The sequence below is a fragment of the Nicotiana sylvestris genome, chromosome 12 (assembly GCF_000393655.2).
Source record: "Nicotiana sylvestris chromosome 12, ASM39365v2, whole genome shotgun sequence".
Classification (NCBI taxonomy): Eukaryota; Viridiplantae; Streptophyta; class Magnoliopsida; order Solanales; family Solanaceae; genus Nicotiana; species Nicotiana sylvestris.
This window is the reverse complement of record NC_091068.1, coordinates 16,513,448-16,585,536: the sequence shown is the minus strand read 5'-3', so window position 1 is coordinate 16,585,536 and position 72,089 is coordinate 16,513,448. Positions and strand designations below refer to the sequence as shown.

The following is a 72,089-nucleotide window of genomic DNA, read 5'->3' as shown; positions in this document are numbered from 1 at the left end:
ACGAACTCTGAGGGGTATAAATCCAAAAAGAAAACAACCCGTAAACCCAAGGGGAACTGGGTCGATGATTAAGGATGCTCAGCAGGCAGAGACTTGCCATGATGAAGGGGTCCATAGTGTAGAAGACCCTTTCCATGGCTATTTTGTCGAAGTGGAAGATATCACTGGTATGGGTGATTTGGAGATACCGACGAAGAGGTTGAGTGAGGCTTCCTCAAGCCTTAAACTGACCAATCGGTTTCCAGCTCCAAGTGTTGATCCCGGGCGCAAACGATCAATTGTCATCTCAGTCCCGGAGGATGCTTGGGTTTTTTATGCCCCCGTAAGGGTGGTTAGCTACCTTTGGTGTTTGGTAACTGAAGAGGACCAAGCTAAAATGGACGAAGTGGAGATGCCCTGCCTGTTCAATGAAGCTCAACAGGCATTGAATCGGGTACCCTTAGATACCTTTGACAATTTTAAGTTCTATACTTATGCTTTTTATATAATTTCCCTTTTCGTGTTTTGCAGGCTTCGGTGCTTCATCATGAGACCTTTCTCCAATCCCGAGAGGAGTTGAGCTGGTATGAGGTCGAGATCCAGGAGCTCACCGAGAAGAAGGATTCCTTCAAACTTCTTAGTGAGCAAAGAGAAGTGGAGGTTCAGAGCCTTCGAGCTGATTTAGAGGTGGCCCAAAAAGAATATGTCGATCTGGTCGAGCAGGTAAACAGAATCTTTGAAGTTACTGAAGATGAATTGGGCACTGTGACTAATAATCTGAGCCCATAGGTCCAGCAAAAGATTGAAATAATTGGGTAGCTCCGTGAAGAGGTAGAAACTGTAAAGACTGAGGCTGGAGAATAGAAAACGAACATGGATCACTTAGCCTTAGAAAATGAGACTGCCTGGGCCCAACTGGCCTCAATTGAAGTTCAGCTCCGAAATATAAAGGAAAAGACCTTGGCGCAAGCCAAGAAAATCAAGGAGCTCCAGTCTCAGTTGGGTTCTGCAATTTTCGATCGGGAGAAGCTGGTCACAAAGCTCGAAACAGCCAAATAAGAGGTCGAAGCGACCAAGGCTAATGCTGATGCAGTGGTTGATATCTACCAGGCCGATGATGAAGCTTCTCAAGTTCAAGTAAAGGAAGTTGCCAAGACTGGTCCGATTTAAGCAGAAACAATCGCTGAGCACTCCAAATATCAATCTCGAAGAGAGACCCTTAAGGAAATCCATGCTCGGGGCTTCGACCTTCCAACCGAGATTGAGAACGCTAAGAAGCTTTTAGCTGAAGTTGGGAAATTAGCCTATCCCGATGATGATGATGATGAATTTGAAAACTTGAGCAAATCTGAAAGTGCAGAAGACCCCGAGGGTGGAGAAGCTACTCCCGGAGATGACAAGCCACTTAGGCTTTTAAATAGTTTTTGTTTTTCTGTTAAGGCTGCTTTGGCCTTTTGTAAAGAACTTTCATCGGGCCGTATTGCCCTTGTAAAAGGGTTTTGATGAATATATATAAAACTTTTTTCCCTTCCATAGTTTTAGAATCTTTTGTTAATTTATGTAAGGGTCAAAGCGCCTTAGCATAAAATTATGAAGTTGTATTCGAAAGTCCAAATTTTGATATGGTAAGGATTGATAATAAGCACTACCCTCGACCATTTCTGATTGATGGACCCGAATTATCATTAAAACTTGACCTGAGGTGACCCTTAAGCTTAATGATCGAGTGAGGATTTGCTCGAACTCGAAGTAAAAGTAGCCCTTAGGTTTTATCGTCGAGTGGGGACTTGCTCGAACTCGAGATAAGGTTGCCCTTGGGCTTGATAGATAGTCCCCCAGTGAGAGTTTGCTCGAACTCGGGTTAAGGTAGCCCTTGGGCTTTGCAGTAAAGTGAGGACTTGCTCGAACTCAAAGTAAAAGTAGCCCTTAGGATTTATGGCCGAGTGAGGAATTGCTCAAACTCGAAATAAGGTATCTCTTGGGATTGATAGATAGTCCTCGAGTGAGAATTTGCTAGAACTCAGGTTAAGGTAGCCCTTGGGCTTTGTAGTCGAGTGAGGACTTGCTCGAACTCGAAGTAAATGTGGCACTTAGGCTTTAAGACCGAGTAAGGAATTGCTCAAACTCGAAATAATGTAGCCCTTGGGCTTGATAGATAGTCCCCGAGTGAGAATTTGCTCAAACTCGGGTTAAGGTAGTACCCTTTTCGGTTCTCGAATTTTTTCCTTTACTTTATCATTCGTATTTACAAAGGTGGGACTGCCTTAGCATGAAATAATAAGGTTGTGTTTGAGGGTTTGAACGAAATCTTGCCTTTATTGCATATCTGATTTTAGGCGTTATCAAGGTTGGAAGTTACCAAAGTTTTCTCCCGAAAATATCTTAAGTTTAAGATTATGCCGAGGGTAGACTTTTAGAAACTGTTGTGAAAGAGTTTTTTCTTTTTCGAATGCCTATTTTGTTATAGGTTTCAGACGTCTCCGAGTTGTGTTAAATTGGTTGTTGCTATTTAGTTTGGGATCTGTCCATTGGGCTTATTTTCCCGTTTTATTTGAGCTTGCCCGAGATAACAGTCCCCGAGTGGGGCGGTCGTGGCCTTTAAAATTCGAGGGTCTCCTAAAAGGTCTTATGCCCTCAATGCTCAATAGCTTGATATATTCGAGTTTTATTTTTTGGAAGGCAGTCCCCGAGTGTGGGGGTAATTATCTGAACTCTGGTTATGATTGGCCTTGAGATCGTTTCCATAATAAATTGAAAGTGTAGAATTGTAAAGTAGGAAAGCCTTTTCTAAGACATGAGGAAATTGCAAGGAGAACTACTTCTCTTTATTCTTGTAAAAATAATCTATGTGGGCACGGTTTGTTCTATCATTTGGCCCTTACAAATATCACCCCGTTATTATGAAGTAATTCCTTGCAACAAAGTTGACATCCAAAGGTAACACCCTCCAGTATTCGAGGTTGATTGTAGAGGAACCTCGTACACTATTAATGGTGCTTTTGACACTGATTCGTGATAGACCTTAGATTCTGAGTTAGCACGATCCACTGTTGCCTCGTTAAAAACCTTGCCAAAATAACCAGTGGGGACAAAAACAGTTCAAGGGAAAAAAGTGCAACATGTGCTTTAAAACCTAAGGCTTCGTGTCGCTCCTTGCTGGCAACCTGCAAGTGTTAGTAAAAAATAGAAAGAATTCAAATGGGGTCATACCTAATCATTGGGATTTCGGGTGTTTAATGTGATTCCTCAGTACTAAGATCCCGTGAACTTTGACCTCGATCATTTCTCGTCTCATCCACGCAGAATTTTGTTCAGATCCGTCGCCTATACGGTCCCTATTATATGGTTGATATCTATCTTTATTTGACCATTCTCGGTCAGTATCTCTCTCTCTCGATTCTATTTAGGAGCCTGTTAGGATAAACAGACCCAGAAGGAGTTCCCAGTTGATCATCCTTGACCATGATCTTCGACTGATACTGATTATGTATATCAGACCAAGTGACAGTTAGATACTCAATCAAATTCTGCTTCAATTACTGTGAAGCTATGGAACTCCGAGCGTTGAGACCTTGAGTGAAATCTTGAATAGCCCAATCATCGGTGACCGGTGGCAAATCCATTCGTTCCATTTGGAATCGAGATACGAATTCTCTTAACATCTCATTGTCCTTCTGCCTTACCTTGAAAAGGTCCGACTTTCTTGTTGCGACCTTAATGGCCCGGGCGTGTGCCTTTACAAAAGAATCTGCAAGCATAGTAAATTATGATACCAAATCATAGCACCCTTCGATAGAGTCTCCCGAATTTCTTCAGCAAAACAGATTCAATCTCGTCATTTTCCAAGTCATTTCCTTTGATAGCACATGTGTAGGAGGTGACGTGTTCATTTGGATCATTCATCCCATTATATTGAGGAATCTCGGGCATATGAAACTTCTTGGGGATCGGCCTCGGAGCTGCACTTAGGGGGAACAATTTTTGTACAAACTTTTTGGAATTTGGTCCTTTCAATATAGGTGGAGCCCCCGAGATCTGGTCAATCTTGGAATTATAGGTTTCCACTTTCTTGTCGTTTTCGTCGATCTTCTTTTCCCCTGTCTCGATTTGCTTTGTCAGTTCTTCGAGCATCTTAATGATAGTAGGGTTGGTCTCCAATTTCTTCTCATTCGATTTCCTAGAAGTTGATTTGACCCTGTGTACAACTTCTTAGGATAGATCGAGTTCGACCCTGTTTGGCGTGTGGTTCTGATTTTGGAGCTGAGCTATCGCTGCTTGTTGGGCTTGCAACATTTCGAAGATCACTTGCAGGCTGATCCCGCCATCTTCACCTCCATGTGCATTTTGCGTAGTTGATCGGGTACCCCCACGAATGCTGCTTTTAGGATCGGTGGCCAAATTTCCAATGATGGCTACATGCGATCTGACGTCAATTGGGTCTACAACCAGAATTCCATCGAGGCCAACATAGGGTACAACGTTTCTTGGTGCAATGTTCTCATTTTTGCCGTGGTAGCTGAGATCATTGTCAATATGTTGAGGTGTTGATTGAGAGTTTGACATTTTTTAACCCTGTAATCAAAGACACTTCAAAGAAGAAGCGTAAAATAGTGTGTTACGAAAATTTATACCAGGCAATCACTATTATCCTTAGCCCCACGGTGGGTGCCAAACTGTTTACCCTAAAAACGGATAACAATTGAATTTAAATTGTGGTTTTAAGGATACGTGATTTTACTTGGCACAAACTGAGAAAAAACATAGATTGATATTGAAATTGACAGTAAATAGGAATTAAAGCAAACCAAATGAATCAAGTAACCTTGGCCCTCGAATTTGATCACCCTTGAACCAAATAAAGATTCAGTTGATACAAAAACAAAGTAACACAATGTTGAAAGCTTAAGAGGAAAGTAGTATATTGCTTTATGTAATGTAAATATCCTCCTCTTTATAAATGATCAGACCCCTTTTATATAGCAGGGGAATTCTACTCTTGGTACAATTCTAAATACAGTAAGAAATCCCATGATTAGCTAATTAAGCGGACTCTTCTTGATACATGCCAGGATTTGCGCCGTGATCCTCTCCCGATTGAGGATATTTTGTCTTTCCATTATTTTACCTAGTAATCTTTCCTCGATCTTAATTGTCATGACCCTAAACCGAGACCCGATCATGATAGCGCCTCTCGTGAAGACAAGGCCAGCCGACACAACCCCCAAATAAATTTACATATATAATAATTCATAATTCATAATTAAGTCATTAATAATGATCATTCCCAAAATAAAGTGAAATATATCAACTGTGGAAACATAACACAACCCGACATCGACCAGTCATGCGCATCTAAACATATGTCTAAGAGTCTGAAAGTGAGTTTATACAGTCTATTACAGAACTAGAACAGAAAGTAAGATGGGAGGGAGAAACACTGGGTTGCGAACGCCGAGCAGCTACCTAGTGGGCTCCGAATAGCCTGCTAGGAGAAATCAACCCTCACTAGCGGGACCTGAAGCCCCTGAATCTGCACACAAGGTGCAGGGAGTAAAGTGAGTACTCCAACTTAGTGAGTAATAACAATAAATGAAGACTGAGAGATAAGAAATCACGTAAAACACAACAACATGCTATAAAAAGGCAGTATAAAATCAATACAATGCAACAAAACAGTGAAAACTTGTATAAAAAACACCTCAGTTCAGTAAATACTTCTTTAAAGCATCTTTTAACAGTTAAACAAGTGAATGAAAAGCAGCGAGAAAAGATAAACACATAAAATCAGCCCCTCGGGCACAATACCAACAGAAATCAGTCCATCGGGTAATAACATGGAACAACCTCAACCCCTCAAGCTATATCACATATCTCACTGAGTACCCGTGCTCACTGGAGGTGTACAGACTCCGGGAGGGGACCCTTACATCCCAAGCGCAATATCAAGCCATCTCATGGCATAATTAATAGGCTCTCGGCCTCATATCAAGCCACCTTGTGGCGTACAACTCAGGCCCTCTACCTCTTAATCTTAATCAATACAACACTACTACAGCATGCAACCCGATCCCATAATAATCCTCACAACATAGGCCCTCGGCCCTACTCAGTCAGAAATCTCTAAAAGCCACTAGGGCATAGTAAAACATGATGCTCGATCCAAAATATCATTCAAAGTGTTAAAATAGAGTAAACATGGCTGAGTTACAAAAACAATAGAATATAGCATGATTGAGTACAGATATAAAATCAAAACAGTGAGGAAATAGCAGTAAAAATCCCCTAAAGGTCTAAAATAGTTGGCACGAGGCCCAAATATGGCATACAACCCAAAACATGATGATAGCAAATAGTTTTCAATCAAATACGCGGTAAAATAGTAATTCGGAATGGACTAAGTCATAATCCCCAACGGTGTACGACTCCATGCTCGCCATCTAGCGTGTGTGTCACCTCAACATAGCACAACGATGTGAAATTCGGGGTTTCATACCCTCAATACAACATTTACAATCATTACTCACCTCTATCCGGTCCAAACTCTAGCCCACGATGCCCTTGCCTCTCGAATCGGTCTCCGGATGCTACAAATCTAACCAAAATCAATGCAAAACCATCAACATATGCTAAGGGAACAAAGCCACTTGAAAGAAATGAAATTACAACACAAATCTCAAAATTGGCCAAATCCGACCCCCCCGGGCCCACGTCTCGGAATTCGATAAAAATTACATCAATAGACTCCTTATCACTCCCAAGTTCTTTCATATAAAAAGCACCAAAATCCACCCACAAATGATTCCTCAAATCCCTAATTTTAGGTCTCCAATTACAAGCCCTAGCTCTTCAATATTTAGGCTTAAATTAAACAATTTCCATGATTAATTAGGTAGAAATCATATTAGGATTGAGTATTAAGTCCATAAATCTTACCTCCAAGTGTTCCCCCTTGATTCCCTCTTCAACCCTCTTCAAAAAGCTTCAAAATCGCTCAAAAATGGAGGAACTTAAAACCAAAATCGCGGAAATGGGTCTTTTAAACATTCTGCCCAGCACTTAAAATCCTTCATCGTGAACGCGTCCCCTCTCTCGCGAACGCGAAGGCTCAGCTTCTCAGCCCATCACAAATGTGGCTACCCTCTTGCGGACGCGTAGCTAAAAGACCCCAGCCCTTCGCGAACGCAGGACCTCCATCGCGAACGCGAAGGCCAACAATCCTGCCTCACATCTCAACCCTTCGCGAATGCAAGGGACCACTCGCGAAAGCTAAGGCCAAAAGCCTGCAACAGCTGAAGCCAAAAATCTGCAACTTCTCAACTATGCATTTTGGTCCGTTTAACCACCCAAAACTCACTCGAGGCCCTCGGAACCTCAACCAAACATGTCAACATATCCCATAACGTCATTCAACCTTGTTCCAACCTTCGAAACGCTCAAACAATATCAAAACACCAAATTCGCATCGGATTCAAGCGTAAGAATTCCAAAATCTTCCAAATTCCGCTTTTGTTCAAAAAGTCTATCAAACCACGTTCGAACGACCTGAAATTTTGCACACATATCCCAAATGACACAACGGACCTACTGCAACTTCCGAAATTCCATTCTAACCTATATATCAAAATCTCACCTATCAACCGGAAAACGCCAAAATTCCAATTTCGCCAATTCAAGCCTAAATCTACTCCGGACCTCCAAAACACATTCCGATCACGCTCCTAAGTCCCAAATCACCTACCAAAGCTATCTGAACCACCAAAACTCACATCCGAGCCCTTTAGCACATAAGTCAACATTCGATTGACTTTTCCAACTTAAGCTTACTCAAAAGAGACTAAGTGTCTCAAACCTTACCAAAACCTCTCCGAACCGAGCCAACCAACCTGATAACACATAATACAACTGAACAAGACAATAAGAAGCATAAATGGGGAAAATAGAGCGGTAACTCATGAAACAACCAGTCGGGTCGTTACATCCTCCCCCTCTTAAGCAAACGTTCGTCCTCGAATGAGTCAAGAAACATACCTGAAGCCTCAAATAGGTGAGGATATCTGCTCTGCATCTCCCGCTTGGTCTCCCAGGTAGCCTCCTCCATAGGCCGACCTCTCTACTGCACCTTCACTGAAGCTATATCCTTTGATCTCAACTTTCGAACCTGACGCTACAGAATAGCTGATGGCTCCACATCATAAGTCAAATCACCATCCAACTGCACCGTGCTGAAATCCAGAACATGAGACGGATCCCCAATATAGTTCTGGAGCATAGAAACATGAAATACCGGATGCACACTCGACAAGCTGGGTGACAAAGCAAACTCATAAGCCATATCCCCAATTCTCCGAAGTACCTCAAAAGGCCCAATGAACCGAGGACTCAATTTACCTTTCTTTTCAAATCTCATAACACCTTTCATAGGTAAAACCTTCAACAAAACCTTCTCACCAACCATGTAGGACACATCCTGAACCTTCCTGTCAACATAACTCTTTTATCTCGACTGCGCTGTATGAAGCATCTCTTGAATTACCTTCACCTTTTCTAAAGCATCCTGCACCAAGTCTGTCCCCAATAGCCTAGCCTCACCCGGCTCAAACCAACCAACTGGAGATCTACACCGCCTCCCATACAAAGCCTCATATAGAGCCATCTGAATGCTCGACTCGTAGCTGTTGCTATAAGCAAACTCTGCGAGCGGTAGAAATTGATCCCATGACCCTCTGAAATCAATGATACAAGCACACAACATGTCCTCCAATATCTGAATAGTGCGCTCGGACTGTCCGTCCGTATGAGGGTGAAAATCTGTGCTTAACTCGACGTGGGTACCTAACTCTCGGTGCACCGACCTCCAAAACTGTGAAGTAAACTGAGTGCCCCTATCTGAAATGATGGAAACTGGGACACCATGCAAACAAACAATCTCCCGGATATAGAGCTCTATCAACCGCTCTGAAGAATAGGTAGTACACACAGGAATGAAGAACAGTCTTAGTCAGCTGATCCACAATCACCCAAATAGCATCGAACTTCTTCAAAGTCCGTGGGAGCCCAACTACAAAGTCCATGGTGACCCGTTCCCACTTTCACTCTGGAATATTTTTTTGCTAAAGTAAGACACCTGGTCTCTGATGCTCATATTTCACTTGCTAACAATTGAGACACCGAGATACAAATCCCACAATGTCCTTCTTCATTCTCCTCCACCAATAATGTTGTCTTAGATCCTGATACATCTTTGCGGCACTCGAATGAATGAAATACCGCGAGCTATGGGCCTCCTCCATAATCAACTCCCGAAGCCCATCTACATTAGGCACACATATCCGGCCCTACATCCTCAACACCCCATCATCACCAATGGTCACATCTCTGGCATCATTGTGCTAGAATCATTTTTTAAGGACAAGCAAATGAGGATCATCATACTGGCGCTCTCTGATGCGATCATATAAGGAAGACCGAGAAAGCACACAAGCCAATACCTGACTGGGCTCTGAAATATCTAACCTCACGAACCAATTAGATAAGGCCTGAACATCAACTACAAAAGGTCTCTCCCCAACTGGAATATATGCCAAACTCCCCATACTCACTGCCTTCCTACTCAAGGCATCGACCACCACATTGGCCTTCCTCGGATGGTACAAGATAGTAATATCATAATCCTTTAGCAACTCCAAGCATCTCTGCTACCTCAAATTGAGATCCTTATACTTGAACAAGTACTAGAGGCTATGATGATCAGTAAACACCTCATAAGACACACCATACAAGTAATGCCTCCAGATCTTCAACGCGTGAACAATGGCAGCCAACTCCAAATCATGAACATGGTAGTTCTTCTCATGAGGCTTCAACTAATGAGAAGCATAAGTAATAATTATACCCTCCTACATCAACACACACCCAATACCAACTCTCAAAGCATCACAATACACGGTATATGAACCTGAAGCTGATGGCAAAACTAACATTGGAGTTGTGGTCAAGGCTGTCTTGAGCTTCTGAAAGCTCTCCTCACACTCATTTGACCACCTGAATAGATCACCTTTTTGAGTCAACTTGGTCAAGGGCGATGCGATAGATGAGAATCCCTGAACAAACCGGTGGTACTAACCCGCCAAACCAAGAAAGCCACTAAACTGAGCCAAAACTCACACTTGGAGAACTTTGCATAAAGATTCTCCTCCCACAATCTCAACACAACTCTCAAATGCTCTACGTGCTCCTCCTAACTACGTGAGTATACCAGAATATCATCAATGAAAACTATGACAAACGAGTCGAGATAAGGCTGAAACAAGTTATTCATCAAATGCATGAACGTTGCTGGGGCATTGGTCAGCCCAAAAGACATCACCAAGAACTCATAATGACCATAACGGGTCCTGAAAGCCGTCTTAAGAATATTCGAGTCCCTGATCTTCAATTGGTAATAACCTAAACGGAGATCAATCTTGGAGCACACTCTCGCTCCTTGAAGCTGGTCGAATAAATCATCAATGCAAGGCAGATGATACTTGTTCTTAACTGTTACTTTGTTCAACTGCCTGTAATCAATGCTCATCCTCATAATGCCATCCTCTTCTTCTCAAATAGAACCGACGCACCCCAAGGCGACACACTAGGCCGAATGAACCCTTTATCAAGGAGTTCATGAAGCCGCTCCTTCAATTCCACAGGTGCCATACGATACGACAGAATAAAAATGGGATGAGTGACCGGCACCAAATCAATACCAAAATCAATATCCCTATCAAGTGGCATGCCCGACAGGTCTGCAGGAAACACATCGGGAAACTCCCTCACAATAGGAACAGAATTAATACTAGGAGTTTCTGCACCGACATCCCTCACAAAAGCTAGATATTAAAGACAACCCTTCCCATCGGCCTTCAAGAATGAAATTACCCTACTGGAACATAATCAGTCGAACCTCACCACTCAATCCATGGCACACCTAGAATAGCCAATGTTACTGTCTTAGCATGACAGTCCAAAATAGCACGACACGAAGATAGCCAATCCATGCCTAATATAACATCAAAGTCTACCATACATAACAACAGCAGATCCACTTGGGTCTCCAGACCCCCAATAGTCACCACACATGATCGGTACGCATGGTCTACAACAATAGTATCGCCCACCGAAGTAGATACACAAATAGATGAAACAAGAGACTTACGAGGCATATCCAAATAACGAGCAAAGTATGATGACACATAAGAATAAGTGGAACCAGGATCAAATAATACAGAGGCATCTCTGTGGCAGACTGAGACAACACCTGTGATCACGACATCTGAAGTAATAGCATCGGGTCTAGCTGGAAGTTCATAGAAACGGCCCTGACCGCCACCTGATCAACCTTCCCCTCTAGGGTGACCCCTAGCTGACTGACCTCCACCCCTAACTGGGTGGGTGGGGGTGGTGAAATAACTGGCGTTGAAGCCAATTGCTGACTCCTCTACTGAGATGAACCCCCAAGACGATGAGGACATTGCCTCTATATATGACCCATCTTTCCACACTCATAGCAACTCTCGGTTGCTGGATACGGGGACTGAAGGGAACCAAATACACCGGAATGACTAGCAGATTCACCTAGCTTAGAAGAGCTCTGAACTGATGGAGCACGGGATAAACTCTAAGATGGAAGGGCGCTGAGTTATGACTGGCCCTGATGAGAACTGTGAGAACCATGACCCGATGACGCCCTATGATAACCTGAGCGAGCTGGCTGAGCATGCCTGAATGGACGACCTCTGTCGTGCTGGAACTAACCCCTCGAAGGAGCACCACCATAACTACCAGATCCTCAAGGACTCTTGGCCTCCCTCTCATCTCGTTCCTGGCAATAAACTCACTCAATCTCACGAGCAATGTCAACAACCTTCTCAAAAGTAGCACCAAACACCCTCTCCCTGTTCATGAGAATACGAAGCTGATAAGTGAGGCCATCAACAAACCTTTTAATCCTCTCTCTCTCTGTAGGAACCAACCAAACAACATGATGAGCTAACTCCGAGAACCTCATCTCATACTGCATCTCAGTCATCTCTCCTTGACGTAACCAATCGAACTGCCTATGCAGCTCCTCTCTGCGAGACTATGGTGCTTACTTCTCCAAAAAGAGAACAGAAAACTGCTTCCAGGTAAGGGGTGATGCAACAATAGGCCTACGCCTCTCATAAGCCTCCCACCAAGTGAAGGAAGCTCCAAAAAACTGAAAAGTAGTGAAAGCGACCCTACTGGTCTCCAAAATACCCGTTGTATGAAGAATCCTCTAACACTTGTCCAAGAAACCCTGGGAATCCTCGCCCTCTACACCACTGAAAGTCGGAGGCTGAAGTCTACTAAACCTCTCCAACCTGTGCTGCTCGTCTTTTGGCATGGCAGGAGCTACATAGTCTTGAGCAGCTAAAACCAGCTGGGCTGGATGTGCCCCCAGTGTCTGAAGTCCCTGCACGACCTGCTCAGGTGTGCGAGCGGTGGGAGTCTGTATGCCTCCCCCGGCTTGAGAAGTAGCTGTGGTTATAGTAATTGAGACTGCCTAAGCTTGGCTAATGCATACTGATAGAATCTGAACCAAGGCCTCCTAAAGACTCAGAATCACAATGGACACAGCTGGTGCCTGAGTCGGTGCTGCTGGAGCGTCCGCAAGTGGGACCTGATCCTGAACTGGAACAACTGGTGGATCTGCAGGTGCTGCCCTAGCTGTTGTGCGGGCCACACCTCTGCCCCTACCATGGCCTCGACCGCGTCCTCGGTCCTTAATGGCCAGAACTAGTGGTACTGGTGGTCGTCCATCCGGACTGGTTGCTTGTGTGCTCACCATCTGTGATAGAATAGAATAGTAAAAGTTTAGTACTCGAATCAACAGATTCGCACGACAAGAATTTCAAGAATATGAAGTTTTACCTAAAGGTTCTGCAGCCTCTCGAGGATAATTACAGACGTCTTCATACCGATCCGTAAGACTCTACTAATACAGCTCATGACAGACCTATGTAACCTAGGCTCTGATACCAACTTGTCACCACCCTAAACCTAGACCGCTGTCGTGATGGCGCCTCTCATGAAGACAAGGCTAGCTAACACAACCCCCAAATAAATTTACAGATATAATAATTCATAACTAATACATTAATAATGATAATTCCCAAAATATAGTGAAATATATCCACTACGGAAACAAAATACAGCCCAACATCAGGGTGTCACCAGTCATGAGCATCTAAACATGTGTCTAAGAGTCTGAAAGCGAGTTTATACAATCTATTATAGAACTAGAACATAAAGTAAGATGGGAGGGAGAAACACTAGGCTGCGAACGCCGAGCAGCTACCTAGTGGACTCCGAATAGCCTGCTGGGAGAAATCAACCCTCACTGGCGGGACCTGAAGCCCCTGAATCTGCACACCGAGTGCAGGGAGTAAAGTGAGTACTCCAACTCAGTGAGTAATAACAATAAATAAAGACTGAGCTATAAGAAATCACATAAAACACAACAACATGCTATAAAAAGGCAGTATAAAATCAATACAATGCAACAAAAACAGTGAAAACTTGTATAAAAACACCTTAGTTTAGTAAATACTTCTTTAAAACATCTTTTAACAGTTAAACAAGTGAATGAAAAGCAGCGAGAAAAGATAAACACATAAAATCAGCCCCTCGGGCAATAACATGGAACAACATGAGCCCCTCGGGCTATATCACATATCTCACTAGGTACCCGCGCTCACTAGGGGTGTACAGACTCCGGGAGGGGCCCCTTACGGCCCAAGCGTAATATCAAGTCATCTCGTGGCATAATCAATAGGCTCTCGGCCTCATATCAAGCCACCTTGTGGCGTACAACTCAAGCCCTCGGCCTCTTAATCTTAATCAGTACAACACTACTGCGGCATGCAGCCCGATCCAATAATAATCCTCACAACACAGGTCCTAGGCCCTACTCAGTCAGAAATCTCTAAAAGCCATTCAGGCACAGTAAAACATGATGCTCGACCTAAAATATCATTTAAAGTGATAAAACAGAGTAAACATGGCTGAGTTACGAAAATAGTAGAATGTAGCATGACTGAGTACAGCTATAAAATTAAAACAGTGAGGAAATAGTAGTAAAAATCTCCTAAGGGTCCAAAACAGTTGGCACGAGGCCCAAATATGGTATACAACCCAAAACATGATGACAACAAACAGTTTTCAATCAAATACGCGGTAAAACAGTCATTCAGGATGGACTAAGTCACAATCCCCAACGGTGTACTACTCCATGCTCGTCATCTAGCATGTGTGTCACCTCAACATAGCACAACGATGTGAAATCCAGGGTTTCATACCCTCAGGACAACATATTTACAATCATTACTCATCTTTATCCAGTCTAAACTCTTGCCCGCGATGCCTTTGCCTCTCAAATCGGCCTCCGGATGCTCCAAATCTAACCAAAATCAGTGCAAAACCATCAAAATATACTAAGGAAATAAAGCCCACTCGAAAGAAATCAAATTACAACACAAATCCCAAAATCGGTCAAATCTGACCCCCTGGGCCCACGTCTCGGAATTCGATAAAAATTACATCAATAGACTCCTTATCACTCCCCGAGTAGCACCAAAATCCAACCACAACTGATCCCTCAAATCCCTAATTTTAGGTTTCTAAATACATGCCCTAGTTCTTCAATATTTAGGCTTAAATTCAACAATTTCCATGATTAATTAGGTAGAAATCACATTAGGATTGAGTATTAAGTCCATAAATCTTACCTCCAAGTGTTCCCCCTTGATTCCCTCTTCAATACCCTTCAAAAAACATCAAAATCGCCCAAAAATGGAGGAACTTAGACCCAAAATCGCGGAAACGAGTCTTTTAAACATTCTGCCCAGCACTTAAAATCCTTCATCGCGAACGCGAAGGCTCAGCTTCCCAGCCCATCGCGAACGCGGCTACACTCTCGCGAACGCGTAGCTCAAAGACCCCAGCCCCTTCGCGAACGCGGGACCTCCTTTGCGAACGCGAAGGCCAAAAATCGTGCCTCACATATCAAACCTTCGCGAAAGCGAGCGACCACTCGCGAACGCGAAGGCCAAAAGCCTACAACAGCTGAAGCCAAAAATCTGTAACCTTTCGACTATGCATCTTGGTCCGTTTAGCCACCCGAAACTCACCCGAGACCCTCGGGACCTCAACCAAACATGCCAAAATATCCCATAACATTATTTAAACTTTTTCCAACCTTCAGAACGCTCAAAACAACATCAAAACACTAAATTCACATCGGATTCAAGCTTAAGAATTCCAAAATCTTCCAAATTCCGCTTTCAATCAAAAAGTCTATCAAACCACGTCCGAATGACCTGAAATTTTGCACACACATACCAAATGACACAACGAACCTACTGTAACTTCAGAAATTTCATTCCAACCCCTATATCAAAATCTCACCTATCAACTCGAAAACGCCAAAATTCTAATTTCGCCAATTCAAGCCTAAATCTACTCTGGACCTCCAAAACCCATTCCGATCATGATCTTAAGTCCCAAATTACCTCCCAAAGCTATCCGAACCACCGGAACTCACATCCGAGCTCTTTAACACATAAGTCAACATCCGGTTAACTTTTCCAACTTAAGCTTACTCAAAAGAGACTAAGTGTCCCAAACCTTACCAAAACCTCTCCGAACCTGAGCCAACCAACCCGATAACATATAATACAGCTGAACAAGATAATAAGAAGCAGAACTGGGGGAAACAGAGTGGTAACTCATGAAACGACCGGTCGGGTTGTTACATTTATATTATTCTGTCCTGATCTTGGTCGATCTCAATCTTGGTCGGTCTCGCTTTTGGTCGGTCTCGATATTAATCAGTCTCAGGGTCTCAAGCTTAATCGGTCTCAGGGTCTCGAGCTTGACAACCTAATTCTGCACCATAGTTTGATATAAATCAAAGTCGATCCTTGACTTATCATTCTCCAGTCTTGATCAGTTGCACAAAAATGGAAATCCCGCTTTTGACCATATACAACATCACCAAAGAAGAAAAAAGTTCCATAGTAGTCACCCCTAAACAAAAATTGCATGCGTCAATTTTCTTATAATTTGATTTAATTTATCTATCATTCTTTGTTTGTTTATCGAGTATGTGAGACTCATTAATATGACTAATTCAGATTCGCACCCAATAGACTACTAAAAAAGCTAAGTCACTTCACACCAAAAGGTTATCATTTTTCAATATTGATAATTTGGTTCATAAACTTGTGGTTTTCAACTAGCCTTAAAATCCTCACATTTAGCAAATGAACAACTATGGTGTGAGAACTACAATAATAATAATTTAAAAAATTCCATTGAAAAGGAACTTGAGTTACCCTTAAAAACCAGTTTCATCTGTTAGTTCTGTTAGTTGGGTAAAAAATTAAACAAATTTGAATTAGTGCGAAAATGTGCGACAACTCAATTAATTCACCGCTCTATTTATTACATTTGGGGAAACTTAGTCCCACTAAGTTTAATATGAGTTCTCCCCCCCCCCCAGCATAAATCATATATTAATTTAAAATTATGTATTCAAAATTTATTTTTTATATATCATAGCAAAAAGGATGTATAGAAAAATGAGTGATCACATTTTTTAAAAAGAAGGATGTTAAATATTCGCAAAAAAGTTTGTTTACCCATAAAATGGTACAATTAAAATGATTACGTGGTTTATAGACAAACGCACTGATTTGATCCAAAAGTGATAGAGAAATAAGATTAAAAATTAAGACTTAGCAACTAAATTGAAGAAGATGACAAGCGTGGTTGCGAACGCAATGTCTCTGAGGACAGAAATGAAAGCAATGAAAAATAACAAATAATATTGTTTAATTGAGAGCAAAAATGAAATACAACATATGTTTTGTCAAAAATTTCATGCCTTACAATGGTTGTTGAACCTGCTATTTATAGCTATACCTAGGGAACAAGATCCTATGATTAAGCCCCACTTAAATAATAATCAAGGAGGCATTAATGAATATGTAATGACAGGCCATGATTGCAAATATTCCCTGCAACGGTCGCTCATTTAATACGAGAGAATATTCCCTCACTGAATGCCATCCGATGGAAAATGCTCGATCTGCTCCAGTTGACTATGCTTCCTTCGGGATTTCCTCGACATCAATCACAGTTATTGTGTACGGTAATGATCGTTTCTTGACTTGCATTTTGTCTGTCTTCGGTTCCATGTGTCACGATATCATTCGACCATTTATTACAACAACAACAACATTCGACCATTTATTATAAACTAATTTTACCCCATACATATAGTCCCCATGTTGATTTCTGGTAAGACATCTTTGTGTCACCGGGAAGTTAATGAAGATCCCTTTCTTTGCGTAAAAGTTCCTGAACAATATCTGACGCTTGAAAGGACGCACGTCTCCTCTAATTTAATACCCCGAACACATATTGCCCTATGATTGAACAAAAATATTTTCGACGGTTTTCGAGGTAATCATGATCACGTTTTTGCCGTTTATGTCTTTACTTCTACTCATCACTTACTTCTTTACTTCCAAAGTTTAGTTCTTACAAAACCTTTTTCTTCTCTAATTTCACTCTGCATTTTCTTGTAAAGTTTTCCATCTTCTTTAGCAAAAAATCTTACTGATACACTATTACCATGGCATCTTTCATTCCCCTTTTTGGAAACTCTTGTATTCTCTTCGGTGGAGGCGCCAAGAGAAACAAAGACAAAGAAACTAACGTTGATTTTGTGCCTCCTACTGTAAGCACCATACCCAAATACTGAGCACCCTTATTGACTTCCAAGAGAAGGGTCCATCCGTGTCTTCACAGACTTGGGCTGTGAGTAGGTACCCCCCATCCATTCGCTCTTCTTGTATCCCTACAGTAAAGGATAACTGCAACTGCCCTAACCTCAATATCCTCACTCCGGATATGTTAGAACGAGTTACCTTCACCAAGGAGGGTTTTACGTATGTCTATACTTATCCTTTTACCTTGGTTCTGTTTTCATAGGGTCGAACAATAGGCTCGACCTCGATATTTTGGAGTATTGCCATCGGTACCGGGTCTGCTTGGCATAAGTAGGCCTATCCATATGATGAACGGTGGCTTGCCTATGCCAACTATACACGGAGACTAGAGAAACTCTAACCCTTGCACACATGTCTTTACTCCCCAAAATTTACTATGGGGGAGTAATAAACTTCAGCAAACGCGGCCATCATGCTACTCTCACCAGTGTGGATGTTGATAATGAAAATGGGTATTTCACGAGTCACGATCCAAATCGATGGGCCGCAACGAGCACCCAGTACCTTACTCAACCGAGTACCTACGTAATATATCTTTCATACTATCATAGGTAAATGAGCCAGAGAGGCTGTCGTGAGATAAGTACAATAAAACATGGAGAAATACTCATTATTGGACGATCCAACATGTAATCCAAACTTATGCATATGACGTACGAGCCTATAAGGCCGGCATGGTCCTTTATATACTCAAAACATAGGCCGACAAGGCCATACAAGTATCCGTATACATGATATCTGTCTACGAGCCTCTAAGAATACGTAAAATCATAAAGGTCGGGATAGAGTCCCGCCATACCAAACAATACACTTCTAAATCTTACTAACCAAACAAGCAACTCCGAAGCAAATGGAGCGCACCAACATCTCCCACTAAGCTGATAGCCTACTTGGAGGGCTTTCGACTTGTCTATCAGGACCTGCGGGCATGAAATGCAACGTCCCTAGGCAAAAGGGACATCATTATGAATAATGTACCGAGTATGTAAGGCACATAAATAAGTACATAACAGATATGGAAGAAATATAGAGTAACTGACTCAACTTGTAAGTCGGAATAACTCTGTAAATCATGAGATAATTATAATGTCATACATATGTGTATAAGTGTCATGTTGTGCATAGGTACATGTTTCATAACATCATCAAACCTTTGAGGGCATCCCATCATATCATCTCGACCACTGTGGGCAAAATCATCAATGTATACCAGCTGATCAGATAGTGGTGCGTATATAACGTCGTAACATTTTCCCATATCCCATATAACTATAATATACATATATACGTGTATATAATGTCGTCTAATCATGGGTCAATGTACATGTATAAATGCATGAAATGCATAAGAAATACATTAATAAGATTTTCTCGAAATGCCAAGAAAATCAATATGCCTTTCGGATAAACTTTATCAAATACATATTTTTCTAAGACCCATGAACAGAAGATATAATAATAATAATAATAATTTACATGGGGAATCAAGAATATAGACACCTCTAGTATTTCTATGAATAGAGTCATTTATGGAAATTGTGCATTTGCTCGGTTCATTTGTGACGTATAGATCATGCCAAAAGAAATAAGGGATAACCTTAACATGCCTGAGCTGATTCTCTTGACAATCCCTGTAATACACGTCAATTGCGACAACACGTAATCAGTGGATCGTAGTAGGAAAATTTTTGTATCCTCCAATCTCTTAATTGATAGGGACATAGGTCGAGTTTTGCCACTGAGACCAATATTAATGAAAATTGAAGCAACGGTTGAGAGAAGAACGCAACTTCCAATTTTCTGAAACCTTTATAAGTTTCCCATGGGTAAATCACACCGTCCTTGTTAATATCAAAGAACATAACATGCTTTTCCAAAAGGGTTGGCTCTTGCTTCTCAATTCTCTCTTCATCAATATTGTTGGAGGAAGAAGCCATGGAATCTTGTTAAAAGTGATCAACTGATAATTAAGAAAGAATTGAATTCCAAATCCACTTATAAGAAGAAGTAGAAGATTTAAAGCATTAGCTAGAATCCCTCAAATATGTGCCACCTTTCTTCATATTATATGAGTCACTTGGTAACTTTATTAATCATTTCATGGGCTACCACGTGGCGGCCTTTGTCCCCACTTATTAATTATCCACAAATCCTTAATTACATGGCTAATCTCCCATTAGATAAATAATTAACCAATTACTCACATAATTAAGAATTATCTCAAATTACTTAGAATACTACTCCCTTTTAACACACCTTATCACCTTACTATCATGGTCATGAGGTACCTTGTATGATACTAGTCCATAAATATCGGATATTTTAGCTCGGGCCATATTTTATCCCAAAATGTCAAACTTGGACGAAAATTCATTTTCTCTGACTTGCTTTCTCTCTCACCTTCATGAATTTACTCATCACTTGTTTGAAATAGAATGATGCTTATAATCTCAAAATAATCCCATTTTCGAACTTACGTCGATTAACTAAAGGCGAAACGAAAATGCGGGATGCAACAGGGTGGATGGAGCGATTCGTCATCATTGCTATCAGGGACATCATCCCGACCACAACTCCACCTTTTCCTGAGTCGTGAAACCATTTTCGTAAGGTTTTGATTCATTTACTTCCTTTGTGAAAAAGTTGTTTTCCGTTATTGTTGACCTATTTGTTTCTTTAGTTTCAGCTGCTCGGTGGGAACCACCATGGGTTCAAAGTTTGGACCAGTGGGACCAGAAGATTCTGGAAATTACAACACCAGAATCCCGCCGGTGGAAGGAAATGGCCCTTAAATATGGATGGAAGGCCAAAAATCATGGTAAACCTAGTCCTTCTCCCTTTTATATATTCACGAACATAGGTAACGTTTACAGAAAAGTTGCTAACTTTGCTTTTTACTTGATTTAGGACTTTTGCAGGGCTTAGTCACTTGACCCAAGGTTGACATTTTAACCTTCCCCAAGGAAGCCCGGAGGGTGATACAAATTGCCTTTGCTCGAAGCAGTGCACACGGACCTGGTTCTGGTGAAGGTCCTTCATCTCAGCGTCCCCAGCCGAAGAACAAGCAACCAAAAAGGTGACGTTCTTCCTCGACTGGGGCTCAAAATAAGAAAATATAGAAACCAAAGACCGAGCCAGCCATAGTGGTCATTGTAGAGGACGGGGAAGCTAGTGGTGAAACGACTCCCTTTCAAAGGAAAAAAATATCTTCATCAGCTCAACTGAGTGCTCAGTCGGGAAAGCTTCAAAACCCATCTGTAGGAGAAACCCAAGAGCTTTGGGGCAAGATGGACTTGGTGGACAATGATGATTCTCTCTTTCCAATCCCCAATGTTGCCTCCGGTCCAAGGAGTTCGAACACCACCTTCTTCTGCCTTCGGCCACTGAGCAAACAATAATCAGTGTTGCTCCTGCCGTAGCTGCTTCCCAAACCTTCAACGCCAGCAACTTCATGCCCCTCAACACCAGCTGTACCTTTTCCACCATCACCTACTACATCTCCTCTACAAACAACAAACGTTCGAGAGAGGGGTTCTTCTCCTCCCTAGTCTCCCGACCATGGGACTTTGGGGCACAATTATTCACCCCCTTCCCCAGATCCCCAAGGGAGGAGGAATGCTAATCTTTCGGTTTCGAATGAGTGCCACCTGCTATCCAAGTCGCCCTTTCGGGGAGTGCTTGTTGAACAATGCCATGCACAAAGGGACATCGGTACCATACTTGTCTTCTTACAACTTCCTTTCCGTTTATCCGCTGCAATGGGAATTCTGACTTTGATATATATATTTCTTTTAATAGGCTAACATTTTTGTGTTCGAGGGTCTGCAGAAATTGATCCTCGATAAGCAAGGACTTGCTTCCACGTGGGATCAACTGTTGGCCAAAAAGGACCAACTTGATTCGTGCCTCCCGGTGTTGGAGGCAAAAGCTACTGAGGCGGGTGAGCTTGATGCCCGATTGTAGAAAAGTGAACAAGAGATGATGACTCATAGCTAGGAAGCCACTCAATTACATGCACAACTTCAAAAGGCTAAGGCTATGCGGGTAGAGCTCCAAGATACATTGCTTGCTATCGAGCTCAAGTCAGCCTCAGAGGACCAAATAAACAACCTGAAGGCAAAGCTAAACTCCAAAACTGAGGAGGCCAATGCCGCCAAGGAGAAAAGGGACAAGATGGATGAGAGGTTCAAGAGAACCATGGAGCAAAATCGGATCCATTTATCCACAACTATGGAACTTGATTCTTGCCTCGGTGCCATGAAATCCGAAAAGGATGATCTCCAGGCCGAGGTTGATAGACTTAAAGCAAGGCTCCAGTTCCAAGAGGATTCCCTCATGTTCGAGAAAACTTATGCTATATATCATATGAGGAGGAGAACCTTGGAAGAGGCCAAATAGGGCATAATATATATTGATGATTGCATCGTCAAGGCCCGAGAACTGGAGCTAATTGCTCGAAAAAAATCTTTTTGCTTGGCCTGCTGCAACCGACTCTTTGAGCACAGGTTCCAAATACTTTGGAACCGAAGGAGATTGAAGAAAATGATGATGAAGGTCTAGGCTCTGAACAGGTAGTTGATCTGCCTTCTTCCACCCGGGGAGGCGCAAAACCCTCTCTCCCTTCGGGCTCCGGCGGCGATAATGCTTAGATTCTTTATTCCTTTCCTTTTGTTGTTTTTTGTTCTTTGTAATTACGCCAAACTTTTCATTGGCACTTTGACAAAAAAAGAAGAATTTTCTTAAGTATTATGCAAAATACATTCTCTTTGTGTTGAATTAGTTAAATCTTTGGGTACACTTCATATGATAGCTTCTACACAAATTCTTCCAAAATCAACCCCTTACTATGAGGGTTTCATAAGAGAAGGGCCTCTTATGTTTACGGTTCTCTTAAGAGGACGTCTCCTATTCATTTCGGCATAAGCATTTGAAGTTATTTGTTAAATTTCAAATGATAAAATTAACTCCTCGTTTGGAAAAGAAACAAGATAAAAATAAAAGGACTTTATTTTATTCCTTCTATCTTTAAAAGTACATAAGTTTTCATTTGCTAAAGGAAAAAGAAACTGCCAATACATGTGGATAACTTGTACAACTTATTTCTACGAGGCTGGTCATGTAGTCCCTGGTCCCGATGAGACATTATTGTTCCAAGTTCTTGCAGTTCCTGATTTTTATGGAATTCTTATTATCATATCTTATGCTATTCCTCCTACAGTATTCAAATGTGAAGTATGTGAATTGAAACATTGGAAGTCTTACTTTGTTGGTGGAAACAACTTGTGAATAGTTAAATGGTCGTTGGTTCGATGGCAAGTTTTGCTTCCCATTAGGAATTTGCTATCGAGCCAAAGATTATTTAACCATCCCATAGTGATTTATCATTGATGTGTATACTTCAATGCTTTGTCATTTAAAGGTCTTAATCTTGATGGTAACACTCTTTTCGTAGTATGTTTTCCGTTACTACCCCGTTAAAAATCTTACCAGAAAAACCCGATTGGGATAAAAACTGGTCGAATGTAAAAAAAATGCAGCACATACTTTCTGTATTAATAGGATCCATCAGCAGTAATACCTTTTGAGGTGAGTCACGTTCCAATTGTTGGAAAATTTGACTCCATCTTGATTTTCTCAACTTGTACGACCCTTTACCGGTGACAGCTTAAACTCGGTAAGGACCTTCCCATGTTAGACCTAGCTTCCCAGCATTGATTTCCCGAGTGATCTAAGTCACCTTTCTCAAAACTAAGTCTCCTACTTTGAAGTAGCGGAGATTGGTCCTTCAATTATAATATCTTCCATCATTTTTCTTTTCAGCCACTACCCTCACGTATGCCAAGTCCCTGCATTTATCGAGCAAATTCAGATTCACCAGTAATGCCTCATTGTTTGCTTCCTCGTTTGCTCGGGAAAATTGTAAAGTTGGCTCCCCTGCTTCCACCGATATCAGAGCTTTCGTGCCATACACGAGATAGAAAGATGTTTCTTTCGTGCTCAATTTTTCCGTCGTCCGATATGCCTATAGCACAACCGGCAACTCTTCGGGCCATTTGCCTTTAACAACTTCTAACTTATTTTTGAGGTTTTGGATAATCTCCTTATTGGTTGCTTCCTCCTGTTCATTAAAACCCAAATGGTACTGTAAGGATGTAATCCTCTTGATTTTCTAATGTTCTAGAAATTTTGTGACTTTTGAGCCTATGAGTTGCGGTCCGTTGTCATAGGAAATCTCCTTTGGTATTCCGAATCCGCAGATTATGTGGTCCCATAGGAAGTCGACCATTTCGCGCTCAGTGATCTTTTGGTAATGACCTGTTTCAACCCAATTAGTAAGGTAGTCAGTTAAAACTAAAAGGAATCTTACCTTTTCAGGACCCGGTGGCAGTGAACAAACTATATCTATCACCGATTTCATGAATGACTATAGGGGCAGTACAGAATATGCGAGTTCGGTTGGTGTACCAACTGTGCATAGCATTGACATTCATCACATTTTTGAATGAACATCTTTGCATCCTATTCCATCCGGAGCCAATAGTATCCTGCCCTAACCAGTTTTAAAACCAGCAAATCTTCACCGGAATGGTTCCCGCAAATTCCTTATGGACTACTCTCATCACGTAGTTCGTCTCTGAGGCTACCAACCATCGGGCCAATAGACCTTTGGTATGATCTTCTATATAATTTCCCATCCATGAGGCAGTATTGAGTTGCTTTGGTGCGTAGTGCCCGAGATGCCTTAGGGTAATTTGCCATGTGGAAGATATTCGACGAACTCGTTCATCCAACCCCAAACTAAGCTGGTTGAATTGACTTCACAATACCATCCACATCCTATATCGAATGTAGAAGTTGGATGACAGTATCAGAGTCAGATCCTTTCATCTCCGTAGACGAACCCAAATTAGCCAATGCATTTGCCTTTGTATTTTCTTCTCTCGAAATGTGTATGATCGACCATTCCCTAAATCGTGAAAGCAATACTTGAACCTTGTTCACATACAGTTTCTTGCATTCTTCCTTTATGTCAAAAATTCTGTACACTTGGTCTACTACCAATTGGGAATCACATTTGATCTCGATGACCTTGGAGCCAAGTTCCCGGGCCAACTCAGTCCTACAACCAAAGCCGCATACTCGGCTTTATTTTTTGTTAATAGAACAATCTTAATGGCCTGCCTCAGGGTTTCTCCCAAGGACGTGACTAGAACTACCCCAAGCCCGGACCTTTTTACATTGGAAGCCCCTTTCGTAAACAAGGTCCAAACTCCTGATATCATTTCTAACACCAGCACCACCTCTTTAGCAGTTAGGGGCATTAATCCGGGATCGAAATCGGCCACAAAGTCGACCAAAACTTATGACTTAATCACAGTCCTAGGCTTTTACTTGATATTGAACTCACTAATTTCAACTACCCATTTAGCCAAATAGCCTGATAGTTTAGGCTTGTGAAGAACATTCCTCAAGGGAAAGGTTATCACAACAGCTATCAGGTGGCATTAAAAATAAGGTCTAAGCTTTCGAGAGGCTACTACGAGAGCTAAGACTAGCTTTTCGAGGTACGAATAGCGAGTCTTCGCTCCCGATAGTATTTTACTAACATAATAGACAAGAAATTGCATACCTTCCTCCTCTCAGACTAAACAACACTTATCGCAACTTCCAAGACCGCTAGATATATTAGCACTTGCTCGCCTTCCCCTAGTTTTGACAGTAACGAAGGGCTTGATAGGTTTTGTTTTAAGTCTTTCAAAGCCTGTTAGCATTCTAGAGTCTATTTGAAATTGTTCTTCTTTTTGATAAGTGAGAAGAAATGATGGAACTTCTCAGAAGATCTTGAGATGAACCTGTTTAAGGCTGCTAACCTTCCGGTTAATCTTTGTACCTCCTTTACATTTGCCAATTGATCTGGAATGTCCTCGATAATTTTGATTTGTCGGGATTTACCTTGATCCCTCTTTATGAGACCGGGAACCCTTAGAATTTTTCAGAGCCAACCCTAAACATACATTTTTCCGGGGTTAGTTTCATGCTATGCTTTCTCGAGATATCAAAGGTTTCTTGGAGGTGTTTCGAATGATCACCTGCATTCAAAGACTTGACTAACATGTTATCAATGTACACCTCCATCATCTTGCCTATTTGATTCTCGAACATTTTGATAACGAGCCTCTGATAAGTGGCTCCGGCATTCTTAAGCCCAAATGGCATCACATTATAACAATATGTGCCAAACTTCATTTTGAATGAAGTTTTTTCCGGATCCTCTGGGTTCATTTTGATTTTATTGTATCCGGAGTAAGCATCAAGGAAACTCATTCTCGTGCCCGGCCATAACATCAATCATTTGATCAATGTTTGGCAATGGAAACGAGTTCTGGGGCATGCCTTATTTAGATCTTTATAGTCTACGCACATTCTAAGCTTGTTATTCATTTTTTGGTATGACAACTATGTTGGCTAATCATTCTAGATAATTTTCATATGGAACTGATATTGAGTAATCAGGTTACCTCTTCTTTAACAAACCTTTTCCTGACCTCGACAATCAAGCACTTTTTCTGCCTTACCGGCAGGTAGCTTGGGTCTAGGCTTAGTTTGTGCACGACTACTTCCAATGGATAACTGTCATATCCTAGCGCGACCATGCAGTGCAATCTGTGTTAGCTTTAAGAAATTTATAAATTCTAACATGAGTTCGGGATTAAATATTATTACCAGGTGAAACTTCCTCTCCAAGAATTCTTCTAATAAAGCCACTTGCTCAAGTTCTTCTGCAGTGGACTTGGTTGTACCCATTTCCTCCGGTACGGGAAAGTATCTCAGCACCTGGTGAAATTTTGATGACTCCTCGCTTTTATCATCTTCATTTGGCAAGGGAGAAGGCACTGGTTCCTGTAATTACTATTAGTCGGGCTCCTTTTACTTACTGCTGGAGATCGACATCGCGTTCATCTCCCATGCTGCCTGTTGATATCCTCTTATCTGCTTGATTCCTTCTAAGGTTGGGAATTTTAATAGTTTATGATATGTTGAGGGCACAAGTTTCATCTTGTGTATCTACGACCTTTCTAAGGATCACGTTGTAGCCCATGTCGCTGTCTACTACTTCGAATAAAGTGGTATTGGTTAACCCTTTTGCGTTCACAGGCAGCAGGATCTCTCCTCGCGTCACACTTGTCAAGTTGAACCCAGCTAGGAGCTTTGACGCCAGAATGATGCTTTCGGTCAACTTTGCTTGTTCTAACACACTCTTCATTGAATGATGTTGGTTGAGCTTCTTGGTTTAACCAAAACATACTTAATTATGAAAATCTAAGACATTAAGAGAGATTACCAGAGCGTCATCATGTGGAAGGAAAAGTTTATGAGCGTGTTCCTCCGTGAAGATGATATCATTTTTGACAACTTCCCGGTATCTCTTGCTGTGAGTCACTGATACCTTAGTCTTCTTGGCCATCAGGAAGGTTATATCATTGATTTCATTCCCTTCAAAAATCATGTTGATAGTCAAACGAGGGGAATCTTCTATTGCCTTCGAAGACTCTGCATTGTCATGGTTTAGCCGTAGTTGTTTTTGGCTCGGTCGCTTAAAAACTCCCTAAGATGTCCATTCTTTAATAGTGTCGCCACCTCTTCACGTAAATGCCGACAGTCCCTAGTTCTTTAGTTGTGAGTCCCATGATATTCGCACCATAAGTTGAGATCCCCCTAGCTGGGATCAGATCTGATTAGCTTCAGGAATCGAGCTTCTTTAATATTTCTCATCGCCAATACCAACTCCACTATGATGATGTTGAAGTTGTAATCCGATAACCTAGGATATATGGAATCTCGAGCCCCCAATACCTCTTTTTCTTGTAGTGACCTGGTGTTTCGGCCATGGTTAGTTATTCTATCAGGAACGAACCTGTTCGATGACCGAAACCCTTTGCTGTTGTATCCCTCAGTTTTTTCATACGGCAAGAAATGACCTTTAGAAGATCGTCGATTCGCATCGAAGTCATTTTTCAACTTATTTTGGTCCCGTCCTTTAGTCGATGTGGGGAACCCGAGCTGATAATCTTTGATTCTTATTTTTGACTCGCAAAGGTTATGAACATCCACCCATGTGGTTGCTTGGAATTTGAGTAGGCTTTCCTTTAACTTTGGGGAGGCATAGGAGCTTAGTAGATTCAAACCCTTTGTGAACACCTCCACTTCCCACTCATATGGTACAACCGGTAGCGACATCCTTCTTTCTTGAACCAAATCACGAATTCATGCAACAATTCAAACTCACCTTGCGCAATCTTGAATATGTCTGCCTTCCTGGTTTGTACCTTTCTGGCGCCGGCATCGGCCTTAATGAATGAATCTGAAAGCATTTCAAAATAGTCAATTAATTTCTAGGGTAAGAGTGAATACCATGTTAGAGCCCCCTTTGTGAGGGTTTCACCAAACTTCTTTAGTAAGACCAATTCGATCTCATGTTGAGCCAAATTATTTACTTTCACAGCCGTGGTATAAGCTGTTATGTGCTCATACGGATCCGAAGTCCCATCGTATTTTGATATGTATGGCATCTTGAGCCTCTTCAGAATCATCTCCGGTATTATGCTCAGTTTAAATGGTAATTGTGTGTATTTTTTGAATCTGGGCCTTTTAGTATCAGTGATGCGCCCAAAATCTTATCCATTCGGGTGTGAAACTCCTTCGCATTTTGATCCATCCGTTTCATTTACCTTATAAACCTCATAAGCTCAGTTTTGAAGGGAGCATTCCCATTGTTGTTTCCTGGTCCGCTACCGGTTCCTCCGGCTTCATCAAAACCATCCTCGCCTCTTGGGGTGTTGTTATCGACTCTATGATTCATTTGATTTGCACGAACGCTGGGAGGAATTGGGCCTCTTCCACTCGCATTATTAGAAGTGCCTGGCAACGCTTGCTTTAACTATGTCATTACCTGATCCTGCCTTGAGAGGTGGCTCATGATGGCTTTCTGCTGTTCTCTTAGTATTTTCACCATTTGCATGACATGTTCCTCCTCCGCGTCATCGAGAGTTGGCTCCCGTACATGCCGGGGGCACTTCCCTTCACGAATCGGGGTTACTTCATCCCCTTTATTATGGGTGTCGCTGGTTGAGTCTTTATTTTTAGGAAAATCTTTGTGTCCCTCAATGATGTGCATGATGTTGACATCATTATCTGCCATTTTTTATTTCTTGCTAAGGAAAAAAATCAAAAAAGTTAGTAATAAATGCAAGGATCAAAGCAATTACACAATTGTCTAAGCCCTACGGTGAACACCAAATTGTTTACCCGTAAAATGATATAGTTAAATTTATTACATGATTTATAGACAAACGCACTGATTTGATCATAAAATGATAGAGAAATAAGATTAAAAATAAGAGTTAGTAATTGAAATTAACAAGATGGCAAGCCTGGCTCCGAGCGCAATGTCTCCGAAGACAGAAATGAAAGCAATGAAAAAAACAAATAAAATTGTTTAATTGATAGCGAAAATGTAATACAACATATGTTTTGCAAGAATTTTGTGCCTTATAATGGCTTTTGAGCCTGCTATTTATAGCTATAACTAGGAAACAAGATCCTATGATTAAGCACTTACATGATAATAAAGGAGATATCGATGAATATGTAATGGCAGGCCATGAATGCAAATATTCCCTGTAACGGTCGCTCATTTAATACGAGAGAATATTCTCTCGTTGAATGTCATCCGATTGCAAATACTTGATCTGCTCCCGTTGACTATGCTTCCTTCGGGATTTTCTCGACGTCAATCACAATTGTCGTGTCCGGTACTGATTGTTTTTTGACTTGCCTTTTATCTATCTTCGGTTCCACGTGTCACACTATCATTCGATTATTTAATATAAACCATTTTTACCGCATACAAAGTCCAATTCAGAAAGTACCCAATGTGTCCTTTTACCTGTACAAATAGAATAACTCATATATACAGAATAGTAAAAGGGCTTCAATGGTCAACACCATACAAACAGAAATAAGTGTAAATTCTTACCAACATACTCATGTTTCCTGACAATAAGTATGCATGAACAATTTCACGAAGTATATATTCGGATAGTCCAAAGTTGATAGTTAGCTTTTGACATTCTGGTAAAAAAACTATATCGATAAAGACATGTAGATGCACTATTACGTAAAGAGGATTGTAACTTTCTATAAATTTTCCATTTGTAACTCAATAACGAACCTTACTTATTTCTTTTTTGAAGATTATCATATCGGGTGATATTTTTGTTTCAGTTATTGCCTTTTTCTCTCTTTGAATCAAACTTTTTCTTGTCATAATTAATGGTTGAATTTCTATTAGTATCCTAGATGTAGAAATTGAAGAAGGTGGATCGTCTTTCCATCTCGAAAGAAATAAAATAATCGCGCATACACATATTAAAAATATTAACGAAATTTGTCCGACGTGCCACTCTTTAATACGAAAAGCGGATTAATGTAATCTAAAAAGTCAGAAAGTACCCTTCTTTAATAACAAAATCAGATTACTGTAATCTTAACTTGTTAGTGTAGCATCAGATTACTCTTTCTTTATGACTGGAAAAACCCAAACTCAATGCTTCAATTAATGTCAAATCTCTATATCATATCTTATAAAGTGAGGAAACCAAACTTCATTTTCACTCACATAAAAAAAATTTTAAAGTCTCTCAAAATGGCTAATTATTATTATAACTCTTACATCAAAGTTCAACTTTCATTACTTATCTTATCCTTCATCAATATTGTGCATATTACAAATGCTATCAATATCAATCCAACAATTAAAGAAACTTTTATTAGTGGCCTTCCTCAAAATAATCCTATACTCTATGTTCATTGTAAATCTGAAGATGATGATCTTGGAGTTCGTGTACTTAAAGTTGGTGAAAAATTTGATTTCTCATTTCATGAAAATGCTTGGGGCACAACTCGCTTTCATTGTGAAGTTCTATGGGGTGTAAAACATAATGATTTTGATGTTTATACTGAATGGTATAGACGAAAAAAGTCATTTTGTAGACCTAAGTTGCTAAAATATAATATCTATTGCACTTGGTTAATAAAGGATTCTGGTATATTTCTTGCTCGTACTCCTAATCCTTCACCAAGTGACTTCAAATTTGTCATTTCTTGGTTGGGGTAAAAGGAGGGATTGTATTACATATCATATATAGTTAATTAGCTTTGAATGACTTTATGAATTAGAAGTTATCATATATAGTTAATTCCATTATGTTATCTTATTTTTCTAGCAAGCCACGACGATGCTAACTCTCATTGTGAGAGTCAACTTTAACTAGAGATAGTAAATATTTTAGTCGTTCCCAAAAATAATAGTGGACAAAATGTATATTTTTGTATGTACGTGTATTATAAACATAAATATACATATTTTATATTTTTTTGGCTAACAAATATAATTATTTTCGGCCAGTCGGTCAATTTTGTATCCCCACCACTTTAATTTGTCCCTTAGGCTTTTGCCCTTTGACCAAAGGAGTTTTTGTTGGTAATTAGTTGAAGTAGCTAGTGGTTACTATTAATGAAAGCAAAGGCAGAAAAACTAAATACCCACCAAAGGTGGAGTTCCTCACATATTTTAATGACCAAAATTCCTCTTTATTCTTTACAGTGAATTCAACAACAGATCCTAAAGTGAAACCTATGGGAGAAAAAATGGCTTCACAAAATAAATTGATAGCTGTGGCAATAGACAAAGATAGAGGAAGCCAAATTGCTCTGAAATGGACTGTTGATAATCTTTTAGTTAGAGGCCATACAGTTCTTCTAATCCATGTCAAATCACCTCCTATTGTTTCCCCAAGTAATTAATCCTTATCCACTTCTTTCACACACAGTAGGCGGATTTAAAATTATAATTCAATGGATTCATCCTTGTACTATTAAAATTATGAGTTTAGAATTTATTATTTACAAAAAAATTAGTAATTTTTCAATATATATATATCTATGTTCCATGTAAAAAGTATAGGGTTCGATTGAACCATAATATGAACACTTCATCTATCACTATCCACGTACATTTATTTGTTTTTGCATGTTTTTTAATAATACGCTGTCAAACTAGCTTGCCAGAAACTCAACTATTCTATTGAATACTTACAAATTAAAAATCGTGTTATATTCATATCTTAAATCCTGTTATTTCTTTTTTCTGGTATAGTTGCACAATTAACTTTGTACTTTTACAATTTAGGATCAATCCAGATTTATGATGAAGCTGGATGTAGAAATTTTAGTGAGTTGGATTTGCAAACAAAGGAAATGTTTCTTCCTCTCAGAGTATTTTGTACACGAAAAGATGTTAGTATTCAACTCTAAGAATTCCTACCAAAACATCATTTTTTTCTCTTATAATCATTTGTTATCTGAAACTCAATGGGAAGAAAGTATAGGGAAGGGAATTAAGCTAAATTCCCATCGTTAAAAAGTTAAAACATTTAAATAGGGTTTATAGGATGCTAATTAGACCGTTAATAGATTAGTTGGTCCTCCTCCTAAAATCCTACTTATATGATATAAATACACTATACACATTTTTTTCATTAAGTAGTGACGACGAGGGTGGTTTCAATTTTTTAACAGTTGAGGGACTTTTTTCTCTCCTGTACCAAAAGCTTTTTCTCTCGGTGCACGATGACATGATATCATCTCTCTATATAGGCGTACGCTAGTGGTGCAACTAGCATGCGCCACTGATGCTGGCATGGCGAAAGGTCGGTCACGAAATTATAGAACACGACACATGCTCCGGTTCAATTGGCCAAGGGGACACGAAGGCCAGTTGATGCCGAGGATGAGATTGTCACTGCTACTACTCTGTATGTGGCCACTGCTCAATTAGAACCATCGAGTATACTCAAAGCTCAGGCGAAAATAGCGCGACTAGGTGTGATGCTTACTCCGCCTAATGTTAGGCTTCAAGGGGAAACCCTTGTTGCGGAAGCCAAATGTATATAGTGTGAATGAGTCGCAACTACTATACCAAAAATTATGGCAATAATAAATAATACAATAAGGCAACAATAAAAGGAATACCAGAATTTACGAGGTACGGTCAATTTTTCTCCCATCTTTGACATAAATATTATTTAATAGCTGACGACAAAAATCAAGATTATTTCCTTTCTGGTGTGGAAGATCAGATCCCAAGTCACCGGTTGAATCCCAAACCGAGGAAAAATATGACTCTGTTAACAGTCCGCGAACCAGAAATCCGAGTAAGGAATTCTGTTAACTCGGGAGAAGGTGTTAGGCATTCCTGGGTTTTGTGGTTCTAGCACGGTCGCTTAACTGTCGTATTTGATTTTATATAATTTCAATACATGCTAGCTTATGTTATTTTTATTTAATTTTAAACCACTTTTATTATAATTATTTTTTAAAAGAATTGCGACGTCGTGAAAACGCGTTTCGAACCACGTTGCAATCAATGCACCCGTGGTTATCAACACATTTCGACTTCGTCGAGATTTGGATTTGAGTCGCATCAATGCGCACCCGAGTTTAAGAAGGTCATTTAATTAAAATCGCGCCTAAAGATTCTAACGTAATATTATTTTGGGAAAAAGCCGTGAAGTTCGCTAAATGGTCCTCCCAAATTCTAATCATTTTTAATAACCATTTATTGAGGGCCCCACATTTATTTATTTTCGTTCGGTGAGGCTCGTCCCAACTTGCGAACCTCTTTTCTATCATTATTCATTTTTTAAGAATTACGATGTCGTGAAAACGCGTTTTGAACCCCGTCGCAATCAATGCGCCCGTGATTGTCAACACATTTCGATTTCATCGAGATTTAGATTTTGGCCGCATCAATGCGCACCCGATTTTAAGAAAAGTGATTTTATCGGATTTTTAAACAATTATGATCCTATGTGCTAATTTTCAATTTGCGTGCTCACATGCTAGCGTTTAACAGCTTCAACTTCACTCATCTTTTCTGACTTCAAAGAGATAGCTATACAGAGATAATAAACTAACCACTAGAGTTGAACTATAAAATCCAGTTTCGAACCCTTGTGACGTAGGTAAAGATATATAGAGAAAAGCAGAATATTAATCATGAGTTAACAAAGATGAAACCTTTTTAGGCCATTATTTAAAGGACTATTTTAGATCGTGAAGTCTCACACAACATTCTAAGAACTAATACAGTTCCTAAATTCAACCAAAGATAGAAACAATCTCAAATCTAGTCGTAAACCCAAATTCGTTTGCAACCTTACTCAATAGACGCAGGTGTGAATATGTTAAAATCAAAGTATCACACCCTAAGCTATACATGAATGAGCTTGGATGTTTGATACATGGAGGGGCTGGATCTGACCCACATGGAACGAATTAATCAAACATACCACTCTCAGATGCACTCAATCAAACAAACTCACAGTTAAAATTTGTATAGTGAGGTAATACAAACTATGGTTGAACATAATTGGACATCACAAATGTCAAACAAATTTCCCATTTCCTTATTCCACTTCCACCTTGAGCCCCAAGTTACATGGTTTGAGGAATATGTACCTGGAAAAGTAAAAGCAAGGAAAAGAGGGAGATCAGCTTGGCAGATGCAATATTGAACAGCAACAGTCAACAGAATCCAACAGCAGAACCAGCTTATAACCCAAATCGAGCAGGAAAAATAGCAGAACAACAATTCCTTTTTACCAGCAAACCACAACAACGTCTTCAATGTAACAGTGATTTCCTCCAGAAATCTACCCTCTCTTCAGATCTAAAACTCGAAATGGAAAAAAAGTATTTTTGAACTAGTAATGGCTATGTCACTCTGATTTTCTTCTCCCCTCTCCTCCCTTTCACCAGGCAAATGCCATGACTATTTATAGGCAGCCCATCAATTTTTATTTCCTTTTAGTCCCTCTTTCTTTTAGCTTTTTTTACCCCCTCTGTCTCTAACTTGCCACATAAGTAAGCACCTCTATTGTGCTGAAATGTGCACTAAAATCCTATTCTAGAAGGCCCTAGGGTATTCTTCTACCAATACAATACCTATACTGCCCTTTCATTACTTTGAAATTACTATTCCTATCAGAATTACCTTTTCCATGCCCAAACTACCCCTGAAGGTTTCTCAAAGTTACTGATTCTACCCACATTCTTAACAGCTATAACCAATCCCCTAAATTAATCCAAAACTAACTAAGACTGATTAAGTAGAACTCAGAAATTAACTAATCAATCTACCCAATCCCAATTGTTCAATCACCAATTCAATCAAACTAGGAAAAACCAGAAACCAGGATCAATCAAAGCAAAGCTTAAGCTACTGATCAACATTAAATGAAATTAAACTAATTCTTAACCAATAAGCTCACAATCGACCATTCAAACATCAAACTCAGAACTAACAGAAATTGACAAAACTATACTAATACACAAAAATAAATCGTAAAATTAACAGAACACTTAATGAAACCAAGACTATAACTAAAACTTCAACCATGCAAGTAAAAGAAACAGGAAAAACTCACGGAAGCACGAGAAACTCCGGCCAGTCACTGACGTCCGAATCCTTTCAGATTTTTGACACGCAACATCCCTAACCATGTGTTCTTACAAGAGAACACATGGTTAAGGATATTACGGTTCGAAATCATAAAGATTTTGGTTTAGGGTTTTGGCCAGAAATTCTTAGATCTGAAATTCGAGCCGCTTCACAGAGATTTGAAGGAAAATAATCATGGATTAGGGTTGAGGGAAGACCGGGGATTGTGTGGTGTGATTTTGGGCTGATTTGGATAAACCTGCGATCTGACCGGAAACTTCATTCGAAGATTCGACGAGCTCCGGCAACATTCGAGGAAAACTAATAACGGGAATGGAAAGAGGGATTCATGGGGGATCTACGGTGTTAATCTGGGTTTGAACGGTGTAAGTGGAGTTCACCGTCGGCGAGGGATTTAGGGGCGGCGCGGATTAGGGTTTGAGAGGATAGGTGGGGTGAGGAAGACGAGGGACTGGGGGGCTCTCCGACCATTTTAAATCAGAATCCTCGTTAGTTCCGGACCGTTGGATTGATGAGATCCAGCGGTCCTGATTTAGAGACCACGAAACGACATCGTTTCGATTAGAAGGGGAAACGGACCGGGTTGCTGGTACTTGGGCTGGTTTGGATGAGTGAAAAAGGGGCATTGGGCCAAGCGAATTTAGCAAAGAAGTGGCCCAAATTTTGGGTCTTTTTAAGACCACCTATTCCACTCTTATTTTCTTTTCTCTTTTATTTCCTTTTTCTCATTTTTAATTTTTTTTTATAATTTTTCTAATTTTTATAAAGATGTAAAACTAACATGAAATCCTGATTGTTTCAAAACCAAGACTAATTAATTCCTAAAATTGTTTAAAAACTATTTCATGACGAATTCACAATAAAAATCATTAAAATGCAAAAGTGAACTAATTTTGTGATTTTCATGTTTTGTTCTAAACAAATTTAACCTTAATTGATACTAAAAAATATAAAACTAAAACCTAAATGCAAAAATACATATTTTTGTATTTTATAAAAATTAACATGGCAAATAGAATGCAACAATTATCAGAAAATGACACCAAAATGCACAAAGATTGTAAAATAAAAAATTATTTTGTTTGGAATTTTGGGAATAATCACTAACATGTGCCATAATTTTTGGTACAGCAGTTGTTATTCCTTCGCAATGTATACCTTATACATTTGGCATGCTAACGTGGTGAATCAAAGCGGAGTGACTAAAGTGCAAACAGCCCCACCCGCTAGGAAATTCAATTCTCCGCCGAAATTGGTAGCTAGTCCACAGAAATATGAGCTTGCAAAGCAGCCACCACCACCTACGGAAGAGAAGAAGATGTGGGTGAATCTATTCACAGGGAATCGGCTAGCTTCAAAAGGTATCAATCTGCAATTTATTGCTCCAATAATAAAAAATGGTGTTAAAATGGTTCAATTTGATAAAGCTGAGGTCAGAAAGGAATCTGAAAATTGGAAATATGCACTGATCCTCAACGTGGTTGGAGATTCTCCAACTATTGGGGAAATCACCATATTCCAAGGGAGGCTCTGGACGTTTCAGCATAAACCACACATATACTACCATAACAATTGTTATTTTGTGATAAGATTCTATAGTTGTGGTGATAGTCCTGATGTCTGGACCTCATATGCTGAATAGTAAAATAGTGATTGTCAAGCCCTAGAGTACCAATTTTAATTTTAGTGAGGAGATACTCAAAACAATTCCCCTTTGGGTAACGTTTCCTAACTTACCCCTGAGTTGCTGGAGTCCCAACTCTCTGAGCATGCTAGCTAGTGTATTAGGCACCCTGTATGTGCTGATGAATGCACCTCTCGCAAAGAGAGGATTTTGTATGCTCGAGTGCTTATTGAAATGGACATTATTGTCCCATTACCTAAAACTGTCAAGTTGTTGGATTCATTTGGCAAGCGCTATGACCAAGAAGTTAGATATGAATGGTGGCCTCAGTACTGCCGAGTATGCTGCCAACTTGGACATATCTGTCAGGCCGAGCAAGCAAAGCCCCAACCTAAGAAAGCCAAAGCTGAGACAAGGAATACTAAGAAAGTTTGGCAAAGTAAGGATGTCCCAGCATCACCAATACCTGAGGTGCCACCAGAGGAGGTGGAGGGTGATCCTGAAAATGGAAAAGATGGGTGGACAAAAGTAAAAGGGAAAGTAGTTGCAAGGCCTCAGGTATTCGATGAAAGTAGTCAATATCTTGTGGATGTTGAGAATGGTTTCATCCCTATGAGAGGAACCTCATTTCAACAGGTGTTGCAAGCAGCCCTAGGAACAGTGGACACAAGATGCAGCTCTATCCAAGGAGGAAAGCCTCCTCACCCCCACAACAATCACCAATGATTATTGCTACATAGAATGTTAGGGGGTTCAATTAGTTTTTTAAGCACAAGGAGATGAAGAAGATAGTAAGTAAAGAGAAAATAGTAGTTTGAGCTATTACGGAACATAGAGTCATTAAACAAAATGCCTCAAGGATTATAAATAAAGTCTTTCCTACCTGGAGTTGGCATGATAATTATGATATTAATGGGCGAGGAAGGATCTAGCTATTATGGGATCGAAGGTTGGTTGATGTTACAGTACTTTGTACAAGCTCTCAGTTCCTTTACTGTGCTATTATAAGTGCAGACTGATTTATTGAGTTTGAATTCACTACAATGTATGGCCTTCACACAATTGCTGATAGGAAACACCTTTGGCAGGATCTGATAGGAATAGAGTCCAATATTCAGAGCCCGTGGCTCATTATGGGAGATTTCAATGCAATACTCCAACTTGATAACAGAATGGGAGAAAGTGAAATACAAGATATAGCGGTGAAAGACTTTGAGGAGTTCTTGGGGTTAATTGGTCTAACAATGATAAAAAGAGTGGGAAGATTCTATACTTGGACTAATTCACACATTCACAGTAGGATTGATAGAGCCCTGGTCAATCCTTCTTGAATGTCTCTATGGCCCAGCTTACAGTTGAAGCAAAAGATCCTTATTTTTCTGACCATTCCATTCTTTGCATTAAATTCAGTAGCAACCCAAGAAAGGTGGCAAGACCCTTTAGGTTCTTGAATCACTTGACCGTTCATACCTAATTTCTTAATATTGTCTTTACTTGTATTGTGCAAGGGGAGTATATGTACCACGTCTGGCACAAGCTCAAACTAATGAAGGAAGGGATGAAAGCTTTAAACGAACATAGGTTCTGTAAAGTCGAGCAGAAGATGTAAAATACCAGGCAAGATCTATGTGATATTCAAGAGAAGCTATGAACCTGCTACATTGATCCCACTTTATATGCTACAGAGAAAGAGCTTAAACTTAACTTAGAGAAATGGATCCTAGTAGATAAAAATATTCTGAGACAACAATCTAGAGTTCAATGGTTGAGGCTAGGAGACACCAACTCATCTTTTTCCATGCCTATATCAAGAATAGGATTGCCCAGAATCACACTAAAGGGCTGATCACTATTAGTGGAGATGTGGTACACACTGACAGGGCAATTGAAGCAGAGATCATTGGATTTTACAAGGGACTGCTAGGCATTTGTGCTACACAACTACCTGCAATTACACCTAGTATTCTAGGTGCTGGCCTTGAAAGATATATCTACCCCTTATAGCTCCAGTCATAAGAGAAGAAGTCTACCTAGCCTTGAAAGATATATCTGATCTGAAGTCCCCAGGATGTGATGGATTTAATGCATTCTTCTTCAAGAAAGCATGGCCTATTATTGGAGATGGTGTTTTAGATGTCGCGATCCAGTTTTTTCAGACTGCATGGATGTATTAACTGCACCATTGTTACCTTGATTCTTAAGGTACAATCTCCCTCTACTATTAAGGAGTTTAGGCCCATATCTTGCTGCACTATGCTATACAAACTGATCTCTAAGGTTATTACAAAGAGGATATAGAATGTCATGGATTACTTAGTTGATAGTAGCCAGACTACCTTTGTTCCTAGGAGGGTCATACCTGATAATATCCTATTGAGCCATGAATTGGTAAGGGACTATGGGAGGAAGGGTACTTCCCCAAGATGTATGCTTAAGATTGACATGCAAAAAGCATATTATTCTGTAAAGTGTGCATTTATTGAGCAAGTGATGTTTGGTCTGAACTTCCCTAGTGCATTTGTGGGCTGGATAATTACATGCCTTAGGACAGTATCTTTCTATATCATTATAAATAGGAAGCCTTCTAAACTTTTTGATTCCAAAAAGGGCCTGAGGTAAGGGGATCTTGTATCCCCCTTCCTATTTGTTTTAGTGATGGAGTCCTTGAGAAGATTGTTGAAGCAATTGGGGCAAAATCCTTATTTCAATTTTCATCTCAAGTGTGCCAAGCTGAATATCATCCATTTGGGATTTTCAGATGATTCACTTCTTTTCTGTAGAGGTGATGTTGCATCAGTAAAATACTTGATTAAGCATTTTCAGCACTTCTCAGCTGTTTCTGGACTCATAGCTAACCCTGCCAAAAGCTCAATCTACTTTGAAGGCATGACTACTGATGTGCAACAAGAAATTTTGCAGATACTTGGATTCACTAAAGGAGAACTCCCCTTCAGATACTTAGGGGATCCTCTTAGCTCCAAAAGAGTTTCATTTGTACAATGTAACCCTCTGCTAGATAAGATTCTGCAGAGAATCAAATCCTGGACTACCAAGTTTCTATCATATGCTGGTAGAGCACAACTCATTAAATCTGTCTTATTCTCTATACAAGTCTTCTGGGCTCAAATCTTTGTGCTCCCTAAGAAAGTTGTGCAGATCATAAAAGCTGCATGTAAAAGCTTTTTATGGTCTGGTGGTGCTGAACTCTCAAAGAAAGCATTATTGACCTAGGACAGAGTATGTCAACCGACAACTGCTGGGGGCTTAAACATTTTAGACATCACTGCTTGGAACAAAACGGTTATTAGCAAATTGTTTGGAACTTATGCCAAAAGAAAGATAAACTATGGGTTAAATGGATACACTGCTATTATGAGGCTAGTAGGAACTTCCTGGAGGACATTCCAAAACAGATTTCATAGATCATCCAAAAGATTATGAAGGCATCAAAGTACTATATAGAAGCAGGATATGAACTAACTGATATACACAACATGAATCAGTTCTCTTCAAAGCAATTATACCAGAGGCTAAGAGGTGAGTTTCCAAAGGTGGCCCGGAGGAAAATGGTATGTAATAACCTTGGAATACCCAAATGGATCTTTGTGTTAAGGCTAGTAGCTCATGGCAAGCTATATACAAGGGATACACTAAGTAAATAGGGTATGGCTAGCGATAAAATATGCCCTTTGTGTGGCCAGGAGAATGGAAGTCGCTCCTATTTGTTCTTCGCATGTGAATTGGCTGCTCAAGTCTGGCAGAAACTTCTGAAATGGCAAGGTATTAACAAGAGGCCTAGGAACTGGGATGATGAGCTACAATGGTCAGTCAGGTTTGCTAGTAGGCGTGTTAGAGCACATGTGTACATAATGTGTTTTGTAGCTTCAATCTACTCTATTTGGAGAGAAAGGAACATGAGAGTATTTCAAAACAAGCAACAACCTGTGTACTTAATGACCAAGTAGATAATCCAAGAGGTGTATTTTATAGGTTGTAAGAAACCCAAAGTAGCTAATTGGTTGGCAAGTTTTGATTTCTATCCTACATAAGTAGTAAGTAGTTTGCCTTGGTGGTTTTAGTATATAGTTGATTTTGATCATGAGCCTGACGGAAGTGTTGGAACTACTGTCCAACAGTCAGTCGCCGAATGCTTTATAATGCAACACCCATTTTGGTAATAAAATTTTTATTTACCAATAAAAAAATGACGGCTAGGCTTTATGAAGAGAATTCTCTTCAACTTTTATAGGATATCTATACTGTGTAAATCCCTTGGTGGTACTGACATCTTCTAACATAGGTTTCTCCATCCTCGAGGCTCGAACTCCAGACTTCTAGTAAAGACCGAACGGATCCGATATATCTCACAAGACATCCACACCCCTTCGCGGTGCCAAAACATCTTGATATAAACATGGACGAATTAGAATAATCAATATTTTTTGTGTACTCTTACTAGTTTTTTTCCTTTAGCTTTCACGTCTCTAATATTGGTAGTTCTTCTAATTCTCCGATAAAACAGGTAGATAGTCATGTTGTGGTGTTAGAGGACAAGGATGTAGTCAAAGCAATTGTTGAATATGTGAATAGAACTGGAGTAGAGGCATTGATTTTTGGTGCTGCAAGAAAAGACGGTTTTCTCAGGTATGACTCCATCATTAACAAGAATTAATTAATAATCTGATAAAATTATGTAACAAACATGTTATGATATATATTAACTATTATTAATAATGCTCATCGTTCTAAACTTACCATAGGGATATGTAGATATTAGTGCATGATTATGTTACAAACTTGGCTTTAAAATATTTTTTCCAAAAGTTTTTGTGAATAGAAGATAAGGGAAAAAGGTGTGTCTATACATACTTAAATGTATGCATGCCTTTCAAGCTCTGTTGATTTTTCATTTCATATGTTAGATTTGAATAAAACATCTTACTCGCATTGGTAAAAATTTACTCATATTTTATGTTTACATCAAATCTATAGGTGCATTATATGTGTCTGCTCGTATACTTTTCTCACTTCATCATAGTTAATTAAGATGTACTTTCACCTCATTAAATCACTTGACCATAGTAATTTAATATGATTTGGTATAAAAATTCTATGCAAGTAAACTTTTACCTCTTCAAATGGTCTAATTTCAATAGCCTTCTGCACTGCAGATTCAAAGCCAAAGACATTCCAGGAGGCGTATTAAAAGAGGTTCCTGATTTTTGTACTGTACATATCATCTCCAAATACGAAAAGATAACATCTACACGACCTGCTTCTCGTCCCGCTCCTTTTGTCCATCCACCACCTCACCAGTTCACCAACACTGGATTTGCTAATTCAAGAGGTGAGGTTCTATTCGATTCTAATATGTACGTGGCGGACCTAAGATTTAGAACTCATGTGTGCTTGCCGATAATAGTCTCAGAAGCAGAGGGAGAAAAAGTTTAGTTATGGGTGCTTACTCAATGATTGTTTAAATCCTTTGATAATTGCCTATATTAGGACAGTCCGATGCACTGATCTCTCGTTGTGCGCTTCATAATTTCGTGGCATACCAAATAAGGGATTGTTAGAAGAAACCTCCTATAGTGGACAACTATAGCCCTTTGTATAGGTTGGGTGCTTGTTTAAGGCCATAAAGTGCTCGCTTGAGGAGGCAAACAAAGATAGAATGCTTTTTGAAGATGAATTATCGGCACCTTGAACTGTATACGGACGTAGATGATATCATCACAACCCCTCTTTTCGTACCGCTAGGGATGCTTAACGACACTTCACCAAAAAAGGGTGCATGGCCTCTTTGAGTGAAGAAGAGAGGAGCTTTGTATAGACACTCTTGAGCGCAGGAGCCTAGGAAGGGCCGAACCACAAGGTCTATTATACGCATTCTTGCCCTGCATTTCTGCAAGAGCCTGTTTTCATGGCTTGAACCAATGACTTGATCCAGGTCACATGACAATAATTTTACTAGTTATGTCAAGGCTCCCCTTTTGATAATGGGCTTTTTTCACTTTTAGCCCGCGCCAGAAACTATCTATATTGTAAATATAGCACGGTATAGCCAGTTTTCAGACTGGTCATTCAAAAATAGTCAGCGTTTACGAAGTCAATGAAAAATAGCCACTATTTTGCTGCAACAAAGACCGGTCCAGCATAATATACTAGAGTTCGGTGCACCTGTGTATGAACTCCAGCATATTATGCTGGACTGGTATACTCTGCTGACTCCAGTATAATATACTGGAGCACCAGTGCTCCAAACTCCAGTATATTATACTGGACAATTATACTTGCTTGAACTCCAATATATTATGCTGGAACTCCATCATATTATGCTGGAGTTCCAGCATACTTGTCCTGGAACTCCAGTATAATATGCTGGAGTTCAAGCATACTTATGCTGGAACTCCAGTATAATATACTGACGTATTTTTCGGGTTTTGAACAGTTTTTGCTCAGATTTATCTTTACATGAAAAGTGGCTAAATTTCGATTACTTTTGAAACTGAGCTATTTTTGGCTATTATTTTGAGAGCGGTTATACAATGTCATTTTTCTTTTGCTTAATTGTTTCTATAAATCTACTGTATCTGGTCAAAGGCCTTGCTTCGCATAGGCTCGGGTCAATGGTAACAAAATATATAGAGAGAGAAAAAATTAGGTTGACAAGTATGCAATAGATTACAGTTAAATTCTCCTATTACGGTATTATATGCAAGACTAATACTTGATCAATAATTTAGAGAATTTTCTCTTATTCACAAAGAGAAACAAAACTTTTTTTCTTTATTTTCATTTCTTTCTTTTTTCCCTTCCTTATAATACCTATTTTAAGTTTCACACTTATTCGAAGCATATCTTGAATTTTACATGTATCGTGATTCAGGTAGAGCAAGAAATCAAGAAATGGAGGAAATCAAGAGAGAACTTCAACAAATAAGAGCTCAATTCGTCGAATTAGAGCAACATACGAGGACGATAATTGTTATGTTGTCCGAACTCTACGAGACTATTGGGAGGAACCACAGCCCCTATTCCGCAACACCATCATCTCCACCACCTCCTTCCCCTCCTCCTCCCTGTCCCGTATTTGTTGTAATCTCATAAATGGAATCCGGAAAAGATAGTGTGTATGCAGTGTTATTCCTACCTTACGAAGGTAGAGAGGTTATATTTTTCTTTTAAACGTGAAATAATCGATACTACAATAGTTTAGTTAGTTTTCTTCGGCTATGATTCTTCAACTTTTCTGCACTACTCCAATTTATATTCCTTTCACACAATGTCCTAAATGTTAAAATTTTATCTGGACACAATTCTTTATTTATTAGCACAATGTTTATCCAACATAAAGAAAATAATATAAGCAAAATCGAAATTACATGTTAGAACTCCATAGCCATTATTTTACATGAATTATTAGGTAGAAGAGAAAATTAATTAATCTAAATAACTTCAGTGATGGCAGTAGCCATAGGCCTTTCTAGGGCTGACAAATTTGGTCCAAGCCCAAATGACCCGTCTAAATCGCCCAAGGTTGGGTTGGTTATTGACATACTCATTTATTGGATTCAGCCTATCTTAACTCAACCCATCTCAACTCATTTAAAGTTGGGCGATGTCCACAAATAGCCACTATCAGCACCTGTCTTTATTTTAAAGCCAGTGTTTTAAATGTCTTTAGTTTTTAGCCACTGGTTTAATAAATTTATACCTGACTGGACGAAAATACCCTTCTGCTATAACTTATACCTGTCTTTATAAAGAGCATTAATATGGTGTTGGTAGAAATCAACCCTGAGCATCATTGACACCTTTTGCAACTTCATTAATATCAAACTCACCCATTCCTGATGACAATGTCAAACGAGTTTCAAATTAGGATGAAAAACAGAGACGATATTCAGTAAACACTAAAGTCATGATTTAATATATATATATATATATATATATATATATATATATATATATATATATATATATAAGTTCAATAAATTAAATTTTTTGCTTACCACACTCTGTGATGTAAACAGTTGGGTTCTTGTAATAATTTTTGTGTAAACGAGAAGCTTTTCAAGTCCCATTGGAGCAACAAAGAAAATGAGGTAACTTTAAACATAAAGTTAAAAACTCCTTGTCCTGAACTTTTGAACGTGTAATTCAAACTTAAGGATTGCCTCTCTTTAACTTTTGAACCTGCATTTCAAACTTAAGGACTCATGTTCTTAACGTTTGAACTTTGAACTCAAAGTTAAAGACTGCATGTCCTTAACTTTTGAACGTATTATTCAAACTTAAGGATTGTCTTTCCATAACTTTTTAACCTGCAAATCAAACTTAAGGACTCCTGTCCTTAACTTTTGAACTTGAAACTCAAAGTTAAGGACAGACGGTCCTTAAGTTTTGAACTTGAAACAATAACTTAAGGACTGCCTGTCCTTAAGTTTTGAACTTAAAACTATAAGTTAAGGACTGCATGTCCTTAACTTTTGAACCTGAAACTCAAAGTTAAGGACAGAAAGTCCTTAAATTTTGAACTTGAAACAATAACTTAAGGACTGCATGTCCTTAAGTTTTGAACTTGAAACTATAAGTTAAGGACTGTCTGTCCTTATCTTTTGAACCTGCATGTCAAACTTAAGGACTCCTGTCCTTAACTTTTGTAAAGTTGAGGACAGAGAGTCCTTAAGTTTTGAACTTTGAACTCAAAGTTAAGGACTGTCGGTCCTTAACTTTTGAACGTGTAATTCAAAGTTAAGAATTTTAAACTTGAAACTGTAAGTTAAGGATTGCATATCCTTAAATTTTGAATCTGCATGTCAAACTTAAGGACTCATGTCCTTAACTTTTAATCTTTGAACTCAAAAGAAACAAAAACAAGGTAAGAAGAAAGAAATTTTGAAAATTCAGTCATCTGCTCAAAAATTTGAACATACAGAATTTAGCAAATAAGTATTGAGGATGATGTCATTCATAAATACTTTTGTTAGTGTTAGTACAATGTAAGGCTTACTTACCCAGTGACATCCTATACTATATACCCAGTGACTGAAGCAACAAAGCCAAAGAAAAGCTCAACTACTACGCTATATATTAATAGGGAAATCGAAATCCAGAAAATTCTTTTGAACTTTGACCACGAGCTAATTTGGCTGCAACTTCATCATTATGATAATTCTCTGTCTTTGCATATTATTGATGAAATTTGGACGATTTTGGAGGGCTTTTCACATTTACCATTACTACGCTTGATATATACTTCACCTTCATCGCTTCTTTCTTTTTGCAAAAGGTTTTGGGAATATAACCATTGAAGAAAGGGTAAAAGTGTCTTTTTCCTATTAGTAGTGGCTATTTTTGCTGAACATTATAATTAGTGGATAAAAATTAAAGACCCCCTTAATTAATGGCTACTACACGCCATTTTTACTTTAAAGTTGGCTTAATTTTTAGCCCAAAGTGATCCATGAGTAACTTTATCAAAATATCTTAGAAATATTTTTTTTTGTTTGATATGTTATATGTGACTATAACAAAAGGAAAAAAAGTCTTATTTAGTAATTATATAATTCATAAGAAAATAACAAATATTAAGTAAAGCTTGATAAGAGTTGGGCGATTGGGTTATAACCCAAATTTTAGTTTATTTTCACTCAACCCATCTTAATTCAAATAAAATGACGCGTTCAACTATTGACTTAACTCATTTTTACCCGTCTAAAATTGGCTCAACTTGCCCGTTTGACACCCCTAGGCCTTTCAATCAAGAGGTCCTTTTGGAAAGTAAAATTTAAATAGTCACTTTTTTGCCACGAGTAATTGAAAATATAGCTGTTATTTTAAAATTTCAAATAGTACTATTTGAAGGGTCTAGTTCGGCACGAAGCTTGATTTCTTCAAAGCTCTAGATATGGGCATTTCTCTTTACTGCCAAATTTCCATAATTTTAAGAAGTTTAATCAAATCAAGTGACAAAGGTAAGTAGCATTCATGACAAAACTTAAATTAAGAGGATTAAATTTTCTCTATTTTAAGGGCTTCCCTTCTCAATGAATTATAGCTATGGAACCATATATTATATATGATGTTCATGATTTTGCAAAACGGTAACATAGCAGAATTACGAAAAATCAAAGATCTAAAAACAAGAAAAGATCAACTTCCTTAGTTAATATGGAACATCCTTTATTAATATGGAACATCCTTTGTGTCAAAAGGGCTAAACTTCCACCCAAGTATTTTGCGTTCACGCAGGGTTCGAGCAGGGGTCGAGGCACAAGTCAAGTTATGGATTCGGTTGAATTCAGTAACTTTTGCTTTAACAATGTATTTGATGTTTAAAATTCATTAAATATGTACAAATATAAAATTTAGAACTCAGTTACAAACACTTGAAATCATCGTTCTAAAATCCAGAATCCACAAGGTTGAAATCCTAGTTCCGTCTCTGGGTCCGAGGAAGAACCGTGATAAATGATGAAAAGTGAATATTTTTAAGTATATTTGCATACTAATTCTTGTGTGAGTCGCGGGAGATTACATGGTTTTTGAAGTGAAATATGCTCATTATGTGCTTCTTATGTGTAGGAACGAGTTTGGATGACAAATGATCAAAATATGACAATTTGACACAAAAAGGAAGAGACGGAAAGAATTGGGAGCTCGTCCAATCTCGTGCATGGCATGATGGAGTGATTCCGAGCTATGTAGATATTATGGAATGAATTCAAGTGATTTTTTTCTTTGAAATCTGAGTAAAAGCCCAAGGAATTAAGCTGGGATCGTGTTCGGGGATCAACGAATGATAGTTAAAAACAAACGAAGAATCGAGTAGGTATATTGTGCACTGTCTAGTGAAATACACATAACTTTTCTCTCAGAGCTCTGTTTGGGCTCCACAATATATTTTTGGAAAACTAATTCAAAGGACTACAACTTTCATGTTTTACATTTTTTCAAATTCCCAATAGAACAGGGTGAAAAGTGCACGAAAATTGCGTGGATGCGCACTGACCGCGCATATGGGACAGAATAGTGTGAAAAGTGCGTGGCCAAGTGCGCGGCCGCGCACTTCCTATCCAAAAAAAGTGTCCTTTTTCGCGAAGGAGAAGGTGTAATTGTTTGGGCACGACCCTACTTGGTATATATACATGGGAAAATGGTATTTTGAGGACTTTTGACCTAATTTAGACCTAAGGAGGCTAAGGAGAACTTTGGAGGAAGAGACACTACTTTAGGGATTCGACCTAAGTAGGCAAGAACACACTAGGGGCAAGGCGGAGAATTCTTCTACAAGTTTTTCACTTCCTTCTTCCTATTTCTGTTATTCGTTATGAATTCTAGTATTGTAGTTATGCATACTATTATGAATAGCTAATTTGCTATCTAGAGATTTGATAGAACATTTTGTGGGATAAATTCTTGTTATGTTTTTATATAATTGAGCTGTTGGATTTCTCTACTTGGTCAACTACGTATTTATTGTTGTTGATTGAATGACCATCAATTGACTGTGTCTATTTAGTATCTATTGCTTGGAAAATGGTACATATTTAGGTAGTTGTTGAACAACATCACTCCTGACGTATGTGAGGAATCAATACGAAGAGTTTAAAGGTGAGATTAGGAATAACGAAACCTTGGTGCGATCTTAATGAGCGGTAAACTAGTGCCAACTAGCGTAGTTCGGATGAATATGTCTAGTAAACTGTGGTAGTTGCTCAGAAGAGAATTATGACACCCGAAGTACTCACGATTGATAGAGAATACTTAGGCGAAACTATAGAAGGCATAGCGGCAAGTATTCCGACAATTGGGGAAGTCATAACTCTAGACCTCCTTAGTCTTGTCTAAAATTTTATCCTTGTTAGTTGATAATTTTACTTCTTTATAACAATTGTTAGTTAATTAGTTAGAAATAAACATTATAATCTCTATAATTAGGAAGTTATTTGAACTTGTATTTCTTAGCAATATTGAACAACTGTAGCTAAGCTTTAGTTCTCCGTGGGATTCGACTCCGGACTTGTAAATCGGATTATATTTGCAACGATCGCTTAGTCCTTTTTATAAGGCATAGTTGGGCGTGGTTAGACCGCATCCCGAGGGATGTAATATAGACAGTTTACTCTATTACATGCACTAGTGATCGCTTTAACAGCTAGAACCCATAATCTATAGGTCATACAGAGACAATTTAATCGTTGTTCCAGTATTCCCCTTCAATACGAAACCTTGTTAGCTAGCTCTATTTAATCTTTCTGATCCTTGTGAGCAAATTAACAAATTGAAAAGCCAAATTGCAAAAACCTATTTTTGTGCATCAAGCAGGTTAATGCATTCCTCTTGGACATCCTTATTCAAGAAATGACTTTGCTAGGAGGAGGATGCAAATTTGTAAGTGAAAACGCAGAATGACAGAGAGAGTAAGAGAAATGACCATAGGTTTAATTCCAACTCCATCTATTTAGGTCATCAACTTTATAAAGTTGCAAGTGGCAATAGTCTTCCTTTGCTACATCAGAAGCAGAGCGATGATTTTAATTTTTTGAGTTTTAGATTTTAGACCGATGACGGTTTAGGGGTCGTTTGGTTGGGAAACAAGTTATCCCTGGATTAACTATTACGAGATTGTTGTCCCATCCTTCCGTAGGGATAAAAATAACACTACAATTCAAGATTAGTTATACTCTGATTTTATCTCAATCAAATAACAACAACAACAACATAAGGTCTGGGGAGGGTAGTGTGTATGCAGACCTTACCCCTACCTTGTAAGGATAGAGAGACTGTTTCCAATAGACCCTCGACTCAGGAAAGCATAAACACCACATTAATGAAAATTTTATCTCTACCAAACATGGAAATAAATCATCTCAACTTTAATTTCGTGATTAATTATCTCTTATCCCTCATGTCGAACAAGCTCTTAAAATGTTAATAATTGGGTTCTAATTTAATATATTTACTTATTTAATGAATGGGTGAAGATCATTTACATCCCCAAGTTTACTCTAAAAATTAAACTCATCCTCCAACTTTAAACAATTGCCATTTCATCCTTTTATCCTACACAATATCTATTGTACTCTTTGACACATTTTCAACTCCTCATATCTTTTTTATATTATCTGGATATTTTTTAATGCAGATATTTATTTATAATTTGAATAATATTATATCTTTTTATATAATTTAATCCAAGTTCACTAACATTATAAATAACATAATCATATTATAAATTCATTATAAGATGTATTGCTGCTTTATTATTATTATTATTATTATTATTATTATTATTATTATTATTATTATTATTATTATTACTATTATTATTGTGTATGTCAGCGTGTCTGTGATTTAAGTTCTAATATTTTTATTACTCTCCATGTGTATATAAAATTTTGCGTTTTGATTCTTATTCGTAGATTTTTTCTAAATTATAATTGAAGTTCAGGTAAAGTGCAAATAGATAAAAATTTTGCAAATTTATTATAAGATTTACCTCTATTTTTCGCCCATTATTTTTTATTACCTACATCGTATAATTTATAAAATTTTCACTCTTTTTTTTGTAAATAGATTTAGTTTTTATTGCTATTAATAAAATTACTGATACGAGTAAATTATTTATTGTAGTTTTTTTTATTTTTCTCGTTATTTCATTATTGAGCGTCATTAACTTATATTCTTGACTGCTAATTCTCACTTTTTTTGGTTTCGAAAAAGTTTCTTCAATTTTTCTATAGGTAAGTTGATGACATAAATTGAAAATAATTTTTTTTTCATCATATTAAAGAATAAAAATAAGAGGTAAAAATTATAGAGGGTAAAATAGGCATTTTAAGAAGTCACCTTTGATAAAAGGAGCAGAATGATAATTGTTCAACGTTGAGGAATGAGTTTGATTTTTAAAGCAAAATTGAGAGATATAAATTATTTTTACTCTTTAATGAATACCTAATACAATTACATTTTTTGAGTAACTAATAGACCTTACGCGGCGCAATGTGGGTATCAAATAGTACTATACAGGGAGGGAACAAGACAAAAAAAAAAAGCAGTAAAAACTAGCTCCTTTACAACTGAAGTTGAATAAGTTTAAAAATATTCCAATTTGAACGCTTAGGTTTGCTCAATAAATCCTTGGCTCATAAAATGGCCTCGATTCAATCTCTAATCTTATTGTTGGGAATAAACCCCTTACCAAAATAATATTCACGGTAATAAAGCGGAATAATAATGTAGCACCGAGATACGGTAATTAACAAGAATAAAAGAGTAACAATGACACCAAAATTTTTACGTGGAAAACCCTTCTGAATAAGGGAAAAAACCACGACCCCGAGAGGAGCAACTGATATCACTATAGTAAGGAATTTTACAACTTTGTAGGTCGGAGGTAAATACTCCAAAGACCACTACAACACTCAAAAGAAATAACCCTCTTTTGATATTCCCACCTCACTACAATATCGCTCACTCTCTATTTTCCTCACAGACTATTTTCTTATACCTTGTCTGTGAAACCTCACTCTTTCTTTCTCTCTTTGTTGGTGTGTAGAAATGAGAGTTGAAGCTCTCCTTTTATAGCCAAAGCTTCACCCTCTAAAGCCTACAATATTTGACAATTTACACACATTTTTCACAATTCAACAAAGTTGGCTACCAAACCAAAGAAATTCAACAAGGTTGGTTACCAACCAAACCAAGTCAACAAGGTTGGCTACCAAACCAAAGAAAACTCTTATTAGGCACATGCCTAATACTTCTTCAATGAGATGGACATCATCAATCTCCCCCTCCAGTCTCATTCATCCAGAGGAGGTAGCACTGTCTTCTAGTTTGAATGCATGCCGACAAGTTCTTTGCATAGCTCGAACTTGTTCCTTGGTACCACCTTGGTCAGCATATCTGCGGGATTCTCATTTGTAGAAATCTTCAAGACTTTTAGAGATTCATCATCTACCATTTCTCGAATCCAATGATATCTCACATCAATGTGTTTGGTCCTTGCATGGTACATAGAGTTCTTGCTAAGGTCTATTGCACTTTGACTGTCACAATAGACGACATACTCCTTCTGATGCAATCCAAGCTCTTGAAGGAATCGCTTGAGCCATATCATCTCCTTGCCAGTTTCTGTAGCGGCAATGTACTCTGCTTCAGTTGTTGAAAGTGCAACGCACTTCTGCAACTTAGACTGCCATGATATAGCTCCCCCTGAAAATGTAAATAAATATCCAGTAGTAGATTTTCTGTTGTCAATGTCACCTGCCATATCAGCATCTGTATAGCCCTTCAAGATTGGATCAGATCCTCCAAAGCACAAACAATCTCCCGTGGTACCTCTCAGGTACCTGAGTATCCACTTGACTGCTTCCCAATGTTCCTTTCCAGGATTTTCAAGAAACCTGCTGACAACACCAACTGCGTGAGCAATATCAGGTCTAGTACATACCATTGCATACATCAAGCTTCCGACTGTTGAAGCATAAGGAACTTTAGCCATGTTCCCTTTCTCCTCCACTGTTGTAGGACACATCTTCTTACTCAACTTTAGATGACCAGCAAGAGGTGTGCTGACTGGCTTAGCATTCTTCATGTTGAAGCGTTCTAGTACACGTTCAATGTACTTCTCCTGAGATAGCCACAACTTTCTACTTGTTCTCTCTCGAACTATCTTCATCCCTAGAATTTGTTGTGCTGGGCCCAAGTCCTTCATATCAAATGACTTGGACAGATCTCCTTTCAACTTTGCTATCAACCCCTTGTCTTTTCCTACAATTAACATGTCATCCACATACAACAACAATATAATAAAGTTATTCTCAGAAAATCTTTTGAAGTATACACATGGATCAGAATAGGTCTTTAGGTATGTTTGACTTTTCATGAATGAATCAAACTTCATGTACCACTGCCTTGGTGCCTGCTTCAATCCATAAAGACTCTTATTCAATTTGCACACCATGTGTTTCTTTCCAGCTACTTCAAATCCTTCTGGTTGCTCCATATAAATCTCCTCTTCCAAATCTCCATGAAGAAATGCAGTTTTCACATCCAACTGCTCCACTTCAAGATCTAGGCTAGCTGCTAAGCTCAAAATTGTTCGAATAGAAGTCATTTTAACAACGGGGGAGAAAATTTCGTCAAAATCAATACCTTTCTTCTGTTCGAAGCCTTTAACCACCAATCGAGCTTTGTATCTGACCAGCTTGCCATCTCCATCTTTCTTGAGTTTAAAGACCCATTTGCATTTGAGTGGTCTTTTACCCTTTGGAAGTTCAACCAGCTTGTATGTGCCATTTTTCTGGAGAGATTCCATCTCTTCTTGCATAGCTTTCATCCACTGGTTCTTTTCTGGATGGGACAACACCTCCTTAAGACTTTCTGGCTCCCCCTCATCACTGATGAGGACATACTCTGTGGAAGGGTACCTGCGTGACTCTACCCTTGGCCTCTCTGATCTCCTCAGAGGTTGAGGTTGTTCTTCTCCCTGAGTGGGGTGCTCCACTTCCTCGACACCTTCATCAAGTTGCTCCCCCTGCTCAATAACCTCACCAGGTTGCTCCCCCTGCTCGGCAACCTCGTCGGTCGTACTTTCTGCACTTGTGGGATTGTTAGAAGTAGAAGGAATAGTAACAAAGTTAGGAATTATACCATTCTTCGCCTTTTCTGACATATCAGCAGCAGTTCCAACTTCACTTTCTCGGAAGACTACATCTCTACTTCTGATGACCTTCTTCTTTACAGGATCCCACAGTCTGTACCCGAACTCTTCATCTCCATATCCGATAAATATGCAGGGAATAGATTTATCATCCAGCTTTGTTCTCTGCTCTTTTGGTACATGTGCAAAAGCTCTGCAACCGAACACCTTCAGATGCGAGTAGGACACCTCCTTGTTGGTCCAGACTCTCTCTGGGATTTCAAACGCCAACGGAACTGATGGACTCCTATTGATCAGGTAACAGGCTGTCTGAACTGCTTCACCCCAGAATGACTTAGGCAGTTTAGCCATTCTGAGCATGCTTCTCACCTTCTCCACAATGGTGCGGTTCATCCTCTCGGCTACGCCATTGTGCTGTGGGGTTCCAGGAACTGTCTTTTCATGTCTGATCCCATGACTTGAACAATACTCTTCAAATTCCCTTGAAGTGTACTCACCTCCATTGTCACTTCGGAGACGCTTTAGCTTTCGACCCGTCTCCCTTTCTACTAGAGCATGAAACTTCTGGAAAACTTGAAACACCTGATCTTTGGTTTTCAAAATATAAACCCATAATTTTCGTGAAGCATCATCAATAAAAGTAACAAAATATTTGTTACCGCCCATTGATTCAATTTCCATTGGGCCGCAAACATCAGAATATACTAAATCAAGTATATTCAATTTTCTTTCAGACGATGTCTGAAATGAGACTCTATGCTGCTTACCAAATAAACAGTAGTCACAAGGTTTTACAGTTGTACCTTTGGCATAAGAAATGAGTGATTTCTTGGCAAGAATCTGCAATCCCTTCTCGCTCATATGACCCATTCTTTTGTGCCATAAATCTACAGAAATCTCATCTTGTGCCGCGTTCAATTCACCTTGGCATATTTCTGCATTTGTCCTGTACAACGTGCCACGAGCAACTCCCTTTGCAATCACCAATGATCCCTTAGTGAGTCTCCACTTTTGATTTGCAAAATAACTCTCGTATCCATCTCGGTCTAAAGCAATTCCCGAGATCAAGTTCATCCGCAAATCAGGTACATGCCGCACATCCTTTAGAACCAATGTGCATCCGACATTTGTCTTGATACAAATGTCACCAATCCCCGCAATCTTTGAGTAACTTGTGTTACCCATTTTCACTGTGCCGAAATCACCTGCTACATATCTGCAAAAAAGATCTCTTACCGGTGTGGCATGGTGAGATGCCGCTGTGTCAACCACCCATTCCGACTCTGAACCTGACAGGTGCATGCATTCCTCTTCCTCATTTATAAAGAGGACAACATTATCATTATTTTGCACCATGGCGGCTGTGTTGTCGTCATTCTTCTGGCCACTGGTTTCACCTTTGCCCTTCCTTGGATTTGGGCAATCTCTTTTGAAGTGACCTGGTTGATTACAGTTGTAGCAATTTCTGACTCTTGATTTGGATCGGTTCTTTGACTTCCCACGAGCTCCGGATCTACCATAGTTGTTCGAACTCCTTTGATAACTCCTGCCTCTACCTTCTGTGATGAGAGCCTGTCCTTGATTTTCAGGCTTCTTTCTCATCTTCTCATTGAGTAGAAGAGCCGATGTGACATCTTTCAACTCAATAGTAGTCTTACCGTGCAGGATGGTTGTTGCCAAGTTATCGTACGAAGATGGCAACGAGTTCAATAGCAAGATGGCTTTATCTTCTTCCTCGATTTTCACTCCGAGGTTGGCAAGCTGTGTGATTAGTCCGTTAAACACATTTAAATGTGACAAAAAATTCGTACCTTCACTCATGTGTAGGGCGTATAACTGCTTCTTCAGGTACAATTTATTTGTCAGCGTTTTGGACATGTATAGGCTTTCCAACCTTGTCCAAATTCCTCGTGCAGTGTCTTCATCAATGATGTTATTTACCACATCATCTGATAAGTGCAACCTAATTGCACTAGCAGCTCTTTCATCCAAGTCAGCCCAATCCTCAGCTTTCATGGTATCAGGCTTTTTGGAATCAACATCTAGAACCTTGTGTAATCCTTGTTGGATGAGCAGATCTCTCATCCTTCTTTGCCATGTTGAGAAACCGTTATCTCCGTTGAATTTTGCTACCTCGTACTTTACTCCGGACATTTTTATTTTTTCACCAAGTATAGTACTACCGACAGTGAATAGTATTTCAGTGAACGAGCAGAACCCGTGCTCTGATACCAGTTGTTGGGAATAAACCCCTTACCAAAATAATATTCACGGTAATAAAGCGGAATAATAATGTAGCACCGAGATACGGTAATTAACAAGAATAAAAGAGTAACAATGACACCAAAATTTTTACGTGGAAAACCCTTCTGAATAAGGGAAAAAACCACGACCCCGAGAGGAGCAACTGATATCACTATAGTAAGGAATTTTACAACTTTGTAGGTCGGAGGTAAATACTCCAAAGACCACTACAACACTCAAAAGAAATAACCCTCTTTTGATATTCCCACCTCACTACAATATCGCTCACTCTCTATTTTCCTCACAGACTATTTTCTTATACCTTGTCTGTGAAACCTCACTCTTTCTTTCTCTCTTTGTTGGTGTGTAGAAATGAGAGTTGAAGCTCTCCTTTTATAGCCAAAGCTTCACCCTCTAAAGCCTACAATATTTGACAATTTACACACATTTTTCACAATTCAACAAAGTTGGCTACCAAACCAAAGAAATTCAACAAGGTTGGTTACCAACCAAACCAAGTCAACAAGGTTGGCTACCAAACCAAAGAAAACTCTTATTAGGCACATGCCTAATACTTCTTCAATGAGATGGACATCATCACTTATTACTATTATTATCTTGTTGATGTTATTATTATTATTATTATTATAAATTTCTTGGAATAACAGTTGAACACGCCTTTTTTTTTAAAAGGGGAAAAGGAAAGAAAAAAAGAATGCCCAAAAAGCTTCTAATCCAAGAAAAATTTCATTAATTTTTCAAAACCCTGAAATTTCCCTTCGTCGTCTTTCCTCATCAATCTATCACTCGATTTGAACAAGCTCAAGGTATGGTCTACAATTGCTTTGAATTGAGTGTTCAACTGATGTGGATAAATCCCTTGAATTTTCACGTGTGTTAAGATTTGTGGTTTTTTTTTGGGTTCTTGGGTGGGCTCATTGTCAGGATAGTGACATGTTGATTTCTCAATTTTATCTGTGTTTTTTTTATTTAATTTTTTGGCTACTGATTGATATGATTTGATCATTCACTGCTTAAATTCTGTGAGCTGGAGCTAGGTTTTCAACTGGATTGTAAACCCAAGCTATTGCTTAAGCAAAATGTTCCAAGGGGAAACCCATGTACAATTAGAACAGAGCCCCCAAACCCAATATTTGTATGGCCTCAAAACTACACACCTAGGCGAGGGGCAGATTTACATGCAAAAATATGGGTCACGTGAATCCATGGGGTCTCCGCAAAATTAGATATTTTATGTACATATTTTTTAAAATTGGTATAATATTAAATGTTGGCACTCATACTCCAAAAATGTTGAATGGTGCACTTGGTTGAAGGTTAACTATCAAGAGGAATATGGATCAATTCCCATTAAATACATTTTTTCTCCTTTTTTTTTTTGGTAATGCACCCATGTACTAGAAATCCTTGATTCCGTCTTTTCCCTTTTTATATACTTTAAAATTTTCTAATTATGATCTTACCATTTTCACAGTAGCAACTTGGAGGTGGAGATGTGTTTTCTTATTGTAACAGGATAGATAGATGGGACCTCAAGGGGTCGATCGAGTTTAGAGAAACCTTAAGGCATACATCTAGTTTTAAGTTTTTGAATGCCCATTATGAGCAGGCTAACAATTTTTCTCATATGAAATGATGTTAACATTTTGCTTTTTGACCTTCGAATTAGTCCATTATTGGATACCTCACATTGTTTTATAACTTATGACCTACGTTGTTTGGAATCTGGTGCGGGTGGCGGATACGGTTGCCGATTTAGAGGTTGGATTCTTCATGATCTCAATCTTAAGATTCAAGGGTACGGATCCAAGTGCGGATACAGGTGTTAGGATTCGGCCAAAAAAATTAAAATATCTAAACATAGAGATAAAAATATGCCTAAATTGTGGTGGATTATTTGGAAGGAAATGAATGCACGAAATTTTGAGAGCAAGTTTGAATCTGTAACTATTTTTAAGTACAGATACATCTCCTTACCGTTTTTCTTTTGTGTAACTTGGCTATTGCAAATGATATAGAGGCCATGATAGACTTCTTGAGTTCGTTGCACATTCAACAGTGATTTGACTTGTAAATAACTTTAAAGCACTTTCTGATTGCTGAATTTTTAATACAAATATCTTTAATGATTACAAAATCATATGCCTAAATTATGGTCACCCTAGCCTTCTCTGTCGATTTTGGTCAAAGTATCCAAAATCATTGACCTGATCGGGTAGGGATCCTGCACCCATACTCACAACCACGTGGTGTCTACATGGGTGTGGCACTGAAAGTGAAGAGTCCAAGGCTCCAAGCAACTTAGCTTATGACTTTTGTGCAAGACTATCCCCATCTGCACATTCTTTTAGGTTTACTGGTTAAGGTCAATTGTTGTGCCTTGGATTTGCTGTCCCAAAAAAGGAGCTTAAAGGAAGAACATCAAGTTCTACCCCAACTTTGTTCATACTAGTATTAGTGTAAGTTTTCAGTAAAAAATCTTGGCATGAAGAACATCAAGAAACCCCCCGGAGTTTGGCCCGAAAAATTTGTTCGGCGACCATAACCACTGCCTATTTGTTTTTCCTCTAAACCTCTCGCCCTCCTGCTTTTCAACCCCTCTCAAAAATGGTCATATACATATAGGTACACAGTTATAAACAAGTGTATAATGAAATTGAAAGCAAATATACCCGAAAAGAAATAGAAAAATCATACTGAAGCTCAACTTCACCAATCCCTTAAAAGAGAAATCATCAAAGACAGATTCTACTTGAAATTCACTTCATTCCACTTAGTTGACTGCACTTTCAGTTCACACCCGAATCCCAGAATGCAAGCTCCACACCACCAATTCAATTAGCCTCCACTTCTAATGCATAAGAAAAATTATGCCTCTTATGCTCCTAGAAAAGGTGTAGCACACTCACTGTACCATGTCAGAAATGTGTCTAATAGATATAGTTTGAACATAGATCAAGTGTTCAATAGGTTAGGGCCTAAGATAAGGCGTCTTAATAAAAAATTGACAAGTTTGAGGGGCCACCAATGCATTTGGCCAAATGCAAATAGCGGATGGATGATTAAGACTATCTTTACCTTAGTTAAATAAGTTATTTTATATGTTGTCTCTGCTGTGTTATAGTTGAGAAGTTAACTGTTTGCAGCATGATTTTGTTTTGTTTGCTGCATGCTTGGTATCTTCACTGTTCTTGAAAACACATGGACAATTTTACATGATGCACACCTGTTTAACTTTTTGATGTTTGAATTTTAGCTTATTTTGACATTCATGCTATATGGCTATTGGTGTAGATAATTTTTAGCTTTTATGTTTAAATTCCGCTGATCTAGTCTGGTAATTGGCCTTGCTGTAGGTACTCAATTTCCAGTTTCCTGATTTGGGTTACGGAACTTCCAAAATGGTAAGTCAGAGCTTTTCCTTGTGTTATATTTTGTCTGATACACATTATGCCCCTCCCTGTTGCCATTGGATTTCCTTATAAATTGTACTCTGTATCATTGTTTTGTTTGCCAATAAAGTCTAAGATATGTACCATTCTTATATATGTATTCAGAAATGGATTTCAATAGCTGTTATATCCGTTAACTGTTTTTAATTGGATTAGGATTTATCATTTATAACTCTTCATCTGTATGAACTTGAAAGCCTAGCGGATTTCACTGAGATTTAATTATCAATTATCTGATGAACTTGAAAGGCTTTTGATCCTTGTTGCATCTCCGTATGTTTACACATGCAAAACGTGCTTGCAAGAGAGAGAAACGCAAAAATGGCAGATCTACCTTATAAACCAGTTTTAAAGGCATATTAGCATGTGTTTAATTGAAATTCAGCTTGGAGAGAAAGGATTACTGGTTTGTCTAAGTTACCTTTTTTTTTCTTTTTTTTTTTTTGCGGGTGTGTGGGAGAGGTGTTGTTAGAATCTATAGCACCATTTGGAATGAGTTGGGACTTGGGAGACATATGCTACTCAAGCTAAAAGATATGCTAATTACTAGGTTATCAGCATCCTCGCAGTACTAGGATTCTTTTTTTTTTTTTTGGGTTTCGAACCCGATGGTCGGTACCCGCATTGGGGACTGACTAATCCGGATTTGCGCCGCGTTAGACCCATTAAATAGCGAAAGTGCTCCCTACTAGGATTTTTTTATATTCTCAGGGTTTGAACTTAAGACCTCTGGTGGTGCAGTACAAGGAATTTCATGGCACTAGATAAATGCATCACTTTGGTAAAAGGAATTGAGATGGGAATGGATTTGGCATTGTTATGGAATGGATTTAGTATTGATTTTCCCTTCTATTTCTTGCATTATTTTGCGGTGAATAACCTTTTGGGTGATCATAATAGTCAGTAGTCACTCTAGGTTTTTGTGTCGTAGACAAGGAGATTAGGTCAGTGAAAGAAAAGGAATTAAGACTCAGTCTTGGGTCTGAAGGGGAGCCTTGGCGTAACTGATAAAGTTTCTGTCATGTGACCAAGAGGTCACGGGTTCAAGCCATGGAAACAGCCTCTTGCAGAAATGCAGGGTAAGGCTGCGTACTATAGACCCTTGTGGTTCGGCCCTTCCCCGGACCCCGCGCATAGCGGGAGCTTAGTGCACCGGACTGCCCTTATTTTACTCAGTCTTGGGTCTATTTTCAAGTTCCACCCTCAGTCTTGGGTCTATTTTCAAGTTCCACCCTGGTACAATTGTTTGTCTCAGAGCGTATTCTTTTCCCACCAAGAGAGGCTCTCGCTTTACTTAGCAATTGTATCTCAATTTAAAGGCAGAAGAAAATTGATAATATGGCCATTTTACCTCAAGCCAAGAGAAAATGAAAACACAACAAATCAGAAGAATTATGTTTGAATAGAAATTATTGCTTCCAACAAAATTTCCCCATCGAAAGTGGTTATTTTGTGTCATAAGCTTGAATAATGTCACAGTTTTGGAAATGAGTCCCTATTCTTTTTCAATATGCTCTGATGAACCTTGTGGTTGCGGTATATTCAGATATATGTGAAAGCAAACAAGAATTATTTTGAATATTGTAGTAAAAGTTCATGTTCTTGTTACAGGCTGCAAAAATCCTTGCTAATTTGATTGTCATGGGCTCTACAATATTGGCGAGGTCCTTTGTTCAAGCATATCGTCAGGCACTGGCGAGTTAGTATCTTTTATCCACTTTTTCCCGTCATTTTGCAATGAATTGATACACGACTAATCTGAAGAGTCTGGCGTAAACAAACATTTCATTGGTACATCACTATTCTTGCTTTATACATGAGAGATAGTTCATTCCAATTAGCACTTCGCGAACCCGAAGGTTCAATCCAAGAATATGTAAATCAGTGTTAAGAAAAGGGGCATCGCGACTTTCATGTTGATTCTTCTCATTTCTCATCTAGATCTCTGACTCGTGCACTCGAATTCCACGTGGTTCGATTATCTTACTTCCATGCAAATCAATACTATCTTACACTTCCTTTTGCGAATGATGACAGATGCATCTAAAAACGGGGTTGCTCAAGAAGCGGTGCAGAATATCAAAAGAGCTAGTAAAACCATGACTGAAACAGAAGCAAGGCAGATTCTCGGTGTCACTGAGAATTCATCATGGGAAGAAATCATTCAGGTTTGTTTCGTGTAATGATCTTTCCTATTTGATGCTGCTATTTGTGTGCGCGTGACCTCGACTTTGCTTGCTCTATCTGCAGAGATATGAAAACTTGTTTGAGCGAAATGCCAAAAACGGTAGTTTTTACCTTCAGTCAAAGGTTCATAGAGCCAAAGAGTGTTTGGAAGCAATTCACCAACCTAAAGAACCAGAGGAAAAATAAACAACGTTGTTGTGCTTGTCTAATGTATAGCTTTGCTGCATAGTTGGTTACTTATAGTCAGTTCCTAGGGTTTTGTTGTGAACAAACTGTAAATTCTTTCTGATGGAGGAAGCAATATCTCCTATTGTAACTTGAATTTCCTATTCAAGTTTCACGAGCTACACTATGGTGTTAGACAAACATTGTAAAATAGCTTTAGCATGTAATAATAAAGGGCGTTTTTCGTTGTGTTTAGGTCAGGAAGGGTAACCTTGGTGTAACTGGTAATATTGATGCCATGTGACCAGTAGGTTATGGGTTTGAGCCGTGGAAACAGCCTCGTGCAGAAATGCGGGGAAGGCTGCGTATAATAGACCCTTGTGGTCCGGTCCTTCGTTGTACCCCTCGCATAACGGGAGTGCACCAGGCTCCCCCCCCCCCCCGTTTTGGTAATTCTACAAATGTCTGGTAATTCTATCCACCGAGGCTTGAACATATGGGAAAAAAATCATCTAGTATTTTTTGCCTCCGCTAAAATTTGATAACAAAAGGCTGTTAACCACTTATCTTACTAATGTAAAAGTGAATGTAATTTCCTTCCTTTATTCATGTTATTTATATGAGGAGAGGATAGATATGGAAGGAGTAATTTTCCTCTTGTTAGAGTAAAGTATAAACTTCAATAAATATACTGTGTATATTATTATCTAGTAGATCGTATATTTGCTCTAATTTTTTTCATATAATTTTATAGGTCGTTTGGTTTATGGTTTAGTTATGCAGGAATTATAGTGCTATTTGTACATCATGCCCTTTTACAATTTTGAATTTAAGAAAATGACCTTTCTAGATCTCTTATGTGTAAAAGACAGATCTCTCACGTGTAAAAGTAAACTCCCATGTGTAAAAAAAGAGGTAGGATTATAAAACTAAAAACAAGTTTGTAAAGAGCCAAAAACCTAATTGACCCCGTCTTGTTACTATACATAATACATGCTAATTTGTATAACATAAGTTGTACCCCTTGTTAGTAATACAGTCTTTGGATGGTGATAGAGATTATATTAGCTATACATAGTTTTATCTTGGAAACAAAATGTAGTATAAGTAAATTATAATTTTATGCAAAGATTAATTTCATTTATTCATCAAACCAAACAACCCCTTGTTATCTATATGTATATATAAGTTGAAGCATCAATAGGTTGAAAATCTCTTCTAAATATGCCTTAGCTTATTTTTGCATATAACATGTTAAGGACTAGTTGAATCATAACTCCAACCGTAAATTTCCCAAAAACAAAACAAAACCATTAAGTATCACTTGAGGAAAAAATGAAACAACAACAATCACGAATCCGGTATAATTCTACAACTGGGATATGTGGAGGATAGTATGTATACAGCCTGAAAGGTAGAGATGCTGTTTTTGATAGACTTTCGACTCAAGAAAAGATGAAAAAAACAGTAGCACAAACATTAACAACAATAAAATAACAAGAAAACGACGTGAAACCAGACTAACACTAATACTAATATACTTATATGTAAAAGAAACACTCTCTACTACCTACTAAAAGAGAAAAAGCTGCAGTCAGGGCATCTTTAAAGAACGAAAAATCTCTTGACATTTCTTATTTATTGTCTTGTATTTCTAATAAGTCGTTTAATAATTGGCATATTGAATCATATACATAATAAATAAAATGGGTTGGTTCCCACTTTCTTCTCATACCAAACAAAAGAGAGAAAGTAACTTTCATTCACTTTCTCCTTCATCTTTCCATTTTCTATTACGGAAATCAGTCTATTTTGAAGTAATAGAGAGAAAAAGAAAAAAGAGAAAAGAGGTGTTAAGCCATCAAACTTTCCATGTTTACTTTTTTGGACCCAAATGTTTTCATCAAAGAGCCAATAGTTGAATACTACATGTAGAAAGGTTAGGTACTTATAAGCTATCTCAAAAGCATTAAAGATAGAAAAAGAAAGAACAACCACTTGTTTAAACAAAGTAAAAAATTTGACACTTGTTAAAGTAAATAAAGTTATTTCAACAAATCTTTCTTTAATAATTACTTTTTTTATTTATATAACCTTCAAATTAGTTGTATAAAGTAAGACCACAAATTTAAACTTAATCGAGTTAGCAGATAAAATTAATTTTTGAAAAGAAAAAAAATTGGAGTTGTTATATCAACATTATTCTTAATTAAATTTTGCTATGCCACAATAGTCGAATATTTTCATTTTATAAATAAATTTACAATATTAATTAATTAAAATAAAAAATTATACTCCCTCCCTTTCAAAAAGATTGACTTGACACAAACTTTAAAAAACAAATGAAGACTTTTGGGATGTATGGTGATAAATAAGCCATAATATTTGTGTGATTGTAAAACTTTTAAAACTTGTGGTCTAAACATGTCATAATATTTATGTGGCTATAATGCTTCTTATAAAGGAAATATTAAAAGACGATAATCTTTTTGAAACATGCTAATAAGGAGATAGTGTCAATATTTTTGAAATAGATGAAGTAATTTTTTTGGTAATTAAGTATTTTATTTACCAAGGAAAAAGTATAATTGTTATTTCCTCCACTACGAATATTATAGCCCGTAGTAGCTTCTTCCCAAAAGCAGAAGCAGAAGCAGTTTTGACTTTTCTTCTTACTAAAAATACCCTTAATAAAATATGGTATATATCAAAATAACCATTAAACCTAATACTTAGGATATTAAAGTATAAATATTTCTTATTATTTTTAGGATAGCTTTCTAATGTATAGTGACTTTAGGGGTGAATGCTTTTATATTTGTTGAATGATTTTTAATATATTTAACTTATATTAAAAGAATTAAGTACTTTTAAATTTTATTTTCACATTTTACTTAAACAAAATAAAAAGATTTAATTATTGCATGTAATTTTTTTTTTGAGATTATTTATTTACTTATAATATTAACTATTAAGTAAATATATTCATGTCGTTATTCGTAATTTGATACTTAAAAATACTTTCTGAAAAGCTTGACCAAACACAAATTATTGCTCAAAAGTGTTTTTCAGAGTGATTAGCCAAACACAAACCGCTTCTCTCCAAAAGTATTTTTTTCAAAAGCACTTCTCAAAATAAACTGATTTTTCTGGCTTGGCCAAACAGGCTATTAGTCTTTTAGTTTTTCAAAATTGTTACTGTTTTTAAAAATTGTAGATGGAAAGTATTAATTATTTCTATATTTAATTGAACAATCTTTATTCAACACGACATTCAACTTTTAAGTACAAACTTTGGATCTATAGCAGCCTTTTTTAAGGGTCGGTGCAAGTCCCAATCAATCTCCATTGCTTAGGTCCACTTGTTTCCAAAAAAGTCCTCGATGTTTGTCCTATTTGCATATTAACCCCTTGGTATCACTATAGCTTGGTACACAAGGTATTCTGAGCTCATGTAAGATCCCCACACCAAAGGGTTGTAGTCTACTCTAATGCAAGTAGTAATTGATGTTTTAACGACTCGAATTCGTATTCAATAAATCACACGAAAACAACTTTAGCGTCGCGCCAAAGCTCCCTAATGGACTTTAATTTTTCGTTGTCATAGAACATGCAAAAATAATGTTACATACGAATATATGATTTGAAGTTTATGAGCTCTTATAACTGTATCGATTTAATTTATAATAATAATTAAATTTGTGTTTAAATATTTGATTTTTTTTAATAATATAAAATTTGAACAAAAACTATTGAATTTACGTAAAATCATAAATTATGGATTCGCCTGGGATTTGTGTTTGTTTTGGTAGAATCTTTCACCGAACATATATTCCTTTGGAGGCAACAAGTATATTCTCCTTAAAGTTTGCCGGAACTAGATTTAGAAGTTCCTTCTTTTTTCTTTTTTTCTTTTTTAATTTTTTTAGTTTGAAGCCTAAAATTTAGTTAGTTATTGAAATTAATTCACAAAATGAAAAATATAGCTCTAGAGTCTAGAATTTCCATTTTTTTTTTTAAAGAAAACCCATTTAGTTCAATAAAAATTGTACATAATTAACCAGTTAACTCAAGTTATTAGTATTTCTTTTAGCAATTATTTTTTTAATTACATAGGGGAAAAGAAAAAGAGAGAGCATTAAAAATTGAGAATAAAAAACTCACCTATATGATAGAAACTCACAGTATCATTAGATTATAACTTTGATGATAAGTTATTTATTTTCGGAAAAAACGATTGGGAGTTTGTTTATCTTAACATTTTTAATTGAAAAAAGTTATAATCTACTTGTGAAAGAATTATATACAAATTAAATATTTTCGAATTATTTACAAATTTAATATTTTTGAATTATTTTCAAAAACTTTAACAAATTATATTTTGTTAAACTCTTAAACAAAATTATCAATTAGATATATAGTTCTTTGAAGATCACCAACAAGGTCTATTCGCTTGTCCAATTCCTTCTTTTCAAACACAAAAATTAAAAAAATTAAACCAAACATTTTTTTTAAATTATAAAATAATAAATTACTTAAAACACATTATGCAAAATATCGGAAAATTTTAATTTTTAGAAATCAAAATTATCATTTCATTTAATTATCGCCTAATAAATGAAAAGTATAAAAGCAATACGCATTCGATGGTATTTAAATGAGGTCCTATCAGTTTTATGCATTTATAAAGCATCAGCTTTCGCAAAATAAAAGTAAAAATTAAGATAGAACAAAGAGTTGGAAATCATTGTCGAAAAGATTTTTTTTTTTTTTTTTTAAACTTAAGGATTAAGAAATTTGACAGTCAAAAACGCAGTCCAACAATGGAAATGAAGAAAAATTTCGTCTTTATTTTTTTGTTGTTTCTTTTTTCCTTTTTCTTATTTTGGATTTAGTGGGACTATAAAATATAAAGAAGGAAAAGGTAGAAAAGAGAGAGTAATCAACCTGCAATGCCTTGAGGTTTCGATTCGAGTCTTCAGGAAAAAAAAATCTAATATATAATATTTTTTTAATGAATTTTATATGATATATATTCGGATTAATTCACGAGAACTATCCATTAGTTTCATAATTTTCTCAATAAATGTATAATAATTTGATTTATTTCGTTCTATTAATTTATTGATTTTCATGACCATGTAACTTCATAATTACTCGTTAAATAAAGAAAAATAGATACTATGGTGAAACAACCGTTATTTTTTCTGTTGTTCATCACTAATTAATTCTAGCACCACTCACTTAATTCAAAATATCCCAAAAAAATGTACAGCTAGCACCAAATCAAATTAATTAAGCTAAAATTAGTACTAATTAAAAGTAGAACTACTTGTGTAGTCTTCCCTTACGTACGAAGGAACGGGACATGCATGATGTGCACATTGATACAAAGTACATATGTAAGGATAGTATATATTAATATATAATAACTGGTACAATGATAATATTAAAAGCTCGAGTTGGAAAAGTTTGGAATTTTTATTTGATATTTCCTTTAAACTAACCTTTATAACCTTTTACTATATGCACATATGACCTTTCTCCTCCTTTTTTTGTTGGTATATCTATTATTGGATAAGACGTAAGCATTTACACATTCTCGAGTGGTATAAATTTATACGCATCCAATGTTTATTACATCAAATATATAAATACTAAATAGATATAGTTAGAGGCAACAAATTTAGAATTTGAATTCTATGGATTCAACCTTCAATATTTTTAATATTGAACTCATAGTATTTTTAAAGTTATGAATTCGTATCTACTAGTAATATAGTTCTAATAAATTTTTATATATAAATTTATGTTTCACGTCAAAAGTAATGATTCAATTGAACCCGGCACATTGCCCCTATATAGTTTAGTATAAATATCGAATAAAGGTCAGTTTGAATTACCATCTGTCATATTCCTATTTTTTGAATGGCCTCTTTCACGTGATTTCCTTTCGGTCCTTTTTTTTTTTTACTTGGTGGTAGGCATACTTTAGTTTTAATGTTATAGCCACTTTAGTGCAAATTACATGCAAGTGCGTCGCAAGTACAATGACAATGACTAAATAAAATACAGCTTTAAAAAAATAAATAAAGGCAAACTAACTCGTATTTTAAAGAACAGTATCTCAAAATGTTGGTAATATATAATATCTCGCATCAGAAACGGAGCCAGGATTTTAATTTTATTAGTTCTAAATTTTAGAATGACAAATTTAAAAACTAATGATTGAGTTCTAAATTTAATATTTATACATATTTAATAAAAAATTTAATATAAATGCGTTGTTGAGCTTGAGCAAAAGCTTATGAGTTCGACCGAACTCGTAGCTCGACTTTTGTCTCCGCCATACCTCTCACGTCAGATATTGTCACGATCCAAGTTAAGTAACACCTTCTTAAATCATTTTATGTTCACTTGAACATAAAACTCTATGACATATATTTTATTAATCATAACTCAATTACTCAAGGGACTTGCATTGTAATTTTAACTCATAAGATCTCATATCTCGTTGATTACTTAGCTTATATTTCTGTTCTTTCCTATTCAGACTCTGAACACCAATGTTTGATCCCAACTCGATCGGCTAGTTAATTCCCCTAGCTACTCAACACTTGATTCATGCTAAAACTCGAGAGCTCAAATCACGAGGATTCGTCTGAACCCCTTAGTCGGATAATTATATCGTATATGTTAAAATTATTTTTTACCAAAAACTTGTTGCTCCCAAACGCACACGCAAGTATATGTGGTCGACAAGTAATATAGGATTGTAAGTCCAGATATCGTACTCACAAGGACTTGTGATTAACTATCAACTAAATTAAATCAAACAAGTAATCTATTCAAGCGAATCTTAAAATATGAATATTTAACTAAAATTAATCTAGAGTAACAAATTAAGAGATTAAAGAAAACAAGTTGGCGAATTATAGAGGCGAATTCAATGTGAGTGAATATTCTAGAACTATGGGTTAGCTAACAATCCCGTTGAATTTTCCACTTAAATCGTCTAATTAATTTATCTGGTTTATTGGTTGACAGAGTTAATATTGCTCGTAGCCTTCTCCCGAAGTAAAACTCGTCTATTCAAGCTAACCTAACGCCTATATTCCTATGGACTTAGGATTAACAAGAACACATTTATAATTCACTTATAGTAACCAAACAAGGCGATTAGGTATATTTCTATCCAAACCGCAAATCCACCCCCCTCAAAATTAAAATCTTGCTCTACTCAATCTTATATGCAATCTAGAATTCCCTCTCCCGAGTTCAATCCTAGATTCGTAGATAGTATCCAATTGGTGATCAAACAATCAAATAATTAAGCACAAGATTGAATAAATAAATCAATATGATAAAATAACAAGAACAATTCAAGCTTCAAACTACAACGTTCATATAGCACCCAAAACTCTAGAACTAATAAACTATGAGATTAAAAGAAGAAAAGAGAAGAAAACTAGTTGGAAGCCTCCTCCAAGCGTGGTGTGTGTTCCTCCACCCGAATTCCCCTTCAAAGTTTGTTCTCTATCTGTAAAGTGACGTCTTCCACTCTAAAAATATGTTTAGTCTTGCTTTTATACGTGTTGGGTAGGTCTAGGGCCGAAATAACCTTGTCCCGGGCGAAATTGGACAAAATCATATCACCGGCGCCCTGGGTAGCGCCAGGCGCCCACCAGGGCGCTGCCTCAACTTCCATTCTGCCTCCAGCGCCACAGGAGGCGCCAGGCGCTGCCTGTGGCGCCCAAATGCTCAATTCGTCCGGTTTTGTTCGTTTTGGCTCAAATCTTGCGCGTTTCGCCCTCAATTTCTCTCGAATCATTCATACACATAAAAACACTTCAAATTAACATAAATCATAGCATTTAACATCCCAAATTCATAAAACAAAAGTAAAATATGAGGCGATATACATAAAAATATATATACTTTAAGCTAAACATCAACACCCCATACTTAGACTCTTGCTCGTCCTCGAGCAATGAGACTATCTAATAAATCCCTAACTACGTACAAGTATCAATTATAGAGGAGCACTTTAACTTTTAAACACACACTATACCCTTGACTATGATTAATACTGGCACACAAGCATGAACACGCAAAATTTCACATTCTTCCCGTTTAAGCATGCCCAAATATAACCCTTCAATTCAATCAATTTCAACAACCTATTTGTTACCACCCAACCTCAAAATACGACTTGCAACCATTAAGCACCCTCAATTCATGCACTTACCCAACATGAAAACTTACAACATTACCAATCATTCATTAGATCATGTGCCCTTCCTTACCAACAAACAAAAGAGTGAATATAGTAGTCCACACATTCACATATACTTTTAAACATAGATTAAGGACATCGCACAATTGAACAAAATTCGCTCACTCTCACAAAGAATTCATATGCATCCTGTGGTCGTACCATAAGCTTTCCCATAGTGTATATCTCTATTAATTTAAGCCATCCAAATCTAGGATCAATTAGGACTTTAAGGTTGTAATATAGGCTAAGGGACGGGTATGATACATTTAGAAATAGTGGCTAACCCTCCTAAGCACTTTAATGTACTACATTCATGATTCAAGCACATATTCTTCTCAGCCAATTCACTTGCCATATACAATATAGCCCTCTTTTCAATGAAGCACTTATATATTTCCACTAGCACAAATCAATAAGAATTGGAGGTGTGTATTTTCTCCATTATTTGAACTATCATATTTTTTTCTCTTTTCTTGCAATTTTTCTTTTCCTTTCTCTTTTTTTCTTTTCTTCACACACTCCATACATTAAAGTTCATCGGCTAGTGACTTTTAATTTCAACCTTAGTGCACCAATGGGCCCTTCCATAGTTCCACTCGAAAACTACTCCCCAATATCTCACCTTACTTCTTTTAGAGACTAAGTGCCTTAGGAGGTAAATGTTCAATCAATATCAAATTAAGAACAAAATAGGGGTATGGCTTGTAATGTGGATGCCAAAAGAAAGGTCTATAGGCTCAAAGGGGCTAGCAACGGAAAATTTTATTTTTATGTGACAAGCACATCCATGACCAAGTAAGAAACACCTACATCATTTCCTAAATTAGCAAAACTTACAATTTCACTTCAATTAACACACGGGGCAAGTTCTAGACTACACAGAATAGCACAAAAAATCACAAATTCTTACACACACGTTGCACATGACTCAATCAAAACGATTCTGTTCAACTCTCAAGTCAAGCAAGCACGCATAATTGAGAAATTTAAGCAATATTGCACTATGTGGCATACAAGTCAAACAACTGAGAAAAAGCGTCACAACATAGGCTATTTACTTTACTTAGGCTTCACAATTCAAACCAAATAAACGGGAAAACAGAATGTATGTCATAGCCTAATGTGCCAGCATCAACCATGTCAATGAGTATCTCAGAGCGACTCAGTTTCTTCCTAAACTACTCCTAAAGAAAAAAAAGTACCCGGTTCGAGCTACACCCTTGGAAAAGAACCGGCGCCCAAAGAAAAACCAAGGGACACTACCTAACTATCCTAAAAACAAAAAATATTTTTGGTGTTTTTAATCGGACTTTATCCCTCAAGAAAATTGTCCAAAAGATCCATCGTCGGGAAAAATCTGAACTTTCTAAACTTTTTTTTTTTTTTCAATTTTCGTTTTTTTAACTAGACTATGTCTACTACGAGTTCTAAAAGAAAAACTAAAAAAAAATAGTTCTATACAATTACACTTCAAAAAGTAGTTTTCCCACCCCACACTTATTTTATGCATAGTCCTCGATGCATGATCATAGAGAAAAATAATACAACAAAGGTGAGGAATACTCCCTGAGACCCTCTCGGGCCTAGCTCGGACATGATCCTCAATCTGAAGGGTCGGAACGATCCCACACTTAAGCTCAAACATGCTCCTCAGCTTCAACTTCGAGTACTCAGGTTTTCCTTACTCTGCAAAACAAAAACAACACAAAACTTGACACGATATAAAAAATTAAAATACAGGCTGGGTTGCCTCCCAACAAGCGCTTGATTTAATGTCGCGGCATGATGCCATCACTTTCACCACTTTTCTTTCCACTTTGAGGATATAAATTGCTCCTCCAATTTTGCATCAATTTTTTTGTCACGTTCATGAGGCGGTTGTATAAAAATAAATGAACCAAGCAATATGTATCGCATCTTGCACTTCTTGGCCTTTAAGTGGGGGATGTTGTTTTGTCTCCTTGACATCACAAATTTCAGAATATAAGCAATTTGTTCCTTATCCATTGACTCCTTCATATGCTC

General features: G+C 37.9%; 2 protein-coding genes across 3 annotated transcripts; both read left to right on the top strand.

Annotated features, from left to right (window-relative positions):
* Positions 1–36,592: 36,592 nt before the first annotated feature.
* LOC104246859 (uncharacterized) lies at positions 36,593–44,264 on the top strand. Of its 2 annotated transcripts, none has more exons than XR_716082.2 (4): positions 36,593–36,779; positions 41,565–41,686; positions 42,214–42,389; positions 43,932–44,264. XR_716082.2 is itself a non-coding variant. In XM_009802754.2 (4 exons), exons 1-4 carry the CDS (start codon positions 39,176–39,178, stop codon positions 44,150–44,152), a joined length of 588 nt encoding a protein of 195 aa, XP_009801056.1. In that variant the 5' UTR covers positions 36,831–39,175; the 3' UTR covers positions 44,153–44,264. The 2 variants fall into 2 exon arrangements, 1 of the variants encoding a protein (XP_009801056.1); XM_009802754.2 differs by lacking the exon at positions 36,593–36,779 and adding an exon at positions 36,831–39,244.
* Positions 44,265–56,643: 12,379 nt separating this feature from the next.
* Positions 56,644–62,046, top strand: LOC104246860 (mitochondrial import inner membrane translocase subunit PAM16 like 2-like). Its single transcript, XM_009802755.2, has 5 exons — positions 56,644–56,788; positions 59,339–59,386; positions 61,046–61,133; positions 61,472–61,602; positions 61,685–62,046. The coding sequence occupies exons 2-5, from the start codon at positions 59,384–59,386 to the stop codon at positions 61,805–61,807; spliced, it is 345 nt and encodes a 114-aa protein (XP_009801057.1). The 5' UTR covers positions 56,644–56,788; positions 59,339–59,383; the 3' UTR covers positions 61,808–62,046.
* Positions 62,047–72,089: the final 10,043 nt, after the last annotated feature.

Excerpts from the sequence above, each read along its gene's own strand:
- LOC104246860 (XM_009802755.2), top strand. Across the intron at positions 61,134-61,471 it reads ATATCGTCAGGCACTGGCGA|ATGCATCTAAAAACGGGGTT; the intron begins GTTAGTATCTTT and ends GAATGATGACAG. Across the intron at positions 61,603-61,684 it reads CATGGGAAGAAATCATTCAG|AGATATGAAAACTTGTTTGA; the intron begins GTTTGTTTCGTG and ends CTCTATCTGCAG.
- LOC104246859 (XM_009802754.2), top strand. The coding sequence starts at position 39,176 with ATGTCGCGATCCAGTTTTTTCAGACTGCATGGATGTATTAACTGCACC. Across the intron at positions 39,245-41,564 it reads TTGTTACCTTGATTCTTAAG|GTAGATAGTCATGTTGTGGT; the intron begins GTACAATCTCCC and ends CCGATAAAACAG. Across the intron at positions 42,390-43,931 it reads TGGATTTGCTAATTCAAGAG|GTAGAGCAAGAAATCAAGAA; the intron begins GTGAGGTTCTAT and ends ATCGTGATTCAG.